Raw genomic sequence first — 72089 nt, 5'->3', positions numbered from 1 at the left:
ACACACTGAAACCGTGGCTTCACGTCCCTATGAAAGGTTTAGTATGTAAATGAATGGTTATTGCCACAATTTAGGCTGGCACGTAAATACTTAGAAAAGATCCTATGCTCAGGATAGTTTGCAGTCTAGCCTGCTACGAGATTAACGTCTCTGAAATTACGTGGGCACGCCGACTGAAGACGTGCACGTAAAAGTTTCTTACACATAAAAGTTGGTCACTTAATTACACGTTACACTTTGCACAATAAAACGGAGAAAGTTACAAGACGAAAGTTAGTCAGTGTTTTCTCAACACTTTTTACTGAGGATCTACGACGATAACGATTAATTGGCTCATTAGCCGGAAACTGCGTACCACTACTACGCGGTCCTAAAGCTGGACATGGATTTACGTATGACAAGTAAAGCTCCCTGGTGGGAAGAATTAAAATTAATTAAGAGCCGCACGAAATATCGTGCGACTGGGTTGGGGTCGGCGCCGAGTTAATCAAAAGGTTTCCGAAAACTTACACTATTGCTGAAATGTTGAAGAGATGCTAAAGTTGAAGACCCGACGATCGCGGAGCGTCCGACCCCTTCGAGTCCCAGACGGTAACTGAGCGCGAGACCGCCTTGCGGCCTCGCGCCTAACCACGTGAAACGTGGGAAAACCGACCCGGCCAGTTTTGGACTTAAAGACAAGTTACAAAATATATGCTTATAAAACAATTAGACATAATTACCCATACATGAACCCTTCTTTTAAATTGTTATTAATTTGGTTGTTCTAAACTTGACAAATAATTATATATAATTAGTTAGGCGCATTGCCACACCCGGCCGGGCGCTGACGTCGTCGCGGCGTTCGTTGCGGTGCACTTTCTTACACGTTGTGAAGATCACGCTCGGGCGTGTTCGGCGCACTTAAGAGTAAGTGTTGTTGTGACATAACGGCCTGTGCGAACCAGAGGGAGCACCGGCGGTCGGCGTCAATACACTTCTTGGTCCCGGTACTGGCCGCGTCCGTTGTCGGACCGCTGTGACACGCGTATCTCTGAACGTAAACGACGCGCGCGACCAGGATAGGTTGCAAAGTAATATCGACAAGCTGAAACGGTGAGTACACGTCCCTATGAAGGATTTGGCGGATAGTCGCGGAACTTATGTTGCTACGACTTAGGCTGACACGGAAACACGAAGAGAAATCCCTATGTTCAGGATTGTTTGCAATATAGCCTGCGACGAAATATTAATGTCTCTAAAATTATGTAGATACGCCAGCTGGAGACGTACACGTCAAAGTCTCTTGAAATTGAAAGTTATTCAGTTAAATCACACGTTACAAATTACACATTTAAGATGGTGAAAATTAAAAGGCGAAAGTTAGTCAGTAGCATTCAACACTCGTTACAAAGAGCCTACGGTAATAACAATTAGCTGGCTGTGAAGCCGAAACTGCGTACCACTATACGCTGTCCTTAAACTGGACATGGAATTATGTAAAATATGAGAAAACTCCCTGCCTGGATAAAAATTAATAAGTTACGAGTCGCACGAAATATCGTGCGACTGGGGTGGGGTCGGCGCCGAGCTAGTTAAAGGATTTTAAAAGACTTACACTATTGCTGATATGGAGATGAAGCGCGAAAGTTGATGGCCCGACGTTCGCGGAGCACCCGACCCCTTCGAGCTCCCGACGGTAACTGAGTTAGAGACCGCCCTGCGGCCTCGCGCCTATCCACGTGGAACGCGGGAAAACCGACCCGGCCAGTTTTGGACTTAAAGACAAGTTACACAATATATGCTTATAAGACAATTAGACATAATTTCCCTTACATGAATCTTCTTTTAAATTGTTATTAATTTAGTTGTTTCAATTTGACAAAATAATTATACAATTAATTAGGCGCATTGCCACACCCGGCCGGGCGCTGACATCGCTTTGGTGTTCGTCGCGGCGCACTTTCACACACTCCGCGGTCATCACGCTCGGGCGTGTTCGTTGCACTTAGGAGCAAGTGTTATTGTGGCATAACGACCTTTGCGGACCAGAGGGAGCACCGGCAGTTGGTGTCAAATGCCCCCCCCCCCCCAACGAGGCCGTTATGCTCAACAACACTGCTCCCCACACGCATGGAAATGGTGCACCGGTTCGACACACTCAGGAGGTCAGGCAAGGTGGGAACCTGGGCGTGGCATACCTAGTGAATCTGTTTATAATTGAATAATGGTGGTTATGGCATGACCCATCTGGGTGGTGTGAATCGTGAGCCCTGGGGGCTTTTATTTGTATGTGATTGCGAGCCTATTAAAGGGTCGAAAAATGGGTGTGGGTTCTCCCTTGCCGGAGTTGGAGACAGCCCTGTCATTCCTCGGGACTCCGCTGCCATGATCTGACCCAGGAAGTAGTCCCCTAAGTGTGTTGGTACCTGTGGAACACGGTGTGATACTCTGATAGGAAGTAATATTGGTGTTGCCTGTTCCTGTCGCCCTCCCTGGTGTGCGCTAGTCACCCCCTGGACACTTGCATTTCCCTGATTCTGTATGTATCTGGTGACGTAATCCTGCAGATGGACCGGAGGGCGTCGTGCCCGCCTGGAAGGGACGGTGTTTTCACTAACATTAATATCTAAAATTGTCTGGTTATCCCCCTCACCACTGATCCTGTTGTTATCAGCTGTGCGCCCTTTCCCAGAGCTTGTCGAGCCTCCAACTGTCGGTTGTGGTTGTGAGCAGCACGTGCGGGTCATCAACCGCCGCCGCCTCTGCGGATACCACCTCTGCACTGTTTACCCCTCCCCCTCTGACGTAGACTCCTCAATTGACATGGTAAACGTGGACTCGCTCAAGCTGACGTCCAGCGGCCACCAGGGCTTGTCGACTTCGTCCTCCACATTGTTCGCGTCCCCATCGTCCGGTTGCTAGACAAGGTGAGTCGTCTCCTCCTCATCCAGAGAGGTCGGGGCTAGGTTGGTCATTGGCAAGATATTGTCTACCGCAAGAGGAAGGATGTTGGGTGGGGGGCAGTTGGGAACTGGAGAGTCCATGATGTTTGTGGACTCGGCTGGAGTCCCTGGTGCGGAACTCCCCGCATCTGACACTTGTGTAGGTGAAGTGGAGGTTGCGTGGCTGTCGTGGTGTCCGTGCGGGCTAGCCACGTCCGGTTCGGGCGAGCCCGGAGTCGGGCTCGGAGGTGTGTCTGGTGGCCTATCATTCGGGGGTCCCGCCCCTGTTGAGGCCGGGTCGTTTACTGCGAGACGCAAGTCGTCTCGGTGCACCTTGGCTGGTCGCCCGCTGGGGGTGCGCACGGTGTATGTAGATGGCCCGGTTCGCCACAGAATTTGGCGGGGTTCAGACCACTTGGGGGCCAGCCCCACGCAGAAGTTATTCTTTCCAGAAGACAAATGGTGTTGCCGCACATACACCCACTGACCGGGTTCAAGCTGTGCCGGAGGGCGGGTGGACTGCGGTGTCTTTTGAGCCAGGAACTGTGTCTGTTTTACGCGTGCCTGCTCCCTCATGGCTGCGATTTCCTCCCCCCATAGGTCCTCGGTAGCCGCCACGGCCACCCGACACTCTCCAGGGAGGGCCAGGTTCTGCCCCAGGAGTAGTTCGGCTGGAGAGTGGCCCGTGACCACATTGGTGCGTCGGCGCAGACAATACAATAATTTGGGCAGGTGTATGTCCCACTTTGAATGGTCCTCCCCGAGACGGAGGCGGAGCTGAACCTTTATCTCCTGGTTCCCCCGCTCCGTGGGATTCGCCTGAGGGTGGTATGTAGGAGTGGTATGGTGGAAAATTCCCCACCGGCGGCATCCGGCTCGCCAGCGCCTCCCGGTGAACTGGCATCCATTGTCTGTTAGCAGTACCTTCGGGAAGCCGAATCGTGGGTAAACCTCCGTTTATAGGAGGGACAAGATGGTGCCTGACCTGACGTTGGAGACTGGGAAGGCTTCGACCCAGCAGGTGAAAAGATCGGTAATGACAACTAAAAATCTTTTCCCACGTGACGTGCGGGGGTACGGTCCCATGATGTCTAAGGCTAGTGTGTGAAAGGGTTCATTTGGTCTGCGGGGCTGCTGCTGCTCTACCCCGTCGGCCCGCCGCGACTTGCACTGCTGACACAGCTGGCACCTCCGCACGTAGTCGCGGATGTCCCTGGCAACACTGGGCCAGTGGAATTCCCGACTTAGCGCTCCTCGCGTTTTCTCCACGCCCGGGTGGCCGGCCAGTTCGTGATCGTGGTAGAAGTTTAGGACAGCTGAACGGGCAGCCGTGGGTACGTACGTTCTCCAGGCTTCCATGTTCCCTGGTACCCGTGTCAGCAGCTTCCCGTCCACACATCTGTGGTACGGCTGCACCTGTTCCCCGCACCTGGCCACCCACCCTCTTACTGACTCGTCGTCGTGCTGCGCCTCCAGCACGACACGATGTAGGGCCGTGTGCATGTTCGGGAGGGACGTGTCTGGATCAGTGTTGGAAACGGTGGCGTACAGAACTGCGAGTTCGCCTGTCCCCGGAGTGTGCACGGGTTGCCCTACGGGTGGTAGCAGCTCCTCCCAGCTGCCCTCGTCGTGATACTCGGTGTTAGGATAGGGTGTCATGATAGTTCGTCAGCCAGTTGATTTTCGCGCCCTGGAACATGTTCGACGTGGAAGTCAAAGCTTTGGAGTGTCAGGGCCCATCGCGTGAATTTCGACTTCCGGCCCTGTACCGAGTCGAGCCACTTGAGACACTGGCTATCAGTACGCAGGGTAAATGGCCTACCCTCCAGGTGGTGTCTGTAGCGCCCTACCGCCCAAACGACCGCGAAGCACTCCTGCTCATTGACGTGGTATGCGGCGCGCCGCTGGGCTGAACTTGGTGCTCGCGTATTCCCCTACGCGCCGTTCCCCCTCCGGACCTACTTGGTACAGCACCGCCCCCATCCCCTCCTGACTGGCGTCCATCTGCAGGAACACGTGCTCCTCGGGGCGGAGGCAAGCGAGGGTGTGGCACTCCCGGAACAAGTGCTTCACGTCGGCCAGCGCGCGGTCCGCCTCGTCTGTCCACATGAACTTGTTCTTGGGGGAGAGAAGGGCTGTCATCGGCGCCGTGACAGTGGCGAAGTGGGGGATGAAGCCCCTCAGCCAATTGAGTTGGCCTATGAGTTGCTGTAATTGTTTGCGGGTACGTGGTGCAGTCTTAGATTCAATCAGGTTAAGTTGCGCTGGTAGGGGTCGGCATCTGTCCGCGTTCACAATGTGACCCAGGTACTCTAGTTCCGATGCGCCGACGTGACATTTGTGGGGCGCGCAGGTCAGCCCATGTCTGGCCAGCCGTTCGAGGACCATGGCAAGATGCTGCGCATGCTCCTCCCACGTCCGCGACCAGACAATCACGTCGTCCAGGTAGGCCGCGGCAAACTTGCCCACGAACCCATCCAGGACGCAGACCATCATGATCTGGAAGGTCGCGGGGGCGTCCATCAGCCCGAACAGCATGGCGCAGAACTGAAACCTGCGGCCATCGGGAGCGGTGAAGGCTGTCTTGGGTCTGTCCTCCGGGCATACTGGGACTTGCCAATATCCTGACTTAAGGTCTAATGATGTGAAGACGCGGGCGCCCCCCAGTCCTGCCAGAGCATCCGTTATATTAATGAGAAGTGGGGGTGCTGGTATGGTGACGGAATTGATGGGTTTGAAGTTGACGCAAAACCTGAGCGAGCCATCTATTTTCTTCGCCATCACCACTAACAGTTGTAGGGCGACTCGCTCGGCTCAATTACCCCATCACGTAACATTTCTGCTATTTGTACCTGTATGGCCTCACGTTTTTTGGGTCCGAAACTAAAAGGTTTTACGAATTAAGGTTCATGAGGATGGGTAGAATTGTGTGCTGCATCACCGTGGTGCTGCATCACCGTGGTGCGGCGTAACATGTCCGCGGCCGCGAACACCTGGGGGTGCTGTGCTAGAACCTCGTTGAACCGGTCCACGTGTTCTGCAGGTATCTCATTGCGCAATTCCCCTACGGTGATGGCTGGCGCAGTCACGAGTGACCTGTCCCCGCCGATGCTGTACACCGTCCTGCGACTCGCACGTCCCACGTGTACCTTACCGTCTCTTACGTAGATGGACGCGTCCTCCTGAACGAGCCACGGGAGCCCCAGGATGAGGTCGTCCCTCAACTCCCGCAGCACCAGGGCGGTGGTCTGACTGATCATATCTCCTATGGTGATCGTTACCTGGGCGCGCCCAGACATGAGCGCGCGGGTCCCACGAGTGGCCAGGAGGACGTCTTCCTCCCCCGGCTCCAGCTCCGCCTTAGGTACCATGTGGGCGGCGATGTAGGAGTGGCTCGCCGCGGTGTCCACCAGGGCGTGGACGGGCTGCCCGTTGACCAGGACCGGCACACGGATAAGGCCCCCTGCATTGTCACCTGCTCGTCCCAGCCGGTTTGGTGTTGCCGTCACCGATTGCGCCGACGTGTCAGCGTGGTGCGGCGGCGACTTGGGGTGGGACGGCGACACGTGGTGCGTGGCACGACCACCTGATGTGACAGGTGGCGATGGTGCATGGTCGCACCCCGCAGGTGGTGCTGGAGTTGCCGAGTGCGCTGACGAGTCAGCGTGGCGCGGCGGCGACCCGGGGCGGGGCGGCGACACGTGGTGCGTGGCACGACCGCCTGATGTGACAGGTGGCGATGGTGTGTGGTCGCGCCCCGCAGGTGGTGCCGGAGTCGCCGAGTGTGCTGACGAGTCAGCGTGGCGCGGCGGCGACCCGGGCGGGGTGGCGACATGTGGTGCGTGGCACTACCGCCTGACGTGACAGGTGGCGATGGTGCGTGGTCGCGCCCCGCAGGTGGTGCCGGAGTCGCCGAGTGCACTGACGAGTCAGCGTGGCGTGGCGGCGACCCGGGGCGGGGCGGTGACACGTGGTGCGTGGCACCACCGCCTGACGTGACAGGTGGTGATGGTGCGTGGTCGCGCCCTGCAGGTTGTGCCGGAGTCGCCGAGTGTGCTGACGAGTCAGCGTGGCGCGGCGGCGACCCGGGGCGAAGCGGCAACACGTGGTGCGTGGCACGACCGCCTGACGTGACAGGTGGCGGTGGTGCTCAGTGTCCTACGTGCCGGTTCTGTGGAATCACACGTTCAGGCAGGCGTGCTGTTGCTGTCATGGGAGTGCGTCCCCGCACCTCGCCCGCCAGTGTAGCACTCCGAAGTGCCGGAACTCTATAAGGCACCACCACCCGCCTGTCTTCTGGTGCTATGTGCTGTTGTCGCGCCGTCTACTGTTGCCGAGCTCTTGTGGTGAGCGGCTGCGGTAGCGGCTGCACGTCCCGCTCAATTTCTTTGGCCAGTTGCACGAAGTCCTCCAGGTCACGTCCGGTGGTGCCCCTCAGATGTGGGCGCAGCTCCCATCTCATCAATTCGACCACCAGTCCAAGAGCCTCGATTAGGTTTCCAGTGGTAAGATGGCGATGAAGTCGAACTTTGGCTCGTATGAATGACTCGACGTCCTCGTCGTCACCTTGCGGGGTACACCAGAGGGAGCGCTGGCACTGCGCCCGTGCCCGCGCGTCGTCGAACCGGCTCTCCAGCCGAGAGGTGAAGTCGTCCAATGCCATTTTGCCTTCCCCGACCATGTCCCACCAGTCACGGGTGGCTCCTCTGAGCTGGTCACTCACTCGCTCCGTCCACTCGTTGAGTGGAACGCCGTGACGGGCCAAATGGTCGCGGCAGTGACAGCCGAATGTTCGTGGGTCCTCGTGTTCCTGTCCGGCGAACTCGGGGAGCCTAATTCCAGCATCTGCGCGGGCTGGGCCGGCCATGACCGCTACGTGCGTCTGCGCGGTCTGTTTACTCTCACACGCCTGGCACCTAAAGAGTCCGTTATGAAAAACCAGGAATTCTAACGCGACGGTACACGTTCGGTGGCGTAGTGTGCCACACTGATAGCAGGTGGCTAACTCGGCAGGCTGTCCAGACGACGGATCAGGACGTCGATGACAGGGCGCGAGCAGGTAGGGAGGACCGCCTTCCCTCACCCCCGAGTCAATGTCCCATGCTCGCACGCCCCCTGTCTCGCGAAAGGCCGGTGATTCGTGCGCGGCTGTGCGCGGCTGTGTACGGCTGTCACTCTGCGTCTCCTGTGACGTCACTCTGCGCCAAGCAGCTGTCCCACGGTTGCGGCGCTCCATCCCCGCGGTGCCGAATCGTAACCGATCGCGGTGAGATGCCGTGTAACCGATCCCGGCCTTATCTCGCGGTGTCGGCGTTATCACGTCGCGGCGAAACCGATCATCTTGCCTCTCGTCACTATCTCGCCGCGCCGTCTCACGTCGCTATCTCGCGGCGCCGTATCCCGTGACCTGGCGCGCCGGCTTCCGCTGCTGCCTTGGCGTGAGACTGTCGCGTTGGAGTTATGAAAATAAAATTAAAATTTTTAAAATACAAATGTTCCTTATTGAATATTCCCGAAATGTTATAAAAGTCACAGAACTAAATGTCACTTGCCGGCCTTAGAATTCACACGTGCTAAATTTATTTTGAAGTACTTTGAAGTTTGAAAAACGTTCAAAAGTTCGTTTTTCGAAAGCCACACTAGTTGCGTGCCAAATGACGCCACTCCTGCTGCCTGTTTAAGTTTTTAATTAAATATTAGAGTTGGAAAAGATCTCAGGGGTTTTAATGGGGGTTCGGCCTCGTGGCTGCAGGCAGGAGCGCATCGTGGTTCGGAACCTACCTGGGCTGTTCAGGCCACCCAGGACACCTTGTAAATGATTGGTAAACGAGTTACAGGACACTGCACTTTATTCAGTATTGATACACTTCTTGGTCCCGGTACTGGCCGCGTCCGTTGTCGGACCGCTGTGACACGCGTATCTCTGAACGTAAACGACGCGCGCGACCAGGATAGGTTGCAAAGTAATATCGACAAGCTGAAACGGTGAGTACATGTCCCTATGAAGGATTTGGCGGATAGTCGCGGAACTTATGTTGCTACGACTTAGGCTGACACGGAAACACGAAGAGAAATCCCTATGTTCAGGATTGTTTGCAATCTAGCCTGCGACGAAATATTAATGTCTCTAAAATTATGTAGATACGCCAGCTGGAGACGTACACGTCAAAGTCTCTTGAAATTGAAAGTTATTCAGTTAAATCACACGTTACAAATTACACATTTAAGATGGTGAAAATTAAAAGGCGAAAGTTAGTCAGTAGAATTCAACACTCGTTACAAAGAGCCTACGGTAATAACAATTAGCTGGCTGTGAAGCCGAAACTGCGTACCACTATACGCTGTCCTTAAACTGGACATGGAATTATGTAAAATATGAGAAAACTCCCCGTCGGGACTGGGGTGGGGTCGGCGCCGAGCTAGTTAAAGGATTTTAAAAGACTTACACTATTGCTGATATGGAGATGAAGCGCGGAAGTTGATGGCCCGACGTTCGCGGAGCACCCGACCCCTTCGAGCTCCCGACGGTAACTGAGTTCGAGACCGCCCTGCGGCCTCGCGCCTAACCACGTGGAACGCGGGAAAACCGACCCGGCCAGTTTTGGACTTAAAGACAAGTTACACAATATATGCTTATAAGACAATTAGACATAATTTCCCTTACATGAATCTTCTTTTAAATTGTTATTAATTTGTTTCAATTTGACAAAATAATTATACAATTAATTAGGCGCATTGCCACACCCGGCCGGGCGCTGACGTCGCTTTGGTGTTCGTCGCGGCACACTTTCACACACTCCGCGGTCATCACGCTCGGGCGTGTTCGATGCACTTAGGAGCAAGTGTTGTTGTGGCATAACGACCTTTGCGGACCAGAGGGAGCACCGGCGGTTGGCGTCAACAATTACATGGTAAATTAGTGTTATAAAACAACGCGCTATCATATAATAAAGCAAGCGCTGCTACCTGCAGAGTGCCGGCCTTAGACTTCTGGTGGGCGACATCCCGTCGCACACTGGCATTCTGCAGGCAGGTGCTAGGATTATCCATACAACCTTCTGTCAGGCTTTGTGACGCGTGGTTATAGTAAGCGGTTAATAAGCTCAAATAACGTGATTTTAGTTTGGAAAATATGTGGGCTGCAAAAAGAAGTGTTCTTTCGTAAAAGCACCCGACAGTATTGAGGAATTAGTCGCGTGGGCTATTGAGGTTGAACATATTTGGGGAGCGAGAGGCAATTTTGGAGAAAGAGGTAATAAATCATATAAAGGAGAGCACAGGATAGAAAAATTTTCATTTAAAGAAAAACGGGGGAGGAAAAAAAGGTGTATGTTGTTTTAAGTGCGGTCACATTAAAGTTATCTGCCTCAACAAAAATAACGAGTGTTTGAGATGTTTGCGGAAAGTGAGGGTATGTGAAAGGATAAAGTACAAAAGGTTTCGGATGAGTTATAGGTAGGTTACCGTAGAATTTGAGAACTTAGCTTTAGTTAAAGGTTACAGATGCGAGATGTTAGCTTAGGTAATGGATGAATGAGAATTTTTTTAAAGTTTAATTAGGTTAGTTTGCCTTTAGTCATTATTTAAGTTGTGTTCTAGAAACCAGTTAGTATAATTCTGAAGGATTTCTGATTATGCCGAATTAATTTTCTTTTAGTGATTTTTTTTTTAATTTTGTGTGTGTGGATTTTTCGAGCAGTATAGATTTCCGTCTGGTTTTATGTTAATGTGCTATCTCGTTTTCTTTTTCTATTTGTGCTTTGTCATTTTAGAACTCTTTTCCCGATGCGATAGTTTTTCACTCTCGCAAGTCTTCGCTAAATGTTAACTGTTTACCTGTAGTTTTTGTTACTAGATACGAAAAACCTATGACTGCTAGAAGTTTCCCATATTTTTTGAGCGGGGTGATTGTGACCTAATGTTCACTAGTTCACTGTTTGATACCTTTTTTTAATGCCTTTTGGTCTTTTTTTGTATTAAGTTTTTTCCTGTGTTTAGCGTGATGTTATACCTGTATTCGTATTTTAGTATGTAGTTCTTTAATTAATTTTTTTTTCATTTTACGTAGTTGCATTTTGCCTTGGTGATTTTTTGTTTAAGTTGGTACTACTAGCAAATATATTGTGCATCAAACTACTACTACTACTCGTCATTTTTAGCCCACTGTGTTCGCCTGTGTTGTTATATTATTTTTTCCATCACTAAGTTCCTTCAACGGAATTTTTGTGCTGTGTGATTTTATACGTTTAACATTTTTTGTCCGTGCTGTAGTCATTGTGTTGTCCATAATACTTAACTGATTTAACTGTGTTGTTATATTATTTTTTCCATCACTAAGTTCCTTCAACGGAATTATTATGCTGTGTGATATTTAAACGTTTATCATTTTTTGTCCGTGCTGTCGTCATTGTGTTGTCCATAATACTTAACTGATTTCATCATTGGTTCCGTTTGTCCGAAATCAGCTGATTCAGTCTTGTTTTCTATGAAATTTTTATCTTCATATTTTTATTTATTTATTTGATTTTCGGAATTTTTCCATGACAAACAGTACAAAACTGCAATGACGTAGCCGTTACCTGACACCTGGCAGCTGCCGACGCCTTTCTCGATAATTCTGGCGTCGGGTCGGCGCGGGATAACGTGACTGGCCACAGCCGCGCTCGTGACTTCTAGAAGTGGCGCCTGGGCCTATATAAGCCAGGACGCCAGCCTCCGAGGGAGTTTACCCGCGGCGACAGTGCCGCGGGTGCGACGAGAGTCCCGAGCGAAGTTCCGAACGGAGCGTCGAGTGGACTCTCGGCGAAGGAAAGTGCGACGGCGGCGGTGGAGTGCGGTGACGGAGTCCCGCGACGGAGATCCACGAGGGGTGCTGCGGCGAGAATTGCACCAGAGGTGTGGCCCAGCGAGGTGTGTGGTGTGTAAAAACCGAGTGACTGGGGAATAAATTTTTTTTAAAGTGTAATTGATTATTAGGCATTTCTAGAAGATTATTTGTTAGTGTTGTAAATATTGTCAAACAATAAAACTATGTAGTAAAATCTTTAATTGGGCTATCAATTTACGAACCCAGTAGTTTTCCCACGACGAATATTATTTTATTTTAATAATCCGTAACAATATATATATGTGTAGGGGAACTCGGGCAAATAGGAGCAGTCGGGTAATATGAGCGACTTTAACCTCTTTGGCCACGACATCGCAAGAGATGTTTTTTTACTATCAATAACTGATGGTAACACTGCTTTGTAGTATGCTTTAGCTTTGTAAGTAACATACAAGGCTCCAGCTATTCTTCAAATGAGTTTTATTGTCATTCAAAGGTATGTATGTTTTGTTACTTGATTATTTTGGGCTTATGTAGTTAAATGAAGTGTAAAGTAATGTTAAAAATATTTCTTACTCTTAAACACAACAAAATTCTAGGGTAGGTCCATGAAACCATGTCATTTGCTCTCTCTTTTCATGTATGTGATTTGTAGTTTATTTTTTCGGTTGTCTGCTGAGGTCTAATAAAAGAATAAGCAGTCAAAGGTGTAATATGAGGAGGCCTAATCAGAGTAATGTGGTCAGCTGTTTTTCACTATGGGTAATATGGCCAAGCTAATGAAATCATGGTAAATACTAAATACCAAAGTATTGATGTGTCAATCATAACTTTCTAACAGCAAAACTATCCTTTAATACTTTATGTTGTAATTTCAAGTCATAAAAAGAAAAAAATGAGGAATTATAAAATACGTTAAAATATTGTCTTGCACTGTGACAAAGATTAGTTAACATTGAAATGTAGAGATAGCGCAGCGATGGTCAATTATGAGTAGAGAGACAATAAAGAAACCGTTAGTCAGCTTCGTCCATTCGATGCCATGTCGGGGCCAGTGTAGGAAAATTTTGAGAAGAAATTTTTTTTTCTTGAAAAATTGTGTTTTTTCAGGGAAGACACCTATGCAGATGAACTTAAAAACTAAAACTTATGTTTTACTACATTGCTGCATTGTATAAAATGTCCCTTAAATATGAATGTACACCTGGAATCGTTTAGAACACGACACCACCGAAGTGTTACTGCAAATTCACATAGTAGCCTATAAATCACAACATTGTTGAAAATAAATGTGCCTTAAATTAATTAATCCTAATTTCTTTTTACTATCAAATTGCTTATGACCTCAAAAGAAATAGTGGTGCCCGCCAGAAGTGGTCGGTAGAATCTATGGAAAAAGCCATTAATGCTGTTAGAACCGGAAATATATCTGAGAATCGTGCTGCTACTGTTTACGATGTTCCACGCCAAACATTACGAAGGTATTTGAATTCCGTTACTGATGAAAATTGGGGACTTCAACCAAGAACACTGGGTCGCAAGCCTGAATTAGGGGAGCGAGTTGAAGAAGTCCTTACTGAGCATGTAAAATACCTGTCTGAACATGGGTTTTCCCTTAACCGAATGCAGTTGAGGCCTTACTTAAGGCGCTCGAGTTTAAAGTCGGAGATCGCAGAAGGGAGTACCAACTAAATGCAGTGAGAAGTACGGTCCCTAGGCAAAAAAGAATGACCTGGATAATAATTAAAAACATCACTGCCTGTTTACTATTTAATATTTCCGCTTGGCATCGGCTTGGTACATTGAAATACAGAACCATTTACACAAATCTGCGCAAGATCTAGATCTCGCATTAAAGAAAAGGACATCTAAAGTAATCACATATTATAAACACTATATGACGGGTAATTATACAAATATTTAGAAAGCATTAGTTTTTCCCTAACAGGTCCGTTGATTACAATCCTGGATGACGTAATTGTCTATAACAGTTGTTTAGGCACAATTCCCAATGTTTTAGTCAAACCGGACTCTCGTTTCGACGTAATTATGCGAGTCTCACATCCCGCACCACAGCAATGTGTTAAGTCTGGCTTGCAGTTTACGTAAATTCTCACGTAGCGTAAAAAGGAGAAGTAGAGTTTATTGCGCCACATTACGATTCAAGAAACTAGCAAGATAATGAATTTGAGTTTACGATCAGTCAAGTCTCTCTGCTCATTGTTTTTCCTTGAAAAACCAACCCGGTGTCCGGCTGTTAATAGCGGTTGCGTCGAGGCTTACTTGTAGTTGCGCAGCATGGTGGACGATAACCCGGGCTGGGCACTCGTCGATGCGTAGGTGAATGGAACAGCCTTTCCATTTTAGCAGCGGCGCAACACGCCTGCACCCGCTAGCCGAAGTCGACTCCACCAGCCGCCAGCACCGTCTCCCCGCTCGCCAGCCGCAGCCCGTCGCAGGTTAACGCGTCACCATGACGTCATAAGGCTCAGCGCGCCGCGCGGTGTTGGCTCGCGGAAACACACACAAGCGCAGCGCCGCGAATGTCCGTAATGCTTTTGTTTTAATCGATCTTCAAGACGAAAATGAACCAAGTGCCAAACAATCTATCATAACATATTATATAATTAATTACCAAATTAAAAGGACGTTAAAACAAACAAATAATAAAAGTAAAGTTAATGGATGCGTGGCAAACGCCTCAATATCCCCCCCTTAAAAAAAACTAAATTTAACACCCAAAACAAAAAAAATTTAGGTAGCTTCAAGCCACTATAAGGCGAGAAAACGGGGAAGCACTCAAAACACGCCATTCAAGCAACAGACCTCAAAGAAAAGCAAGAAGAAAAAAGCACACAGTAAGAAAAAACACGCGAAGAAAAACACATGAGAGAGACAAAAAAAACAATAATTAAGACCAAACAATGCTTTGTGCCACTTTCCCGTTTACTCGTTAACAAACAAGCAACATAATTCCTTACTAGGGGGTAGTAACCGTAATCCACCTCTGAGACACGTAAGGCGCAAAAAGAAACCTACTCAGTAGCATAAGCCCTATACTTAAGTCGAGCAGCCACCCAAAAAAAACAAAAATTTAAAACCCCAAAAAAAACTAACCAATACGACGATAAAAAAAACTTAAACCTCAAGTCAAACCCGACAGTCACGAGCGAAATGCCCTAAACGCCCACACCGAAAACAGGTACCTCCCTTCTTAACTTTATTTGGCCCTCGCGAACTTTCACTACTTTTGCCCACCGCGCCTTGCATTAATTGCTTTTTGAACTGGAAACTGGCAAAACAAACGTTTTCCACCGCCACTACCCACTCTAATAAATCTGACAACTTATGTGGTTTGTTCACGTAACACGACTCATGACGCACCTGTGGACAAACATTTTCGAGAACAAGACTAACCCATTCCTCCTCAGTCTTACTCACTCCTAGTGCCTTCGCATAATCCAAAATCTCCTGCACAAAATGCAAGACGGTTTCATTTAGCTCCTGAAATCTATAAACTTTACTCATAATTAATTGCTCACGAACCCGCCGAGGACAAAGCTTATTCCACAACGCCTCCTTACAATCAACCCATGACATATGACTCTTATAACCCGCAATGACTATATCGTAAGCTAAGCCTGTGCAACGCGAAGCAACAGCCAAAATTAAATCACTCTCATTGGAAAAATAATTTGCGTTAGCTAGCTTGTCTACGGCCATGCAAAACTCTAATATATCCTCTACATTTGCTGACTGCAGTTTTGGAACATTTTCTAATGATCGCAAAGCAAACTTATTTTTTAGAAAATTTGTACTAAGCGAGCCAGACCCACTCGCTTCCGCCTGTTCCGTTTGCCACGAAACTCTTTCTCCTTTCAAATGTGCCACAAACTTCTGTCTTAAAACATCTATGCTTTCGCCCGCACTGTGCTCGACTGACGCAGCTCTTAAATTAGTCATTATCTCCTCTTTATGTAATTTATATATCCAAGCCAATGCCATACTGGTGATATAAAAAATCAATAAGTATCTTAAACACCGAAAACTACCGCGTCTGCGACTCTGACAAGCAGAGTTGCGCAGTTTTGAGGCCTTACTTAAGGCGCTCGAGTTTAAAGTCGGAGATCGCAGAAGGGAGTACCAACTAAATGCAGTGAGAAGTACGGTCCCTAGGCAAAAAAGAATGACCTGGATAATAATTAAAAACATCACTGCCTGTTTACTATTTAATATTTCCGCTTGGCATCGGCTTGGTACATTGAAATACAGAACCATTTACACAAATCTGCGCAAGATCTAGATCTCGCATTAAAGAAAAGGACATCTAAAGTAATCACATATTATAAACACTATATGACGGGTAATTATACAAATATTTAGAAAGCATTAGTTTTTCCCTAACAGGTCCGTTGATTACAATCCTGGATGACGTAATTGTCTATAACAGTTGTTTAGGCACAATTCCCAATGTTTTAGTCAAACCGGACTCTCGTTTCGACGTAATTATGCGAGTCTCACATCCCGCACCACAGCAATGTGTTAAGTCTGGCTTGCAGTTTACGTAAATTCTCATGTAGCGTAAAAAGGAGAAGTAGAGTTTATTGCGCCACATTACGATTCAAGAAACTAGCAAGATAATGAATTTGAGTTTATGATCAGTCAAGTCTCTCTGCTCATTGTTTTTCCTTGAAAAACCAACCCGGTGTCCGGCTGTTAATAGCGGTTGCGTCGAGGCTTACTTGTAGTTGCGCAGCATGGTGGACGATAACCCGGGCTGGGCACTCGTCGATGCGTAGGTGAATGGAACAGCCTTTCCATTTTAGCAGCGGCGCAACACGCCTGCACCCGCTAGCCGAAGTCGACTCCACCAGCCGCCAGCACCGTCTCCCCGCTCGCCAGCCGCAGCCCGTCGCAGGTTAACGCGTCACCATGACGTCATAAGGCTCAGCGCGCCGCGCGGTGTTGGCTCGCGGAAACACACACAAGCGCAGCGCCGCGAATGTCCGTAATGCTTTTGTTTTAATCGATCTTCAAGACGAAAATGAACCAAGTGCCAAACAATCTATCATAACATATTATATAATTAATTACCAAATTAAAAGGACGTTAAAACAAACAAATAATAAAAGTAAAGTTAATGGAGGCGTGGCAAACGCCTCACAGTTACGCGCACTAGCTTTTAATTTAGCAGAAAAATTTAAATTACAGCATAGGTTTAATAAGGCAGCAGGTATGGCAGGTTGGGACTGTCTGTGGCGCTTTCTCAAGAATCATCCAGATCTCTCAATACGGAAAGAAGAAAATCTTTCAATTAATCGTGCTTTATCCATGACAAAATCGGAAGTTGGAGTATTATTTGACCTTCTGGAGGAAAAGATGCAAGAGTTGAACTTGATACATAGAGCTGACAGAGTATTCAACATTGATGAAAGTGGGTTCCAACTTAACACTAGACCAACTACTGTTGTAGCACCCAAAGAATGTAGAGTCGTTCACGCGATTTCTCCAAAAGAGAAAGGTGAAACTACAACTTTGGTAGCCTGCTTCAATGCAGCAGGTAACTACCTTCCTCCCTGTATCATCATGAAAGAAAAGCGTACAGTGGTTGGTTTGAAGGAAAATTTGCCTCCTGGAAGCGAAGTTTTTCTAAATGAAAAGTCTGCATACATTAATCCACCAATTTTCTTTGTTGTAATTAAGATGTTCGTAGATTATTTCCGCATGAGCAAGGAGTCGCCAGCCATTTTGATTTTGGATGGGCATGATTCGCATTGTTCTAACCCTGAACTTTTTGACTTTGCTGTGGAAAATGGTCTTTGTATGCTTTGCTTGCCACCACACACCACTAATTGGCTTCAACCTGCAGATAAAGGACTCTTCTCGCCACTGAAACGAGCTTATTACGATGATTGCAGTCGTTTCCTTAGGCAGCATAGCAGAGCTTTCACCAAGGTTGAATTCGGAGACTTGGTAATGGAAGCTTGGGAGAGAGTTGCAACAGTCGGTCTGGTAGCCAATTTGTTTCGTGCAACAGGTATGTGGCCTGTGAGTCGAAATGTTATTCCTTATCATGCTTTCATTTCAGAAGTGATTCCAGGCACAGATCAAGAAACCAGAACATGTCAAACCCTACAACAAGACAAACCAACAGCGGGCAGTTCTGCAACATCACAACCACATACAAGTACAGCTTCCCAGCTTCTCTCTACCTCCAAGCAGATAACGCCAACAAAGTGTAACCAAGATGCCCAAGAACCTGAAACTCCTAGAAGAACTGTTAAAGCACTTTTACCTCTTCCAACTCTTACTCGAACAAGGTTCTTCTAGAGGTAGGAAACGGGGTAGAGCAAGAGAACTCACATCAGCTGATGCGATTTCCAAAGTTAAACTTGCGAAAATGAGGCCAGGGAAGTCTAAAACTTCTGTTTCTAATGAAAAAAGGAAATTGACTGATTCTGATTGCATGTGCCCTGTCTGTGGTGGTAATTTCACGGACGATCACCATGGTGAACAATGGGTCAGGTGTGAAAAATGTAGCCAGTGGCACCATGAAGATTGTGTAAGTTATTTCGACTCGGAATGTTTTTCTTGTGAGAACTGCAAATGAATCGTAAAGTCAGACAATACCTTCTATCCGAAATAGGTAAATGTGAAAAAGTGTTTACACCCTATAAAACATGTTTTTTGATTGTTCAGTTTTTATTATTCTGTTACAATATAATTAAAAAGAACAAGTTATATATTTTTAGTACTTGGTTATGATATTACTGAAAGTATTAAAATAATGCCGTGTGTCAAATAGGCCTCTTTCAAGTTAAATATGACTGCTCATATTTGCCTATCTACTTGCTCATATTACCCCTACAACTGGGTAATATGAGCAGGTTGTTTGTTATATTTGTAAAATTCATGTTGCTACTTCCACGTAGAATGTGTATGTCCAAAATACTTTTGGTGAAAGAAAGTTAACAATTTTAAGTAATATTTGGTGTATTAATTTTATTCTTTAACGACTTTAGAATAAAGTTTTTTTCGGAGTGTTCCTTAGTATGCTCATATTTGCCCGAGTCCCCCTATGTATGTATGTATGTATGTATGTATGTATGTATGTATGTATGTATGTATGTATGTATATATATATATATAATTTGATGTTGGTATATAAGGGAAAGGTGGCTAAGAGTACGCACTTTAAGGAAACACGAAAATATCTTGACATGTTTAATTCAAAACAGTAAACATAATAAGCATACAGTTACTATACTGGTTCAGTTTCACAAAAATATGTACAAATATGTTTCATAATTGCTTACAAAGACAGTACAAGTTGTTCAGTGTCAAAGTGCACTCTGCGTACTCTTGGACGACATGGAGGGCAAGAGTACGAACTTTGTCGGGCAAGAGTCCACGAAAATCATTATCAACAATGATCGCATACATATGGTCCACTGCCTTCGTAGTCGGAACATGTCTCATGCCACCATGCACAACAGCTATTACACTGTACCCAGTCGTCATCAAAATCACATCCACAGCCTGGGCATTCATATTTCCCCCCTTGATTATCTTCTAGCACATTATTCGATCTTAGTTTTGCTGCCACAACAATTCCCTTCCTCTTCTCATCCAGTTTTCTTTTTCTTGCATTTTTCATTCTTTCCTTTTCTTCACTCTCTCGCATTTTCAGTTCCATATTATTCTTCACTGGTGTTGACGTCAGTATTTCTGATTTTTGTGCTCGTCTATTTCGTTTACCTGCCGAATTGTCCTTTGGAGACGGTTGTATCTCGGATATTGGTGTGTGGGACAACTGAGATTGACTACCTGTCGAGGTACTTGGTTGGTCATGTAAGTTTATCATAGCCTCTTTGTTAGCTTCTGAAGGCTGGCATAATGGGATCTGAGAAGTGTCATCTACTTCTTCACAGCTAGCTGCATGAAAATCAGGCCTAATATCACAGTCATGTATCTCGCGGAAAGTAACCAGAGAGGGTGCGAAATCGTCAGCAGAAAATACATTTGCGTTGAAAGGGTATATACCAGTACATTCAAAGGATTTTATTGCTTTTTCTACAGTGGCCATTCTACCATAAGCACTTCGAAATAAACCTGCTACGTGTGACGTCGTCCGACCGAAGGCCACCCTAAAGCCCGACCTGCAACCGCCAGTATTCAACCCGCTAATAGAACGCGTCACTAGCCATGGCCCACCCGAGTCAGGCGAGCCACCAGCAACCAAGGTAGAACCCGGCCCCCTAATAAACAGACCGACATTACAGCCGACCACGTTGCAAAAAACGAACACAGAATATTAAACAATATTATGTATAAATTAAAAGTTGATTAACGAAAGTGCGACGTAGGAGTGCCCGGGCACTCACGTGTGTAAATACGTCGATACGTGTGTGAGTGTCCCCCTGGCGGCCTTCTGCCTAGATTAGATAATTAACCATGTGCCATAATTATTAACCCATTGTGTTCATTATTAACCCCCACCAGAGCAGTCCGGCAAGAGACGAACAGTCGCTGGTGTGACGAATAATTTAAAGGACATAATTCGTAAACATACTAACTCCAATTTGTAGAAGGGACGAGTGATATTAAATTAGCCTTAATAATTAATGTAGAAATTTAGCACCCTTAAAATCTCTTATTAACGTGTCACATTAGAAACTAACATAATGAGGTCAACCCTGGCACAAGGGCCACCGAGCCTCGGCCGGGCGCCATGACATCACGCCAGTACAGCGCGACTCGTTGACCGGGGTGGACGCACGTCCCACGGAGAGACATCATCCATTGTCTGCATTGAACTCACTTCTGGTAATTATAGTCACTTTCTCGAAACTTCTTTTTACTAATCTCTCCGTGCGTACCCGGTCCAATTTTCGGTCCAGGACTTAATCCGGCCGCATAAATTTTAAAACCCCCTGCCCCACACTTGGTCTGCGGGGTAGTTTCAGCATACGGCACGGGCCGCCTCCCGAACCACAGAATTTGAACTAAAACCAGTCGCTCCGGCACTGACACCACCCCGTAAGGGAACTTGGACGAATTTAGCTGCGGTCCGCGCTCTACTACAGTGAACGCGAACACCGCCTCGCGACATTGATATATGGGATTGGCCGCCTCCAATCGCCCTCACCCCTCTTTTGAGTAACCAGGCTCAGAACCGCCTAGTGCCACACTAATAGGTAATATTTAGTAACTTTGTGCGACGCCTTGAATCTGGAACGTTTTCTTGTTGTAAACTTGTGCGACGCGCCACCACGTAACATTCGGTAAACTTTTGCAATGCACCATCATGTAACATTTTTTGTAAACTTGTGCCACGTCTTATTACGTAACTTTTCAGACTAATTTTGTGTAATTGTGTAACTTCTGTATTGTGTGACGTCATCCTCTGTGCGACGTGGTGTGTAATCAACGGTATTACACCAAACCCACAGTCGCATGAATAAACGACGCACGTCATATGTTGCATTACTTCAGCGCCTAATTAATTAACCATATGACTCCCAACCACCGCCAAGTAGGGAATTCGTCATAACCCACGCAACACTGCCGACGGTCCTAGTGGGCCACGCAGGGCAACCGACCCCACGACCCACATATCGACTAGAAACAGAGCTTGTCTGGCGCCCACCCAGAAACACTACATCGACAACAGCCATTCCCGCTAGGAGCCGCACCGGGACTCGAGCCTGAGACCCCGGGGACGGCATTTGGCGCCCGCTGCATGGGGCGAAGATAGGAAAAATCAAGATTTTCTCCACACAAAATTACAAAGAACTCTCACGAAAACACGAAAAAATTGAGCCTTTATCAAGTCAGATTTTTTTTCCGGCCACACCAAGCCACAGCACGGACACGGGACGGCCATTTTGCACAGGTAAAGGTAATTAGGGCCAGACAGGCCGGCGCGACGAAGCAAGCGGACAAAGGGGCTTCAATACCCCCCACCCCGCTCGACACTCCAGCGCCACATGCGAAGCAGAAGGCTACGTCACAGCCCGACCCCCCCTCCACAGCGGCCATCATCGGCCTCCGCTTTGTGCGAGTGTCCGGGCGCCCCCGCCCATTGCCTCGCGCGCCCATCCGCACCCCCTCCCCCGCCGCGGACAGTTTTCGACCTCCGCTTTGTGCGGCTGTCCGGGTGCTCTCGGCCATCGCTGTGCACAACGATCTGCGCATCACCTGCGCCGCGGCCATTCTCGGCCTCCATTTTGTGCGGCTGTCCGGGCACCTGCCCAGCCGGCGAGCACGACCCCGTGTGCAGACCTGCCCCGTGCAGCAGAACCACGAGCGAGAAGCACGAACCAACACCGCTAAACACGCACCATAACTGGAGCAACATGCAAACCCGGAACTCCGACATTGTGTGCGCCCAGTGCTTATTGCCTAGGGGAACGGATCTACTGACGGGGTCGAGACCATGGTACATGACCTATTAATGCACCCCCACAGTAACGACCCACACAACCACTCTTGGGTACAGCCGTGGGACGGACAGTTCCCGGGAAAGAACCATGCACAACCCGCAAAGATGGAAACGGAAACTAGCACCACCGTGGTGAGCACTCGCCCGACCACCTGCACGACGTGCACGCACGCCACACAAGGGGAACGCCACGCGCAACAGCCAACACCACTTGCTGACCCGAACCTCATTACGTACAACCTCCCCCAGGGTTACCAGGGCAAGTTCACACTACCTGAATTTGGTGGCCTCACACATGAGGACCCGCGAAGTTTCGTGGAGAACTGTGAAGTGCGATTAACCCGGGCAGGTATACCCGTAGACGAGTGGTCGGGACAGGCCAGCGGACAGCTGCGAGGCACAGCCCACGAATCGTGGGACATACGGGGACATTTCGGCATGCCGTAGGCAGAATTAGCCGGCGCACTAACTCGCCGCTTTGACACCGAACAGGCATTGGTCGACTGCACTTCGCAGTTCTATGGCGAGCGGCAGAAAGACGGCGAAACGGCCGAACAGTTCGTAGCACGAAAACTACGTCTCATCGCGCGCGTCAACCCGCACGCTCGACCCACGACATCGCTACCCACCGTGACGGCGTTACTCCACACCGGCCTCCAGCCATTCATGCGTTGTTGTCGCCCGGAGTTGGTAGAAGAATACGTGCAACAGGCAGCGGCCATCGAGTAGAACCTGCGCAATCTCTGGCAACGGGGCACACCGGGCACGAGTCGGGGATGCCTCAGTCAGACATCACAACAGGGGGGAGCTGATACCCAGCCACCGACCCGACGACGAGATATCGAGAACACACCCCAAACCAACGCAACACCCACCAGGTCAGCATCACAGGACGTCCCGGGGCTACCACTGTGCCAGCGAGGTTGCCCCAATGGTACACGCCACTTGCACATAGACTGCCCATTACCACCTCCTCGCGCGAGTAAACCGCCAAGAAACGCCAGCCCCGGGGCGGACCATTAGAACCACCGCTCCTGGTTACCACGGGAGGGGAAAGACCCCCCCAACTGTATCAGCTGACTCGCCCCCGGGACAGCCTCCTGCGCATCCCCGTGAAGGTCGACAGGCGAGCCGCGGCTGCTCTAGTCGACACGGGGGCGAGTCACGTATTCGTAGCCCCCCACCTGGTACCGCCCAGGAAACTTCAACCCCAACAAACAGAATTACAACTAGCTGCAAATACCCGGCCAGGCCGGACTGTAGGGCGAGCGACACTACAGGTCAGCGTAAGGGGCTATATCACCACCGTGACCGCCCTCGTAGTCAAGGACCTCCGCGAAGAGATAGTCCTGGGGCAGCCCTGGCTGGCGGAGCAGGATGCCGTAATCGAGACCAAGGCCACCCGGGTACACATCGGCATGCAAGAGCGGTTAGTAGTCTATGCAGTCGGGTCACTACCCGCAAGGGCTAAGGAAGCCGTAACACTCCACCAGATACGTCACGACGTCCCACTCGAGTACCGCGCCGCAGTAGACCAAGTACTAGCAGAGCGACAAGAGATATTCACGGTGTCTGACCCACTCAGACGAAATACGGTCACCGAGTACCACATACCGATCACCCACAACAACCCGGTGTACGAGCCCCCCAGAGGATACGGTTTCCGGGAGCAACGCGCCATCAGGGAACAGGTCGCAGAGATGCTCAGGGACGGTGTTATTGAACCGTCGAACAGTCGCTACAACGCCTGCATTGTACTCGTGCCGAAGAAGGACGGGTCACTGCGGTTCTGCGTGGACTTCCGGCCACTGAACACAATCACGGTTAGCGCCCCGCCACCCCAGATCAGCGTAGAGAACGCAGTAGCAGAACTAGGGCGAGCAACGGTGTTCAGTACCCTCGACCTTAAATCAGGGTACGGGCAGGTTCCCATACGGACCGAGGACCGCGAGAAGACCGCGTTCACCATCCCTGACGGCCGCAAATTCCAATTTCGAGCGATGCCATTCGGACTGAAGTGCGCCCCCGCGATGTTCCAGGGGATGATGACGCGCGTACTAGAGGGCTATGTCGATCGCTTCGCACTGGCTTACCTCGACGACGTAATCGTATTCTCGGAGACCTGGGAGGAACACATCCGGCACCTTACGTTAGTTCTAGAACGCCTCGCTACCCACTACTTGACCGTCGCGCACCACAAGTGCCACATCGGGACACAGGAGGTCGAGTTCCTGGGACATGTCGTGAGCAACGCGTGTAACCGGCCACAAGCGGGCCACCTCAAAAAGATCGCCGAAGCCGAGGTACCATGAACGCGGAAACAGCTCCAACGCTTCAGCGGCCTGATCAACTGGCTCCAGTGCTACGTCCCTAACTTCTCGAGGACAATAGCCCCCCTGATGGACCTCCTGTCACCCCAGTCACGGTACAGATGGAACGACCACGCCCAGCACGCATTCGAAGAGGTTAAACTCGCCTTCACACAGTGCCACACGCTCACACGGGTAAACCCGGAACGTCGCCTCTACCTACAGACGGACGCAAGTACCCTCGGAGTGGGCGCGGTACTATACCACGTAGGCCCAGACGGCGAGCGTGAGGTCACAGACTACGCTAGCGCAAAGCTCGGCTCGGCGGAGCGCCGATATCATAGTAACGAGCAGGAATGCCTAGCCGTAGTCTGGGCCATGAAGAAGTACCGGACACACCTCGAGGGAAAAAACTTCACACTTAGGACTGATAACCGATGCCTGACGTGGCTGCACAGAATGCAGGGCAGGAAGGGCAAGCTGATTCGGTGGGCCTTGTTTCTCCAATCATTTGATTTTGAGGTAGAGCATATCCCCGGCACCGAAAATCAGCTGCCCAACCTGTTATCACGAGAACCCGACCAGAACAACGAACTGCAGGACGACGATGACTGGGACGCCATGTTACCACCAGTCACGCCGAACCTACTTGAACACGGCGACACGACGTGTAGCCATCTCACGGCCGAAACCAATGACGAGGAGGGACCGCCCAACACTGCTGCCGACTTGTATCGACGCATATGCCAAGCCCAGGAGACGTCACCCGATGCCGACCGCCGGTGTCGACAGATCTTCGCGGCCGAGCACGGTACCTGGCGCGTGCAGGACAGCATAGTAAGACACGGACATCAGGCAACCACGGCGACTGGCGGACCTACGTCCCTACGGAGGCGCGAGAGGCCACGATACGATTCCATCACGACCACGACTTCGCCGGGCACCCCGGGTCGGACAGAACCCGCCGCTAAGTGAGCCGACACTACCACTGGCCAGGCCTGACCCACGATGTCAGTGAATATGTACGCGAGTGCGAGGTCTGTCAGAGACGAAAGGCACGTCGACGGGACGGGGAGGAGCAACAATGGCCTAGGTAGCCCACCACCGCCTTCCAGACCATCGCGCTGGACGTTATGGGCCCCTACCCCCGCTCGCCCCGTCGGGAAATGCTTTCTTCTTGTCATGACTGACTTGTTCATGCGGTGGACCGAAGCGTACCCGTGCAGCAACATCAGGGCCACCACTCTGCTCCACATCCTGACCAATGACTTTCTGTCACGTTGGGGCTACCCCTAGTCCATCTTAACAGACAACGCCAGTCAGTTCCTGGGCCGTAAGTGGAAGACCTGGTGCACTGACCACGAGGTCGAACACCACACGACGCCGGCCTACCACCCGAGGGCAAACCACACCGAACGACGGAACCAGGAACTGAAGGCGCAACTGCGCATACGACTGGGGGCGGACCACACCCAGTGGGGCATCCACGTACCAGACACCCTGTTCTGCGTCCGGAGACGCACCAATGCTGCCACAGGCCGCACACCGGTAGAGATGGTGCAGAGGCACAACCTGCCACTGCCGGGGGAATGGACCACACACGGACCACCCCACCCGGCCGAAGACGCAGCCGACCACGATCAGCGACACACCGTCGAACACGGCGAGGCTCGGCAACGTCAGAGATGATACGCCCAGGAGATAACACCCACGACTGAGCACCCCCCGCCCACGGAGCGGGTAGGCGACCAGGTGTTTATCCGCGTGCACCCCCTCTCCAACGCGCCCCGCAACTACTGCTCTGGACTCGCCCCAAGGTGGAGCGGTCCCTTACCCGAACGCCGATGGCTCGGGAGGACCACTTTCCTAGTACGAACCAGCGGAAGACGGGACAGAAAGGTACACCGCGACGATCTGCGGATGGCCCATCTACCCGGGGAGAACCCCCCTGACGAGGAAGCAGTACTCACACCTGACACCGAGGGAGCACCTGAGGAGGACACGCCCCCCGAGACCACCCCGGTACGAAAACAAACTGGTCAGAGCCGACCACATACGCTCGTGTACGAAGACACGACAGCCATACCGGCATCAGAGGTAGCCGATGAGCCCAGTGGGACACCTACCCTCGAGGACGAGCCCCAAGGACCCCTCATCGAGTGGCCCTCCGACGTTGACATGGACGAACCCACGACTACACCAGGACCGCCAGAGGACGGCGTCGGGGCACTTTCGATCACCGTGCTCTCTGACCCTCTCGGCACCCCGACAGAAGACTGCGATGCTGATACCATCCCCATGGTGACGGAACCAGACGACGAGGCCACCGACCTGGGGCCACCTGGCATTTCAGAGCGGGAGAGACGCCCGTACCAAACTACGCCGCGCCCGGCCCCGGACGATCTACGGCCAGATGCCACCTCGTCTCCCCACGGGCCCCTGGGCCCAGGAGACGCCCCAGGGAACCTTCCCCAGAGGACCCGCCTACCACCCAGTTACCTGGACGACTATGTACGGGAGAAGGCGCCACGAGCCCCCACCAACATACCACCACCCAGACATCCGACGCGGGACCATCCACCTCCAGAGCGCAGGCCCTACCAGCTGCCGGACCACCCCAGACATTCGACGCGGGATGACCCAGGTCCAGAGCGCAAGCCCTACTAGCTGCCGGACCACTCCGATGAACCAACAACCGGCTGTTCGACGTGGGACGACCTGGGCCCAGTAAGCAGGACCTACCAGCTGGGGCCACCGCAAGCACCACCTGGATGGAGCTGCTGCCGAAGCTAGGGGCGCCCCCACATGGCGGGGTCACTAGCGGCACAAGGTCGGGCTTCTCGAGGGGGGGGGGGGGGCGTTTGACATCGTCCGACCGAAGGCCACCCTAAAGCCCGACCTGCAACCGCCAGTATTCAACCCTGCTAACGGAACGTGCACCTAGCCATGGCCCACCCGAGTCAGGCGAGCCACCAGCAACCAAGGTATAACCCGGCACCCTAATAAACAGACCGACATTACAGCCGACCACGTTGCAAAAAACGAACACAGAATATTAAACAATATTATGTATAAATTAAAAGTTGATTAACGAAAGTGCGACATAGGAGTGCCCGGGCACTCACGTGTGTAAATACGTCGATACGTGTGTGAGTGTCCCCCTGGCGGCCTTCTGCCTAGATTAGTTAATTAACCATGTGACATAATTATTAACCCATTGTGTTCGTTATTAACCCCCACCAGAGCAGTCCGGCAAGAGACGAACAGTCGCTGGTGTGACGAATAATTTAAAGGACATAATTCGTAAACATACTAACTCCAATTTGTAGAAGGGACGAGTGGTGTTAAATTAGCCTTAATAATTAATGTAGTAATTTAGCACCCTTAAGATCTCTTATTACCGTGTCACATTAGAAACTAACGTAATGAGGTCAACCCTGGCGCGAGGGCCACCGAGCCTCGGCCGGGCGCCATGACATCACGCCAGTACAGCGCGACTCGTGGACCGGGGCGGACGCACGTCCCACGGAGAAACATCATCCATTGTCTACATTGAACTCACTTCTGGTAATTATAGTCACTTTCTCGAAACCTCTATTTACTAATCTCTCCGTGCGTACCCGGTCCAATTTTCGGTCCAGGACTTAATCCGGCCGCATAACTTTTAAAACCCCCTGCACCACACTTGGTCTGCGGGGTAGTTTCAGCATACGGCACGGGCCGCCTCCCGAACCACAGAACTTGAACTAAAACCAGTCGCTCTGGCGCTGACACCACCCTGTAAGGGAACTTGACTAATTAAGCTGCCGTCCGCGCTCCACTACAGTGGACGCGAACACCGCCTCGCGACATTGATATATGGGATTGGCCGCCTCCAATCGCCCTCACCCCTCTTTTGAGTAACCAGGCTCAGAACCGCCTAGTGCCACGCTAATACGTAATATTTAGTAACTTTGTGCGACGCCTTGAATCTGGAACGTTTTCTTGTTGTAAACTTGTGCGACGCGCCACCACGTAACATTCGGTAAACTTTTGCAACGCACCATCACGTAACATTTTTTGTAAACTTGTGCCACTTCTTATTACGTAACTTTTCAGACTAATTTTGTGTAATTGTGTAACTTCTGTATTGTGTGACGTCATCCTCTGTACGACGTGGTGTGTAGTCAACGGTATTACACCAAACCCACAGTCGCATGAATAAACGACGCACGTCATTTGTTGCATTACTTCAGCGCCTAATTAATTAACCATATGACTCCCAACCACCGCCAAGTAGGGAATTCGTCATAACCCACGCAACACCGCCGACGGTCCTAGTGGGCCACGCAGGGCAACCGACCCCACGACCCACCTATCGACTAGAAACAGAGCTTGTCTGGCGCCCACCCGGAAACACTACATCGACAACAGCCATTCCCGCTAGGAGCCGCACCGGGACTCTAGCCCGAGACCCCGGGCGACGGCACGTGTTTAAGCTGAACAGCAGATGCATGGTTCCTTGGTGTTGTTATCCATGCCTCCACATCTCTAGCATAAGCACATTTTAATGCCCCAAGGAATACTTTGTCCAATGGCTGAAGCATATGGCTGGAATGAGGAGGAAGAGTTAACAATGTAATGTTATGTTCCCTGCAAAACAGAATTGCATCCAGGCTACAGTGAGAGCGGTGATTGTCGAATATCAACAATGCTGGGTCGTCAGATGATGCTTTCATGTGTTTCTGATAGTGCTTTAGCCATTGTACAAACAGTTCTGAGTTCATAAATCCAGAATCCGATATTAGAGGAAGGGTTCCTTGAGGTGCGTCTTTGTATAGTGCATCGTGCATTCTTTTCCTTGGAAAAATTAATGCTGGAGGAACAGGAAAACCTGTATCACTAACACAACAGACAGCTGTAACATTGTCACCTCTTTCCCCAGAGGACACTTTGCATACAGCCCGTTTACCTGTTCTTGTGTAAACTTTGGGAGTGTTGTTTGGCACCGTAGAAATGCCCGTTTCTTCCATATTTGTTATGCAGTGGGGAGGAAAGTTGATGTTTTCATAACATATTGACGCTACTCCCGCTGCCTGTTTTCAGCTTTTATTTAATTATTAATGTGAAATATATCAGGGGTTTTACGGGGGTTCGGCCTCGTGGCTGCAGGCAGGAGCGTGTCTCGGAGTTTTAAAATTACGTTCAAAAATTACCTGGGCTGTTCAGGCCACCCAGGACGCCTTGTAAATAAATGGTAAACGATTTATAGGACACTGCACTTTATTCAGTATCAATACACTCATACGCCTCGAGACTGGCCGCGTCCGTTGTCGGACCGCTATGACACGCGTATCTCTAAACGTGACGGTTCGCGCGACCAAGATAGATTGCAAAGTTATATTGACAAGCTGAAACCGTGGCTTCACGTCCCTATGGAAGGTTTAGCATGTAAATGAATGGTTATTGCCACAACTTAGGCTGGCACGTAAATACCTAGAAAAGATCCTATGCTCAGGATAGTTTGCAGTCTAGCCTGCTACGAGATTAACGTCTCAAATTACGTGGGCACGCCGACTGAAGACGTACACGTAAAAGTTCCTTACACATAAAAGTTAGTCACTTAATTACACGTTACACTTTGCACAATAAAACGGAGAAAGTTACAAGACGAAAGTTAGTCAGTGTTATTCTCAACACTTATTACTGAGGATCTACGACGATAACGATTAATTGGCTCATTAGCCGGAAACTGCGTACCACTACTACGCGGTCCTTAAACTGGACATGGATTACGTATGAAAAGTAAAGCTCCCTGGTGGGAAGAATTTAAATTAATTAAGAGCCGCACGAAATATCGTGCGACTGGGTTGGGGTCGGCGCCGAGTTAATCAAAAGGTTTCCGAAAACTTACACTATTGCTGAAATGTTGAAGAGATGCTAAAGTTGAAGACCCGACGTTCGCGGAGCGTCCGACCCCTTCGAGCCCCGAACGGTAACTGGGCGCGAGACCGCCCTGCGGCCTCGCGCCTAACCACGTGAAACGCGGGAAAATTGACCCGGCCAGTTTTGGACTTAAAGACAAGTTACAAAATATATGCTTATAAAACAATTAGACATAATTTCCCTTACATGAATCCTCTTTTAAATTGTTATTAATTTAGTTTTTTAAACTTGACAAATAATTATATATAATTAGTTAGGCGCATTGCCACACCCGGCCGGGCGCTGACGTCGCTTAGGTGTTCGTCGCGGCGCACTTTCATACACTCACGCTCGGGCGTGTTCGAGGCACTTAGGGGCAAGTGTTGCTGTGGCATAACGATCTTTGCGGACCAGAGGGAGCACCGGCGGTCGGCGTCAATACCCTTAGGTTCTCAAAAAACCTGCCACACTGCACTTCATTAAACCCAATTACTCGACCAAGACTACACTGCTCAGGTGCTCTCAAGGAAAGATGACACCTTTTAACAAAGTCTACTACCCAGTCCTTGCCAGCCATTCGCTTATCTTTGTTAAAGGGATGTGCAATGTTATTTGCGTCAGCAAACTTATACACTAACACCATTAATTGTTTCCTAGTAATACCGTAAAATTTGCAGTCGAAGTCTTTGATGAGGTCTTCAATTTCCTGTTCTTGATAATCGGTGAACACTTTGTGGAAACGCCCCAAGGATGTAGGAATTTTCCCCTATAAAAATATAAGAACATTCGGTATTATTAGCCAAATGTATAGAAGAGCAGTGTAATATTAACTTAACATTTTATAGAATAATAATTACAGATCTCAGCCTCTTTCGCACAGTGGCTTCATTCTTGCCTAATCGAAGTCCAATCTGGCGTATGATTAATCCTTCCTCCCTCAGACTTAGGGCTATCTTCATGTCTTCAGCAGTGAAGAGCTTTCTGTTCGTGGTTCGTTTCCGTCTACCCATTTCTGCATACATAATATACATACCTTTAGTGTTTACATGTATAAAAAACGAACATAAACAGATAATTCATTTCTTTAATCCTCTTCCCTCTGTTTATATTTATATCCTATGATGAACACTGCTGGAATAATGGATCGGGTAAGAGTACGCAAACAGTGCGGGCAAGAGTACGCGCGAACTATTAGCCGATATCACCGTGAGTACTCTTGCCCGTCTTTGTAATGTTTCCTTCAAAATCCGACAGATGGCATCAGATGCTACTTTACGGGAAACATACTCGGGGGCTACTACAGGAAGACATTCATCAATTCTTACACTACTTGACAATGCACATCCACCTTACCAGCATTATTACATTCCTTATTTTATAAGATATAAATATTAAAGTAAACAAGCAGAAAATATGTTCTTACCTGTACACTCTACAAACCACGCACTACACTTTCCGTCCAACTACGACTGGAACAACAGTTAAGAACATGACGACAGTCGTCGTGCCCTCATAGACTTAGAGGCCGTTTCTGCCCACCGCCGGGTACCTGAGGGGGGCTATTCCCCCCTAACCCCTTTGTGCAGTGCAGTGAGTGCTCCGTGCTAGGGACGCACCCGCGTGCGCCCTAACTTCGCTTCTGGACCGCTCAAGGATGGACATCTTTGTATAATTATTTGTAAATAACTTAACTTGTAATTGTGTATTCAAATAGGGTAGTTATGTGTTTTGTTTTGAATCGTGTAGCTTTGTACAGGGGCCGCGCCTGGCCCGCAGTGGACACGCGACCCTCCGTGCCGCTTTCCCCCCTTCCCACCCTCCTCTTGCGCCGCGCTGCGGCCGCGCGGGGCGGGGAGTCGGCAGTCGCCGCTTGGCTGCCGTTGAGGAGGTTCTGTATCGCTGCGCTCCGCGAGTCCGTAGGCCCTCTGCCACGCGCGTTGCTAGCGTCGCTACCGTCGTTTCGGCTAGCTCCCACGTTCGACATCTTCAGTCGCGGAGTAGTGCACCTTCGTGGATGACCTGCAATTTGCGTTCGTTCACGGCTTGGCGGGGGACGTGTCCCGTAACATCGTTGTGGGTCAGGCGCGCTCAGGGAAAAGGACTAAATAAAACTACTTGTAGACTAACAGCGGACGTTTCCTGGTTCGATCTCCACTCCCATACTCCTGCCCTGTTCATCACCTCCCCCTCTCCCCAGCTCCCAGTCCTGGCCACAGTAGGCATGAACCCCCACCTCTCACTGAGTTAGTCGGCCGAACTAATTACAACCTAAATTCATAGTCGCACGTCGGGGATCGGGAAGGAGCCACGGCCTGGGGACGACATATGGCGCCCAACAAAAGTGGCCAAGGTGTAACTAAAATTTGCCAAATTCGTTGAGTAGCTCGGCGGAGGCTGGAGTAGTGAGTACGTACGGCAGGACTCGCGCCCGGCTTCGCTAGGGAAAGCGATAGGGGCGGCCTAACGGAAGGGGGCGGCAGAACCCGCACCCTTTGTTTGCGAGGTGAAAGTGCGGCATTCCAGTGACTTGGCCGCACGCTCTTCCCCCCCTTTTTTTTTCTTTCGAGTAGTGCTCTCCAAACAAGGGGCAGTTTTTTTTCACCCTCCCTCCCGACTTGTCCCGCCCGCCGCCGATGCTACGGCCCGCTGCCCGGGTCGGAACCACGAATCGCGTAATGCAAGACTGCGCGCACATAACAATTAACATGGAGGACTTATGCCGGCACTGCCGGAAACAGCGCACGACCATCTGCCCGGCCGAGGAATATTCTTACCTGTACTGCATGTGCCAGCAACGCATCAAAGCCGAACACCAGGCGGACAGTGTAGAGGACAGGGCTAGTGCGCGATGCGCAGCAGTACAGTGTCACGGGCGCCCCGACGAGACCGCACGCTGTCACCAATGCGGCGTCATGAAACATCGTGCATGCACTGACGCACGAGAGTTTTTGAACTTTCGTGACGGCCTGTTTATGTGCGGAGGGTGCGAGGAACGCACAAGCAAGGTGGGTCAAGGACAAGTGTTGCCAATCTCCCGCATCGCAAGAGGACCAATCACTCTTCCAGAGTTCGCTGGGCAGACACACGAGGACCCGTGTTTATTCACACGTGTGTGTCGGGACAAACTGACGCGCTACAGCATCGCGGCTGACGAGTGGACGGAGCGTGTCAGCGGCCAATTGCGAGGCGAAGCCCACGCCTGGTGGCAGCAGACGGGCGAATACGACATGGACTGAGCGACTTCACTCACCACCTCGAGTCGCGATTCAACGACTCTCTCGCGCGCGCGATGCCAGCGTGAACTGTTTTGTCGTGCTCAGACCCGCAGCGAGAGCGTGGAAGCCTTCGTGTACGAAAAGCTCTGCCTCCACAGACGCCTCGCGACGGGCAGCCGGTTTGGGGACATGCTGTCCAGCATTGTCGAGTTGCTAACACCGGAGTTACGCCCGTTTCTGCGGGGGGCAGCCGGGGGAAGCCTGGACAGTTTCCTCACACTAGCACGTGACATAGAAGAGGACCTCAAGGCCGCGCAGTACATGCGCGGCCCGGTACACTCCTGGCATGCAGCACCGCCCCTCGCACCCATACCACTAGAGGATGCACGTGCTGTCGTGCCTTACGTCCGCCCACCCCCGCAGCAGAGAGATGCTGCAGGACCATCACGAGGAGGGGGCTCATCACAGTCGGCCCCCTCAGACCCGTCGTGGCGCCAGACGAGTCGGGAGGAGAGCGATGTGCGGCCACCACGCTGCCGTTACTGCCCGACAGAGGAGCGACACTGGCACCGCTTGTGCCCCACAAAGGCCGCGCTGGAGGGAGCACATGAGGGAAGCGCGCCGTTGGCGGGAAACGTGGAGCTGGGGGCGGACAGACGGCTGGGTGCCGCGCCCCGGGGCGTCAACTACCAGCGGAACCAGCAACAGAATTAATCCACCGATTATGGCATCCGTCTGAGACCTGGACGCCGCCTGCGGCGCAGGACGGAGCGCCGTCGGACGATGGCGGGGATCGGGCGCGGCCTGAGCCAAACGCCCTTGTGCTAGGGTCGCCATCGGGACAGAGGAGTGCCACCCCGACTCCCGCGGCCTCATCACCAGCCGTCCAGGAGCCGGACGTGTCTCTTCGATGGCCTGCTGCCAGCGGAGGAGCTCACCGAGGGGACGATGCACTGGTGCCGGAGCTGCCAGCGGAGCCCCTCATGGACTCCCCATGTCCGGATGACATGGGACTCGCGAGCGAGGTGGGCCAGGTGCCGGTCCACTTGGGGCGAGTTGGACCCGAGGAACCAAAGCTGCTGCGGATACCAGTTTGTGCCGACGACTGGGAGATGCTGGCCCTGGTGGACACTGCAGGCAGTCGATCCATCGTCGCGGCTCACCTGGTCGCCGAGGAGGCGGTGGTACCGCGCCCGGAGCAGGTGCAGCTGGCCATCAGGGACACCAGCACGATGGCGAGGGGCACCACCCAGGTAACACTGAACATCGTTGGTCATGTCAGTCGCATCGAGGCCTGGGTGGTCCCCGACCTGCGCGAGGGGCTGATCTTGGGGGCACCATGGCTGCACGAGGTCGACGCCGCTGTGGAGGTGCGGGCCGGACGGATGCACTTCGGCACCCGCGGGTGCTGGTCGGTGTACGGCATCCACCAGAGCCCTCCTCCCCTTCCTCAGTCTGTCACCCGCCTGGAGGACCTCTGGCACAACGTCCCGGCAGAGTATGCTGATGCCATCAGTCGGGCCCTCGAGTCCCGACCTCAGGTATTTGCGGCGGCGGACCGGTTAAGGCGCACGACGATGACGGAGCACAGTATCCCTATGGTGCCGCACCGCTCGCCGTTTGAGAGGGTGCATGGGTTCGGACCCCGGGAGTGCGAGGCGATCCAGTCCCAGGTGGACGAGATGCTGTGCGACGGGGTCATCGAGCCCACCACCTCCCCATATAACTCGAGGGTGGTGCTGGCCACTAAGAAGGACGGGAGTTTACGCTTCTGCGTAAATTTTAAGGCCGTCAACAGACTGACGATCCCTGCTCCCCCCCCCCCCATGTATGAATGACATCGATTTACTCCGACACCGTTTGATCGATCACCATAAAAGTTGGCACATAGAAGTTTTTTTTTTCATGGAGAAGGTTTTTATGCTATCCATTTGTTTCTAATTCGCTGCTAAATGGCGTTGCAGCACATTGACTTCTAAACCATTCATCCGATTGCCTTGGGTAAACAGAAAATCATAGGTCATAGACATACAAACAATAATTGAGTGTCATTTCTCTATGTCCACTACACGGTCACATAGCACTATCATCCTGTGTTCAGCCTGGGCAATGCCTGTACTGCAGCTATGAATAACTATTATTCTTTCATTTGTAGGCAAATTGCATTTGTATCACACGCAACTAAATTATATTTGGACGTCTTATATGTCAATACACTGACGCCGACCGTCAATGCTCCTCTGTCGCATAGACCGCTATGCCTCATCAACGTCTCGCAAAAGCGTGTGCACCGAACGCGCCCGTGCACGCAGCAAAGGGTAGTGCGTGCGACGAGGCGAACGCCATGCAACGAGTGCTGCGCCGGTGGAAGGATCCGGCCGGGTGTGGCATATCCTTCCGCCACAGTACAACAAATTATTTTAATTGTATTTTTCCACAGGGTTTTATTAAACATTATTTTTCATTAATTAATAATTCAGTCCTGTCAAAATTATGTCTCACTGTGCGTTTTGTCCCGAACCTGGCCGGTTCAGTTTCCCGCGAAATTCACATGTTTCCGCGGGAGGGCTGGCGGGGGAGGGGGCTCGCGCGCGGTGACACCGGGAGTGTCCTTAGAGAGCTCAACCAGGCCGGCAGCCTGCGCGCAACGCGGAACCTTCAACCTTTGCTTTCACCGACATGTAGTTTTCAATAGTGTAATATCTTTTCAAACTTTTACGTACAGTTCCGCGGTCGGCCTAAATTTACCATGAGGTATTTAACTTAATTAAATCAGTGCTCCAAGATGAGTGTTTTACGTCATACGTAAGTACTGTGGGGAGTTTATGTGAATTTACGTCGGCGCTTCACGCCCAAACTTAGCCTACAGGCTACATAGTTTTGGCCCGCACGGGGCAGCCAGCAGGCGACGCGTGCCATCGAACATAATAACGATTCAGTCCCTGGGACACATCTAGACATCACATAGAGTCGCCGGAGACACGGGCCTACGTGCCGCTAGCCCAGTTTATTAAGTGTAATGTATTAATGAAATAGTTGCTCGTCCATGTGTTATCTGTCACGTTAGGGTTTATGTATCACCGTTGTACGGCATTGTGCCGCCAAACATAATAACGATTCAGTCCCTGGGACACCTCTAGACATCACGTAGAGTCGCCGGAGACACGGGCCTACGTGCCGCTAGCCCAGTTTATTAAGTGTTAGGTAATAGTGAAGTGTATTGTTCGTCAAGATATCGTGCACCATGTCAGAGTGTATTTTTGTAACTATCGCATCATGTGTACAAGTCCACCCCTCACGCGCATTAAAATCGTGAGCCGCCACTGAGGAAGTGAGCTGCGCGTGTGACTAGTCGTGTCGGGCAAACCGTTACGGCCAGAACGGGCAGCACCATGTATTGGGCTGTGCTGTATTAAATTCACCAACTAAACTTTGTGTTATTCTTCAGGCGTCCCGAGTGGCCATAACAGCTCGGGGGGCCCTACTGCGTTAACCCCTACCTCTAGCCACAAGGCCGAACCTTCCCTGAGATCACGAACTCGAGCAAAAATCACGTCTAAATAGTCAGAGGTAGCGGGGACGGCGTCAACACATTAAATATTATTGTGTCACACGCAACTTAATTTGTGTCAACTTCAGTCATCAATAGAAAATCTCGAAAATATAGTTTTCCCGAACATCACCAACATCTTTAGGAATCATGATTGGCTTTGCGAGCGTACTATCTTAGCTGTAAAGAATGATGTAAATTGGTATATTAAGATTCAATTGAAAATTATTCATGTTGCAGATACAGAGGTCAAATTCATTTACATGGTAGTTATAGAAGAGGATGAAGCTGATAATTATCCAGTAGAGTTTCTCTTTTCATTAGAGCCACCGCACAAACTGACGTTGAAAATTGGTTTAACAATACTGCTCCTTCGGAATCTAAACACGCAAATTTATGCAACGGAACCAGACCTTCTGTGAAAAACTGATGCCAAATGTGACTGAAGCAACAATAATTAACGGCAAATAAAAATGATAACATGTACTTATTCCGCGCATTCCAAATATTCCCACTGATTTGCCCTTTACGATCAACGTCTGCAATTTCCTGTGCGTCTTGCGTTCGCGATGAGAATAAACAAAGCTCAAGGGCAGTCACTGTTCGTCGCTTGATTAAATTTAACAAATCCATGTTTTTCGCATGATCAACTATATGTTGCTTGCTCCAGAGTGCGAACTCCAAAAACTCTATAGGCTACATCTATACACCAAATCAGAAAACCAAAAATATTGTTTATCTACTTGCATTATGCTAGATGTTAAAATTAGTTAAAATTATTTTTAATTAGTTCAATTACATAACAAATGGAAAAGTATAACATTATTGTTCATTCAAGTGAAATAAATAAAAACTAATAGTTTTAATTAATTTAAGATTTTATCTTTATAATTCTTTTAAGGCATGTAGGCTACGCCTGGGATCTGTGAAACCTGTTTGCCTGTTTGCTTTATTATACATAGCAAATAATGTAGTAGGACAATATAGAAAAATCGAAAAAAAAAACGGGAGACACGTTATGCAGAGCATTCTAGCGGTAGTGCCTAAATCTACATCGTTAGCCCATTTACGATAAAGGTATTTTGGCAATTTTGAATGTACTTTTTTCCCAGTTTTATGCAATTGTAATTATTTTTTATGGATGGAAAAGTTCATTCAATGTTTGGTTGCAACAATTAATATGATGCTAACTGCTCGAAGTCGATTTCGAAGTTAAATTTCTTTAGGCGCGTTGGTGTCGAAGTCGTCTGCGCGTGCCAGCAATAACCTATTTTATATTCTCTTACATGAACACCGGGGGACATATCAAGAATATGTGTGTGCCGAATAACTCTTTGTGATAGAAAAAATAATCTTTAGCCTAATAAATTTTATAGACTTTAATGATCACACAAAGAAATAGTAGCAACTTTTAAAATACTTTATAATTTTGGGAATATACAATAATGAAAAATATTTTACTTTTCTCCTTGGATTGTCTTATTTAGCAATGTGGTACCTATTATGCGTGGCTGAAAACTGTAAGTGCGTGGGTTCAAAAACCTAGCCCGTTACATTAATAAAAAAATATATATCATGACTATTTTATTAAATTTTAACACTGTACCTAGTTAAAGGAAATGAAATTACTTGTTTGTTTATAATAACTTTAAATACATAGCTCAGTCCATTGGATTGGTTGACGTCGTCCGACCGAAGGCCACCCTAAAGCCCGACCTGCAACCGCCAGTATTCAACCCCGCTAACGGAACGCGCCCCTAGCCATGGCCCACCCGAGTCAGGCGAGCCACCAGCAACCAAGGTAGAACCCGGCCCCACCCAAATAAACAGACCGTCATTTCAACCAACCACGTTATAAAAACAAACACTGATTATTAAACAGTATTACGTATTAATTTAAAGTCGGTTGACGAAAGTGCGACGTAGGAGTGCCCGGGCACTCACGTTTGTGATACGTCGATATGTGTGTGAGTGTTCCCCTAGCGGCCTTCTGCCTGAATTAGTCAATTAGACCATATGACATAATTATTCATCCCTCGTGTTACGTTATTACCCCCACCAGAGCAATCCGGCAAGAGACGAACAGTCGCTGGTGTGACGTAAAATTTAAATGAAATAATTTCTAACATAATAACTTCAATTTGTAGAAGGGACGAATGACCTTGATTCAGCTTTAATAATTAACGTAAGAATTTAACGCCCTTAAATTCTATTATTAACATATCATATCATATCAGAAACTAACGTAATGAGGTCAACCCTGGCGCGAGGGCCACCGAGCCTCGGCCGGGCGCCATGACATGACGCGAGTACAGCGCGACTCGTGGACCGGGGCGGACGCACGTCCCACGGAGAGACATCATCCTTTGTCCACACCGAGTTCACTTCTGGTAAATATAGTCATTTCTTAAAACCTCTTTTTTAATAATCTCTCCGTGCGTACCCGGTCCAATTTTCGGTCCAGGACCTAATCCGGCCGCATAAATCTAAAATCCCCCTGCACCACACCTGGTCCGCGGGGTAGGTTCAGCATCCGGCACGGGCCGTCTCCCGAGGAACAGAACTTTACTTAAAATCAGTCGCTCCGGCACTGACACCACCCCGTAAGGGAACTTTGAGCGAATTTAGCCGCGGTCCGCGCTCCACGACCGTGGACGCGAGCACTGCCTCGATACGTAGATTTACGGGATTGGCCGCCTCCAATCACCCTCACCCCTCGTTGAGTAACCAGGCTCAGAAACGCCTAGTGCCACGCTAATACGGAATATTTAGTGACTTTGTAACGCACCCTCGTGCAACATTTCTTTTGTAAGCTTGTGCAACACAACTCCACGTAACATTCATAAACTTGTGCAACGCACCCCCGTGTAACATTTCTTTTGTAAACTTGTGCCACGTTTTTATTGAGTAACTTTCAAACTCATTGTTGTGTAATTGTGTAGTTTTTTGTATTTTGTGACGTCACCTGTTGTACGACGTGGCGTGTAACCAACGGCGTTACACCCAGGCCACAGTCGCCGGAATAAATGACGCACGTCATTTATTGCCTCATTTCAGCGTATGATTATTTCACCCTACGATTCCCAACCACCGCCGAGTAGGGAATTCCTTAAACCCACGCAACATCGCCGACGGTTCTAGTGGGCCACGCAGGGCAATCGACCCCACTACCCACCTACCGACTAGCACCAGAGCTAGTCTGGCGCTCATCCGGACACATTCCACTCCCGCTAGGAACCGCACCGGGACTCGAGCCCGAGACCCCGGACGACGGCATGGTTATTTTACACTAGGTATGCATATAATATTCACTGTGTACACATTATTCCTAAATCCAACTTCTTTTACCAATTACTACCCCTCCTTTACCAAAACAGCTGAATTTTGGTACTGCTTGATGACATGATATACAACTGACATTTAAAATAAAAGAGGAATATTACTGTGTACGTCTAAGTGTGGAAAGTGTGTGTAATCTTTATGGAAACAAATTTAAATTAAATTACTCAGTATGAGTAAAGTAATTACATACTTGCAACATTTAATGATTTAAAATAGTTATTTATATATAATAGCATTTTTATTTTTGTAAATATGTATTAAATACTAATTTTCTAGAATAGTTGCCCCTTAAAAAAAATACAATTCTGAAAATTGTGTTTTTGAATTCCTCTCATTCTATTTGATGACTGCTAAACAGCATTACGATGTTTAAAGCATTATAACCATAGTTCACTGTTTTGAACAGTTTATGCGATTAGGTTAACTTAATTTAAAATGCTGTGACGCGCCACTCCCGCTGCCTGATTAAAATTAGAATAAATATTGAATTGAAATATCTCAGGGCCGGGAAGGAGGGGGGGGGGTCTACCTCGTGGCTAAAGGCAGGAGTGCGTCGTTAGTTTAAACTACCTGGGGGTTTATTCTAAGTTTCCAGCGTTTTCTATCGAAACATTTCGATATCGATTCCGACATATAGCTCTTTAGCCGATCGGCAACACACGGTTCCGAACGATCGTAATCGAAAGGTACTGAAATTGCTATTCTAAGCGCGGTATCGTTACGAGGCCTAACTATCTCGGCAAAGTTCGGGTTACGATTTCCCCCTCTACAATTTTTCTGGCAGCGAAGTTGAGATTTGAAAACTGCAACATAACAACAAAAAAACACTTCATATTTCTAAGAAATTTATAAATAAAAACACAGAGTTTATAAGAAAATATACTTTCCAGATGTTTCAATGCTGATAAAAGTATTTATAAAAATCTTAAGTAATTTTAAAAGTGCTCGAGCAAGCGAAAAATGTTTATTTCTTAAATTATTTTTACGGGATATTTGAAGTGAAATGTTTAGAGTTGTTTGCACGTGGTCGGTCATTGTATTATTGAAATAATGGCTGCTCGGCGATCTCGTGTGAGTGAGAGGCAAATTAAAATGTTGATTTATTTTATGGAGGAGCACCCCGAATTCTTGCGGAGAAAATTTTCATCGAATTCCACGACTGCAACAAAATACACAAGCTGAGTTATTATTGAAACTTTTGATATCTGAAACAGGCGAATAATTTATGAATATGAATTTTGAAAGTTGGGTTATTTTTCTATTTACTTGCATAAAAAAAATCATCGTTATAATATTGTTATTATAGAAAGAACGTCTTTACATTCCCACTTAGTTATTATGTAGCCTATCTGAATCACTACTTACATTATATAATTTTTCAATTTCTTTGATTTGATAGAAGTCGCTTCCATATGAAGAAATACTTTCGTGTTTTTGGGGCGTTATTCAAGTAGTTGGCCTAACAGTCACGAGATGGCAGGGATTGTGGAAGTGCGAGGCAGTAGCACGCAGCGGCCGGTAGGACTACTACAACACTTTATCGGAATTAAGTTTCGCGTCCACTACCGTTTCCTGAGTGGTAAAAGTAAATACTGAAGATATTTGTTCATGTATTATGGATCAATATTTAATACATAATAAATGTACAAATATCTTCAGTAATTACTGTTACCACTCGGGAAACGGCAATGGACGCGAAACTTAATTCCGATTAAGTGTTGTAGTAGTCCTACTCGCCGCAGTGCGCGCTACTGCCTCGCACTCCCGAAAGCCCTGCTGCCCTCTCGTGACTGTTAGGTCAACTACATGAATAACGCCCCAAAATTATACATATTCAATGCTACTGGGAAAACATTTCATTTTACAAAATATTAAACACAATTGACACCTACGTAAAATATCATAAAAATAGATCATGCCCAAATTGTACTATTATCGACAATGTTTAACTATTTGTGTACATATAAATCGTGCATCCACCATGATTTCAACTGGCTGCTAATTCCCGATCGGCAAAGGTTTTTCGACAGCAATTGTATACTCGAAACATGCCGATCGTTGGCTTCCGAGAATCGAAAGGTTCCGAGTTGATGAAAGTAACTTAGAATACCATATTGTAGAAAGCTTCCGATATGGCCTAGCTAAGGTTTGGATGTGCCTACACACAAAACCAATGACTAAATAGGTGAATAATTTATGTGTGTTGTAGAGAAGTATATTGTGTACTCAAAAATTGTTATAAGATGTTGTTTTGCAATGTGTATATTTTTTAATAATTTTATTTTGTGCGAATCTGTATCGTGGACATAATATGGCCTACTGCTCCTTATATGGCATATTAGACACACGATCGTGATTTAAGCAGATAAAAATATTATTAAAGTTTTACTTAGCTGTAAAAAATATTATTCACTTAAATAAATATATAATGGATTGAAACATTTTAATTTTATATATTGGAATATTGCTTCTAGTGATGTTAAATGTTATTTCTATAATTTTTACTTAAATTTAATAAGAATTTCAACAATAATAACAGATAAAATTCATTATTTTTGTAGCCTACACAAATTTTCTTGCTTCAAAATATATAGAAATATACCTATTTCTTTACTTAAAATTTAAAAAAAAAAATTCTAAATTGCATGATTCAAGAATAATATACCAGAATAGGTAATGACATTAGTGATTGTCACAACTTGTTTAACACAAATTGTCAAAAACTGCTATAAAATCAAATTAACTGGCAAACCGATTCATTTAAAATATAAGTGTTCATGTCATTATTATGGATGTTTAAAATTAAGTCTAATTTTATTTTTCACATCACGGACAAATAAACTCATCAGTGTCATCAGCCGTAAGTCCTACACATTCTTCATGGAGATATTTCTCACAAAGCTTACATTTTCGCATGTCAATAATTCTCTCTTCTTTGCACAAAGCACAGTACCATGACTCTTGTATTTGGTCGGCGACAGATGTTGAAGCTTTGGGCAATCTGTCTGTGCGTCTTCCAGCATCAAGCTTTCGCCCACCTGGCCTTGAGACATTTGCCTTCGTGAGAAAAGTTTTCCTTTTTGCACCAGGAGCTTCCTTTGACTGCTCTGTACTTGGTCTTGAAAATAGAGATTTTTTTAAGTGAATGGCTTTGCAGTTTAGAGATAATTTCCTCTTTGCTGCTCTTGAAATTTCTTTTTGAGGTGTTGGCAAGAAAGTTTTGAATGAATCACTTGTGCTGTTAACAGAGCTGCCTTCGGTGTTATGTCTCCTCAGTACTTCCTGGACCAATTTCTCTTCTTCATCACATGGTTAAATAGGCACTCCTGAACACTCAGGTCGCTGGTTGAAGTTTTCTCGCTGTAACTCTACATGTGCTGGCCCACTATTAAGAAGGCTAGTTTTTTCGGTGACAGAGCTGGGTGCATATGCTTCATCAGGCAGAATGTCAGGATTAAATGGGTAAATCCCTGTAGCTCTGAAGCCTAACTTAATGTTGGATGGATTCATGCATTTGTCCCACACTCCAGTGAACAATGATCCAAAGCGATGTTTTGTAATATTCCTGTCACCATGATTACTCCAGTATAACAACACAGCTTCATCCCAATAGTGCTCAAAAGCTCTGAACACCGACTTATCCAGAGGCTGGAGTTCATGTGTCGTATTTGCTGGAAGGCAGAAAAGAGTTATTTGGTACTGATCAGCCACATCAACAATTTCATAATCCAGATGGCTTTTAGCACCATCGAATATAATGATGCATGGCCCTGGTGTTAATCTACTGAAATGATGTATCCAGCTTACAAATGCCTTCGTTGTCATACTACCTCGTGGTGTCATCTGGCAGAAAGAGCTGGGAGGTAAATTATCTACATATTCTGGCTTCATACGGACACCTTTGAACAGTATCATGGGGGACACAGCAGAGCCCAATGCGTTGCCACAAGCAACAATGGAAACACTTTCTCCATACTCTTTAGCAACAATGTGTACCCGTTTACTTCCTGTTTTGGCATACATGGAAGGTTGTTTGTGCAGACTTAACCTACACCCCTTTTCGTCGACGTTATATATACTCTCAAGTTTCCCCATTAGATTTTTAGAGATTAATAGTTCTTTCACTTTCTTGTAATAGTCTGACACAATAAACTTGTTGACCTTTTGTACTCTTGCTGGGTTGAGGTTTTGAGCCGTACGTTCAGCAATATTTTTATTTCTTTCCAGAAACCCCTTGAGCCATTTCCGTCCAGCAAGACCTATTTGAATAGAAAACATATTCTTGATATTGTTGGTTATACAGTATCAGTAAACACAAAGTCTATAGCTGTTGCTGTTAAAGGATATCCAGTGTTTACCAATTTTATTATATGTTCACACAAATACTGCTCTTGTTAATGGATAAGAATTCTTCTTCTACCAAGTTTTGATTTAAATGTTTTACCTTCATCGATATATCGGCGTAAAGTCCGACGTGGAACAGCAAATCTTTCTGATGCGACATATGTTGATAGTGTGTTTGACTTGACCGCTTCAACAGCATGTTGCAAGTATTTCTCTGTCCACTGAGCACATTTAAGACGAGGACCCATCGCCTAAAACATAGAAAAATGCATACAAATAAATATATTGTAAAAAATCGAAACACAAATTTTATGTTCCTAATATGGCCTACACAGGCCATATTAGGACACTTTACATTTAATTAAATAATCACATTGAAGTTATGTTTTTTGTAAAATGAAAGCATATTTCATTATACCATCTTAAAGAGTATAAAATTCTTAACATTTTTAAGTAAAGTTAAATATTGTATGACTTACGTGTAAGAAACAATTTATTCTTTCATTACATTAGTAAATAAGATGGCTTCGTCAACCAACTTCTAAAAACACAATAAGAACGTCCTGTAGCGAGTCATTGTGCCCGTGGCGCTTTCTCTTGCCGTTAGTTGGAAGCATTCTATACTATCTGCTGTACAGTGGTGCTACCTGCTGGATTTTTCTGAACTAAGTATTTTTTCTGTAAATAGGCCATATTAGGGAAACAGGCTATATTCGGTGCACTTACCTTATATTTTTGTAGATTACGAAAACTTGGAAAACTTGTTTCGATTATAAATAAACTGTTTTCATACAAATATATGCAATGTGTATTCATTACTCTACAACAAAAAGATTTCAAACGACGAGAAAAATAATCTGTGCTTATATCGGCCAATGTAATACAAGGGAATTAGAATTCGCAGGCGTTATTCAGTTGAGCCGCTAGGATCGCTACAGTCGGATGCCGTCAATGTTTAAAGGCCTGAGTTGCCTATATTGTACTATTACAATATTTGCACATAGTTTGTAAGTTGTACTAATCTTTCTTCTCCTCTAATTTAAGATGCTGCCTGGAAGCAGAGTGAGGGGTCAGTGCATCCACTCACCACCAGGGGCTCTCGCGCTGTGATTACAAAACCCAAAACTGGACAAAATATAAAGCGGACCACGAGTCCAAGATCCCAACCCCCGCATGGTAGACTATTTTCTACTCTGTCCAACTCACCATTCTCTGTCTCCTGTACGTTCCTACACTCAATGCATGCAAATTTGCACTCCGCATAACAGTGTCCAGTTTTCAGTGTGTCTGCAGGCTTTACCTGTGTCCTATTTATCTAGTAGTTATAGTCTAGAATTAAGTGAGGGGAGTTAGTCATGGTACAGTGGCGGATCCAGGATTTTGGTTTGGGAGGGGCTTGACCCAGCTGAGGCTAGGCTTAATCAAGGCAAAAACTAAAACAATAGTGGACCCAGATGCTTTTGGAGGGGGCTTGAGCCCCTTAGCCCCCCCTCTGGATCCGCTACTGTCATGGTATCAATCGCTGCCATGGCTAGCCAATCCCCTTTTAGCACACGATGCAGGAGACACTTCACTGAATGGTTAATCCCAGCATGACTAGGTGTATAGGCTTCGACCTGAGACACTCCTAGGTCCCCTTCTCTAACCCTGACCCACCCAAAACTACTTATGAAGTCTTAGTTAGGTTAGGAAAAAAAAAATTGTTATCACCTCGGGAGAGAGTTCGTTCTCGTTTTGACTTAAAGTATTCACATGGAAAACATTGCACACAACTACTCCCTTAATTCTTACAATTGTTTAGCCTATAATTAGTTTTTTTTTTTTTTTAAATTCTATGGTCACAGCTTTCGCTAACGATCACTATTTATCGAAGTTCGGGATACTGATCATCTTTAAAATATGTAAACACCCTGACGAGTTAATAACTGAATCCTCATACAAGTTGACTTGATACTATAATCTACTCTAAAAACAACTAAACAAAAATGGATAAAAATAATAATCTTTAACTTTTTTTAACCGTAGTTGGCCAAACTGTACAGCAGAAAGATTTACTAGTTTACAAACAAACCTAAAATGTCAATAATAATTTCGATGTGATTCGTGACAGCGAGCACAGATGTTTTCTCGTCATGAGTGAAATTGAAAAATATGACGTAAATCCAGAACAATTCAAACATTTCCGCACAGTTCGCGATAGTTCGACTTGTAAACTCGGGGTGGACATTTTACGATGCGATATAAAGAATGGCAACGATGCCAAACTGTGGGTAGAAGAATACTCCAAAATAACTCAGACAGAATGGATAGTTGAAAAAAGTGTAATAAAGCCACAGAGGTAAACCATCATAGTTATGACTTAGTGTCATGTGTCAAAAATATCACACATTTCGTTTAAAATTCCATTAGAAATCCGTATTTGTTTCTAGGATTACGTACTTGAAAATTATATGAAGGGCCAATTTTATTTGGTTGAAATGTGATTGTAGTGAATGGGTTTCTTGCAATTTTATTTGCATGTTATTTAAGTTATTTTAAATTAAACATTTCATTATTAATTTGCCTGGCAGAGGTTATCAGTTTTCCGAAGTTATATCAAGTAACGAAAGCATCTCTTTGAATGCTATCCACACGATAATGTTAACTTTGTTAATCTTTGCTTCTTTGTGGCAGGTCAGATTTTTGCAAGTGGTGGTGCTGCCAGCATGCTTCCAAGAAAAAGAAGCTGTTCGGCAACTCTCGGTGCAAGAATACCAACTGCAAGGCCCGCATCAACATCATCATCAAGAAGATGACGACCACCGTGGTGCTGCGCGACTTCTTCCTGCAGGGCCCCGAGCCACTGCGCGGGGTGGTGAAGCTCCACGCCGCGCACAACCACCCTGTCGTCACCAGCGGCGAGAGTGAGCGTGAGGGCGTGCGTGTGATGCGTGCGTCGCGCCATGTGCGCCTCATGTTCGAGGACTACTTCAGCCGGGGGCTGGCTCCATCCTCCGCCAAGCGTCTGCACGAATCCAAGCTGTCGATGGAGGAGAATGCGAGCGACCTGTTGGCAGACCTGTCGGTCAACCCACTCGACCGCACCGTGCAGTACTGGTACACATCTTGGCGCAAGCTCGACTATAAGAAGCAGGTGGACTCGTCCAGCGAGATGGCCTCGTCGGCCCGTCCGGCACTGCTCTGGGAAGCTGTTGAAGGCGCCGACTTGGATGAGTCGCAGACAGACCTCGAGCAGTGGCCACTGGAAGATGACGATAATGACAAGGAAGGTTCCAACGATGGTAGGATTTCATGTAGCACGTGCTTGAGCCAAAATTTTTTTGTTTATCGGTTTGTTTCCATGGTGTTCATGAGTCTTGGTAAATGTTGCGATAAAAAACCATTGAATGTTTTTTTTTCCAGTGAGCATGACTCCGGAGGAATCATGGTCATCAAAAACCATTGCTGAGTTAGAGTCAGAAGGTACGTACTACAGAAGAATGGGATAATAGGAGAAAAAGTTCCAAAACTGTAAAAAACTATCTTTGCAGATTTTTTCTTTGTGAAAAATTTATGAAATTGTACAAACTAGACAGGAAAGTTTCTTAAGAATCATAATAAACCCCTTCAGGTGACTGCCTGGCTGGAGTTAGCGAGAATATGAGGTTTATCAAAAAAAGTGCCAGATTACTAATACAATTTTAATTCGAGGACAGGGATGTTCCAAATGTAATGACAGCATATTATTTTGTTATCTTGCATGTGGGGATTAAACTGCATTTGATGTGCAAGCTAACATTGATCATATATCAGCTCTTGATGATACAGTTTAAAGTCCAGAGAGTACGCGACCACAAACGATCATGTTCGTGGCAAGATAAGGATCAGCGGTTCAATCCCGACTCCTAGCATAAACATATTGATTTTCGAACCCAGACTTTGTCACATTGAATGTGCGTAACTGGGCAACATCACACATGTGGTTACTTTGAAGTAAATTTAGAAAAATAAAATATATATGTATTCAAGAGCTTAACAGAATAATCAGAAAGAAAATTACAACCCAATATACAGCCATAGTAAAATAAAATCATACAGCTGTATGATATATACAGTTCAGTCAGCAAGCTGTTTTGTTACTTAGTTAACCTTTCAGTAGGTGTTCTAAATGCTCTCAACCATCATCTATGTACAGAAAACAGCAGTAAACTGTTAGTTATAAATCTATTGTTTTGCCATTTTTTTACAGTTTGTCACATTGTTCCTGAAAATGCTGAATACCGAAAAAACTACTTTTACACCACTTGGCGAAATATTGATAAACTGATAGAAGGAAAATGGGTTTTTAAGGTAGATTTAGAAGAAAGACTATCTCTTATAGTCGTTATCATGGTACGACTTCCAGAATATTTTTTTACAAAGTGTTTTGTTTAATGTTTTATTGATTCAAAACTACAGTCATCTTAAATCTAAAAAGATCATGTTTTATGGACACAATCTAATTGTCATGATTTTACACGAATCCCTTCCAAAACTGATACAAATCGCAAAACTTATGAAAATCTCAGCAGATTTTGCTAATGGAAGAAATCAGACCAACAGCTAAAGTGGTATAAATGAGGAAGGTTTTTTTGAAAGAAAACAAAACCCAGAAATTTTGCTCTAATTCCCTTAATATTATTACAATTGTATCCATTTGAAGTTATTATATCTCGTAAGAGTAATAGCAATCTATACTAATATTATAAAGCTGAAGAGTTTGTTTGTTTGTTTGTTTGAACGCGCTAATCTCAGGAACCACTGGTCCGATTTGAAAAATTCTTTCAGTGTTGGATAGTACATCTTCGAGGAAGGCTATAGGCTATATTATATTATCAATAACTTTAGGGATCCTTACTAAAAAAAAGTCCAATTTAGAATCAAATGCATTGGAGGGGGTTAGATACAACATGCAGTACACGTACGAAGTGTGTGTTGACAATGCCGCAGGCGCATAGAAGTTTATTTCCTATTGCCTATTAACATTGTTGCCACGCACTAGATGCCTTATCATTCTTAATTTTCCCATAAAAGTAAAAAACACCCGTGTGATATTAACAACGAAGCAATCAGTACCCTCATAAGAGTTCAATTAGTATTTAAATACTTTTTATCATTTTAAATCGCAAACCTTAACTATTGTTTTCTTTCCTCTCTCTGTGTTTAATTTGTTTTTTTATTGCCCTTTTTTTTCAAGTATATATATTTTACAGACTTGAAACTTCACAGTAATGTTCCTTATGTTACGCAGGATGACATTTTCCGAAAATTAGATCCCATGGGTGGTTAAAACCAGGCAACAGTGGGTACTTTGTCTGCATGAGAACAGGATTTTGCATTGTTCATGCCTTCTGCGTCTCCATGGCAACAGGCATTGCGCGGCAGTGGCATACCCGCAAGGAGGGGCATGTATAATGAGCGGCGCAAGAGTGATCTTGTAGACTGCCGTAGCGAAGTACGGGTACATCAGTTGTACGTTGCGTACACGAGTCGGGAATCCATCAGTGCGATTCATTTTCTCTCCGGTACATTATACAGCATTGTAATAAATTTTTCACTGAATTTTTTTTTATTTACCATTACTGTAAATGGGAGATGTGGCTTAATTTTTTTTCCATTAGTATAGCCGTGCGAAGCCGGGTCGGGCAGCTAGTAATCAATATTTGATATTACCAACAATAAATGCATGTTGATGGGATTAGAGATAGGGGGAGTGCAAGACAAAAAAAATCATGAGCCCCTTATTATGCATATTAGCAAATACTAAAAATTTTGTCTGAAACTATTTTTGATAAGACGAAGCATTGCTGCAAGTGGTGGAAAAAATAAGGGTTGAAAGAAAGGAAAGAAAAAATTGTAACTTCCTTTTTTTAGGTACACTATCAAATCCATCACAATTTATTATAAACCTTCTAAATTTATCCAGAACTTATTCGGAACAATTTTGAAAATTAATCATTTCTGCAGCAGGGGTTGTAAGTAAAAAAATAATAATAATAATTTCTGCCCTTTTAGGTACACTATCAAATCCATTATAATTCATTGTAAAAATTCTAAACATCCTAAACTTTTGTATGTAACAATTTTTGATACAACAATTATTACTGCAAGGGTTTGAAAAAAAAAAAAAAAGTGGAAATCCCAAAAAATTTTAATTTCTTTACCATGTACACTAAATTATAACTTTTGTCTGAAACAATTTTAACACAAGCAACCATGCTGCAAGGGGTGAAAATAACAGGGGTTAAGGGGGAAAAAAATTGAACTCCGTTAGTACATAAACTATCTAATCCATTAAAATTTCATTAAATTATTCTAAATATAAAAACCTTTTGGCTAAAACAATTTTTATAAGACATTACTGCAGGGGGTTGAACAAAAAAAGCAGCCGAGATAAAAAAAAATAAAAAAAGTTAATAAGGTATCTTCTTTTCTATGTAGATAAACTATCAAATCCTTTAAAACTTATTGTAAACCTAAATATTATCTTAAACCTTGATCCAAAAGAAATTTTTATATAACAGTTTATTACTGCATGCTGCAAGGGGTGAAATATACCTAGTGTTTGAAATAAAAATAAAATCATAATTTGTTGTAGAAATGTATGTTATTTGTTTTGAATTATTGCAAACTTTTTTATTACATTACTCTCTAAAAAATTTGAAAAATATTTTTGATACGACTGATTATTACTGCCATGGGTGGAAATATAGGGGTTGAAGGACAAAATGTTCTGAACTCCTGTTAATAAAGTATTTTGTCTGAAAGCTCTTTTGATAACTGCAAGTCTTATCATAAGGAGCGAATAAATTTATTTAGTTTACTCTTAGCCGACGGGAAAGAATTGATATGTTATCTTCATCAGAGTTGTCACTAGCAACACAGTACAGAAATGACCTGTCTCCACCATCCCAAGTTAAAACGTGGCCATGTCAATCTTATATGAAAGTCCTAAAAACTATACAAAAATACATCAAATAGAAAACATTAGAAACAGTTTGCTGAATGGAATTTGAGAAAATGTTTTATCAATCATTTAGAACATATAGGATATTTTGTACTTTAAGCTTTCAAAATGTTCCAAAATTGTCCATTAATTTCCAAAGGACATAGTAATTTCAAAATTTACCTTTGCCTGCAGACTGTACCTAAAAATGTTTTTTAAAATTATTGTGTGTTTTAAACATGTTCTTGGGTTAGAACTTCAGAGTATCATTTTAATATATATTTTTGAATATTTACCATTAAAGAAAAAAACACCACTGATGTAGGAGTTTTCTTGGGGGTTTAACTTTTTCTCACACATTTTGAATCCTACCACTGCTCCACATTAGGGTTTCATTTAATGACTCAGGCACCTGTGGGTTCCACATCAAGCCCATTTGAAGGATGCACTCCCCATTCAATTTGTGTTTACTTTAGAGATAGAAAGAATGGCAGTGGGGAGGAATGACTTACGAGCACAGAGACTCAACAATATGGTATGTGTTTCAGAGGACGAAGTTTTGAACAGCACGGCACCCATGGAAGAGCTGCATTCCGCAGATAATGATGCAGTTACAGACGAGACGCACGAGAAGAAATCTTCGCTTTCGTCACAATTGTTCATAGAACTAACCAAGCCCTTGAATCACTCCACGCCAGCGACAAAAGCAAAACCACATGCCCTGCCTGTGGACCACTCTTCGATCATGGGCATGAACGGCAACAGTTCTGTCATGGTTTCCTGTGCAACGAGCTCATCTTCCACAGATAAACTTGCGCAAACATGCAGTACGATGACACAATGCTCCACGTCGACAGTCCTAGCACATTCTGTGGCGAATCCCACTCCAGCAACCTTGCCAAGTGTTCCTAACTACCACCTGATCTTGGGTCCCAGTTCTCTTACAGACAAACCATCTCCAGTGTTCAACACGTTTCCCCAAACAGACAAAAACGTACAAATGCCAGAATCGCCCCTGTATCATTTAATCATCAACTCGCAATGTTCAATAAATGACAAATCTTTGCAAGTTTCCAAGCCTCTCGATTCCCGGCCAAACATGGCAGGAAATAACATTACAACACTGCCAAAAGCTATGACTTCACATTCTTCAGCTTCAAACTTAGAAATAAAATGTTTACCTCCGCTTATATTACATACAGAAAAATCTGCAACGAGGCAAAATACTATAGGCCAGTCTTTGCCTGAAACCTCAGGCATGGATAAACTTATGCTGATATCAGATGGTAAAACTATGCCACCTAACTCGCCCATGCTGGGTCTGTTGCCCATGCCGTCGACAACCTCTGCATCCAAGACACCAGGCCTTCAGAATCTACTTCTCGTCCAGTTTCCACCCTCACTGCTACCACCCCCTCAGGCATCTGTGCAGAAGGGCCAACCCCCTCAGCCCCAGCTACTGCTGCTGCAGTCGCCGGTCCCTCCCTCACCGCTCGGCCCAGCTCATGCCCCCAGGGCTACTGCCCCACCTCAGCCTCGGCTGATACTCGTCCAGATGCCGCAGGGTCCGGTGCAGTCCCCGCCCAGTGCCGTCAAGCCTGTTCCTGTGGCCCCTGTGCCCCCACTCATCTCCATCAACCGAGTTGGTCAGGTGCCCTCGTCCCAGGCTTCATCCCTTCCCCTCATGACCTCCAGCGCAGCCCCATTGATGTGCTCCTCCCTCTTCCAGCCACCCTCGTCTCAGGTGTCCCCTCTGCCCCTCGTAACCTCCAGCACAGCTCCGCTGATGAGCTCTTCCCTCTTCCAGCCGCCCTCGTCCCTTCCCCTCGTAACCTCCAGTGCAGCCCCGCTGATGAGCACTCCTCTCTTCCAGGTGTCCTCAGGCGAGCAGCAACAACCTACCGCAGAGAGAACGGTGCTGCTTCCCGACTCCAACATGCAGACCCTCGACATGTTGAATTTCTTCACGGGACAACCGGGAGTTGGTACCAACACTTCCCTTTCAGGGTTGCAGTCATTTGGCTCCAGCATCGTTAATGTTAATTCATCGAAGGTAGATCTCGTGACTAAACAAGCTGCACGTGCCACACAGCCAGATGCCGAAGTGGTCGGGATAGCGTCGGAGCTTGTTAGGATACAAAAACTGTGCAAAAACCCTGCCACCTTGGAGAAAACTGTGCCGAAAATTGTACAGTGCCTTAAAAAGATTCGTACACCAAAACAGGCTGCAAATGCTCTTTTTCGCATAGACGCTGCGCTGTCCGTCGCGATGACAAGCTGCCGCAAGTCTGTCATCACTCGTGCGGTTCGACGTAGCTGTCGGATGACATGGCGCAAAAATCTTTCGACAGATCGCAAACACAAGGACAGGCGAAAGAAGAAAGAGAGTTCTTAAAATTTGATGAATTATCTTGTGGTTTCTGCTTTGTTTGTTTACTTGTTTGCATAGTAGCTAACCAAGTTGTCGATAGACTAACATAATTTAGCTAATTGTATGTTATGATATTGGCATTTGGGCCAGTTGAACTTGACAGTTGTGCTGGATTGAAGGAAGTTAAAAGTTGAATTTGGTCCGCACCACATCTTGGTGGTTCAGACACTGGCATGTGTTTGCTCAACTGATCAGTTGTGCTTGGAGAAATGTTTTAGGGGTAGTTAGTTGTTTAATGTGAGAAATGCAGGGTGTTTACCGAAACGTGAAAGTCATTAAGTCCCAAATGAATTTGTGAATCGTGAACTGTAGAACAGGTTATAAAATCTAAACTAAATTTTTTACTTCTGCTAAATTTGCATGTCAGAAAACGTGCTAATTTGTACAATGTAGTAGACATCCTTCAGTGGGAGATGACAGTGTCTATTGCACTTAAAGAGGTCAGTTAATCCTTCACCTTGCTAGTTAGAGACTGCAGGACATTGGGTGATGCAATTGTAGCAGCCCCTGTCCAGAGAGTGGATCGTCAGAGCATGGGTGTGACCGACTGTTGAGCTGGCCAGACCCACACATTGAGCTGTATGCTGTACCACTGATGTGGGTTTGTTTGGCTTCACGGAGATGGAAGCATGGAGACAGTACAGATTTCATTTAACTGTAAATGTTGGAGTGCTAGTCTGTACAATCCATATCAAGTCACACAATATTCCTCAAATTAGAAATAAGTTTCAAATGAATTTTAGCACGAAAACAGAATCTTTTAAAAACACCAATACTGCTTATATTTCTTTCATAAGTGATCAGATAGAAGGTGGGTGTGCAGGGTGTTAGGATAACCTGTAACATTTAATGCATGACAGGCTGCTTCAATGGGCGATAGTGCACACATGTTTTACGTATATAGACAAAATATTACATTTTAATTTCAATGTTAAATATAATTGGGATGTTTAAGACAGTATTATTTTCTTTAGACTTTTTGCTGCAAAGTTCAGAAATTTTTGCAACTATAATACTGGTTTCTCATCACTAAATTCAATAGATAAGTATCTAGAGGTAGTTCTAATTCTTTTTTATTTTTGCTAGTCAGATAACAGAGGTCATGCAACAAGATTATTTATGCTGCCTAGTTAGTTTAGGGGTTGCATTCTTTCAGCCCATTACACTGGTATCAAGTCTGTTGAACTTCTAAAACAACTTAAACATTTAGGAAATCAAATTTTGTTAGCTATTTTCTAATAATACACCAGTTACACCTCTTGCAGCATGCATAGCTACACCGAGTAAAAATATAATAACTTGGCACATTACATTTTATTTGGTTGAAAGTAACATCATCAGTGATACTGTGTTTGCCTGTTTTGTGTGTATAGTTTAATGAAACTCATTAAAATTAACATAGTAACATTTTACCATTTATATACACTTTTCATCAGTTCAAAACCACAACATAAACATGCGTCAAAGATAACCCTGTATTGTAATTTCCCATAGGTATATATACAGCAACTACTACAGCTGTTAAATCAGTTATATGTCATGATTATTATTGAAATTGTGATGGAATATTTATAATAAAAATCATTAAGAATAAGTTGCAAGACACAAAAGTATCAATTACATCTCTTTCCTCCAAGTCGATTACAAATAACAATCACAGTCTCTCAAATGTAACAAATTACGAGTAAAAAGTACCATTCAGTAATCGTTATTGGTAATGTGATTACTTGCAATGTGATACATGCCATCATTGCAGACCGTATATACAATAAATTAAAATTTAACCCAAAGTAAATATTATGACATTTTTAATAAACTTAAAACGTATCCAGCAAGATGCTCATAAGTTAGGTGTGGTGAATGAAGTCATGAAAGTAACAGAAACAAGTCGCTGAAACTGTAGACTAATGTACACCAATACCGCACTTAGCACGACTAATACGTTCCTAAAAATGTTCGTGTTATTCAAATTGCATATTCTGAAGCATTAGTCTCCATAAATAGCAAGGCTAATTTACTTGATGTGCTCCAAAATTTGTAAGGAAATATTCTTTACATAATATAAATGCGTAGACTAAAGGCTCGTACACACTGCGCTGACGTGTTTACACGTGTCATCACATCACGTCAGATTGCGACATAACACGACATAACACGGCAAAGTGTGCACATTGTTCTGATACTGTCAGATGACGTGTTGATACGGAACAGGGTGCACGGTTTTGTGAAAGGTATTTGAAATGGCTGAAATCACTGTACTTATGGATGAACTTGATGAAGAAGAAGAAGATTGTGCAGTAGCAGTATGCATCATGTTAAATAAAAAAAAAGGAACGAGAGTGGGTGCATCCTATAAACGCAGACAGGCCAATTGTTGGCGAATTTCATCATTTGATGCCTCAACTACTGGACGATGAGGAGAGGTTCTTAATGTACTACCGCATGACGAAAAATAAGTTTTATAAGCTACTAAATTGTTGAAAACGTACAACAACTCGTACGTACGCACAAGTTCTATCAGTTGCTCCTCCATACTCGTGTCTGACGCATAACACGTCTGACGAAAATCTGGGAGCCTAGATATTGTTGTGACGCGTGTAATGTCGTGTTATGACGCGCTCCGCGTCAGCTTACGCAATAACACATCATAACACGTCACATCACAACAATGTGCGCACTCCCATATAAAAGTCATGACGACTTTTTTCTGCAACACGTGTTAACATGTGTTTACACGTGTTAATGCGTGTTAACACGAAACGTCAGCGCAGTGTGTACGAGCCTTAACACTCAATGATAAATATGTCACACCATTTATCTTTATAAGCCTACCATCTGATACTTTGTATGACAAACACGAAACCGCGTAATGGGAGGTGGGTGGTTATGTACTTATCGTCAATTGACTGGTTGGCTTGCCCACCCGGGTGTGACCAACTCACATCGCGTATCTTTCCACGAACTTTCCAAACCATCCTTTACTAGCAGTCAGGGTTGGAAAAAAACCAGGTTTTTCTATTGTGTTAATTATTTTGGCTCTCACCACACTCAAACTATGCATATGTGTGTGCGTGTGTGTTTTATTAAATCCATTTATCCACTGATGATTCTAATACCTACCAAAGAGTTTGCACAAATATATTGTAAAAATACTAAAAGAAAAGAAAAACTGTGACAGTACTACAGTGTGTGCAACAGAATAAACTCGCCAAACCTAAATGTCATTAATAAATGCTTAAAGAAAACACACACTCTCTTTTCCCTTTGGTCTTGTGGTTTATCAGTTTAAAAAAATTAAGCTTGTTCTTTCCTGTTTGTATTGCAGGTCATATCACATCACTGTAGATTGTTTTTGTTGAATGCTTTAAACAGAAATACAAATTTGGATGCTTTCTCTAGAGGTGATTTTTCAGTCTGATAACTTGACCCTCAAGTTCGTTGCCATGTTTGTACATTTGGCCCTCACACCCTTTCTTGACTCCTTAACTTCTTCAAATAAAAGCCATACAATATCCCGCTTTCTGCCACTCATGTTGAACCAGTGAAGTTATAGCATCAAAGAATTGAAGTCCAGCAACTCTGCACTTCTGAATGGCTGATTTAAACTACAATGGTTTAAATCATGGTTTAAACAAAGTGGTTTATGTAAAATAAAAATAAAACTTTTTAAATAATTTTTTTAAAGAATGTCTTAACTTTTTTTTTATGAAAGGTCTAATTTCTCTATAATAACAACAAATGTTTGTGGTGGAGAAGTCAGAGGAATGACATTGAGAAATTTAATGATTTAGTTTTTTCTTTCTGTTAAACAGTTACTTACAGCACAAGCTTCTTCAGCGAGTGCAGAGAGAGTATTATCATCATTTGGATTTGTGCATTCTAAAGTACGTAGTAAGTTAGGCATAGAAAAAGCACCCAAACTTGTATTTCTGTTTAAAGCATTTAACAAATACAACCAACAGTGATGTGATGTGACCTGTAATACACCTGCAATACAAAAAGGATAGAACTAGCTTCATTTTTTTAACTAGTTAATCTTGATGTTTTTATTTTACTAAATGATAATCCACAAGACTGAAGAGTAAAGAGAGAGAGTGTGTGTGTGTGTTTTTTTTTTAAGCATTTATGACATTTAGGTTAGGTGAGTTTATTATGTTGTACACACTGTAGTACTGTCACAATGTTAGTTATCTTTTGGTACTTTAGTAACATATTTGTGCAAACTCTTTGGTATTGGAATCAGTGGACAAAAAACTTAACAATGGGGCAGTTGTTGGATGTTCTTAAAAATAAATTTAAATATACATACCGTATTGTAGCTGATATCAGGAATTGTGTCAAAAATTATTAATTGATCTGAATTCATATATACACACACATAGTTTGAACGTGGTGAGAACAAAATAAAAAATAACCTGGTTTAAACCTAAAAAAACTTGGTTTTTTTTAGCAAAAAACTATTTTTTTTTTCAACCCTGTCTGAATATGGTATTTCCTCACAGGAGGAAGATTCTACATACGTAGAACAAGTGTTCCCCATAGAATAAGGGATATGAAGTACAGTCAGGGATTTCCTACGGAATAAGAATGAACTATTTAATGTTTTTAATTTTTAAAAAGTAGGTACATATTTAGCAGGGTATGATCTATAACTTATTCAGATAATTTTAACTATAAGATTTTGGATTAATAGCTACGTATAAAATTTTTTATTCCTATAAATCACAAGAACAATTAATGATCAAACATTTTGTTGTTATTAGAGAGGAATTAGACCTTTCATTAAAAAAAATTAAGAAATTATTTAAAAAAAAATATTTTAAAAAAACTTACAGCCCACCCTGTTAGCAGTGAAACCAAAATTACTACCCGGATATTTACATTTTAATTTTTCAAAAATTAAAGTGCTTATTCGTGTATCACCACTTGGTTCTCAGCAATCCTGTCAGGCCATTATTATTTTTTTTTTTTCATTACACCCTTCATTCAACAACCTTTTCCATGTGAATCATCTGTTCATTTCTGTTTTAGTATCTAATGTCAAATATATTCCCACTAGTACAACCAACAGCATCAGATTTATATCGTTTGATAGAGTCCTTATTTCGTACGATTGTGCGCACAGTTCACTTGCTTAAAACTAAAGTGCGACCAAAATAAGTGTGGCCTTCATGATATTCTGCACACTGTAATACTACTAGTTTTGTCTCAACGTGATGCATTACATTTTCACTTGGAAGCCATTCTTCCAATATTATTCCAACTGCAGGTGCTTGCGTAAATACAGTTATCGACAGATGAATGGGCAGTTGTTGCTCTGTATTTGTGCGTGCGAGTTCCCTGCCACTGCCTAGACTGAAGTTAATCACGGCCCGGTCTGTGGCCGGCGACAATGGAACGGCCCAGTGGCATACGCGCAGACGTAAAAATATTGTGTCCTTTACACTCAATAGCAGAAACTGAACTTAACATAGCTGATGTTTGTACAACAGCTGATAGTGTAGTCAGACCTGTACGCACATCTCTTCCCCCTCTAGTACAGCTAACTGTATGCCCTGGTACATCTGCTGTTTACCCAGTTGAAGCAGACTTCATGGCGATTTCATGCTAACTGAAATTTACAAACATACTGGGGCAGTAAAATTAACATCGCACTAAATGAATTAGGCAATTTGAAGATGTGCTCAGTGAAGGATTGGTGTAAATTTATAGTTTCTCCCCCACAACACTACCAATATACAGTGGTGGCAAAAAGAATGTTCATGATTTAACATTTAAATAAAGAGATAATTACTTTTTTTTTAAATTTTTTTTAATACAGTAATAAAATATTAATCCTTCGTTCTTTGATTTGATTCGATGGGTAATACGACTGATTGAACCGGTCTTGTTTAAGCATTCAAATTACCATAAAAAATGGAAGAAATAGAATGAAAATTGATGAAACATATTTTTTGCTAGCTAACAATTAATTTTACGGTTGTGTTGTCTCTGTTCTTAATTTATATTCTCCAGTTTGATAAAAAATTAAATTAAAAAATCAACCTAAAACTGTAGTCACAGTGGTTTTGAACGACTCCAGTAACACAACTGGTTTTGTCATCCGCCTAGAAGGCAGGGTTGCACAATGATCTTCTCTCCCCTCAGTAGTAAAGTTAACCTAGTTAGTATCAATAGCTAATTCTCACTTATCCCTCCAACCTTACATGTAAGGCTGCACTCAAAATACATTGCCGCACACACAACTGGGTCCTAACTCCATTCACGCTTAATTTTTGTCCCCGAGGCGGTTTTTATTTCTAAGACATCTACTGAAACGAATTTTTACTTCCTTAAAATATTCTTTAACTTTGAATGTATGAAGCCATGGGAAATACTCTTTGTGTACACATTGCTAAACCTTATGCCTTACTCAGTGATGAAAATGAGATCTTTAGGCAATAACGAGACATAAAATATTCCAGTAGTTGCAAAAATTTGTTTGGAAGACATGTCACTTAGAGAATTACTTTATGTTCAACTAGTAAAACTACATTGAAAATGGTTTTCGTGCTGGCTGCTTGCTAAAAGCTAGGTGTCATTCCTTGTTCATGCTTTTTCTTAATGTCTTATTTGCCTTAAATGGTATTGCTTTACTTGAAAGACTTCAGCCTATTTAAAAATTTATATTTTAACTAGCTACCCGGCTTCGCACGGCTATACTAATGGAAAAAAATTAAGCCACATCTCCCATTTACAGTAATGGTAAATTAAAAAAAATTCAGTGAAAATTTATTACAATGCTGTATAATGTACCGGAGAGAAAATGAATAGCACCGATGGTTTCCCGACTCGTGCACACAACGTACAACTAATGTACCCGTACTTCGCTACGGCAGTCTACAGGCAGATCACTCTTGCGCCGCTCATTATACATGCCCTTCCTTGTGGGTACGCCACTGCCGCGCGATGCCCGTTGTCATGGAGACGCAGAAGGCATGAACAATGCAAAATCCTGTTCTCATGCAGACAAAGTACCCACTGTTGCCTGGTTTTAACCACCCATGGGATCTAATTTTCGGAAAATGTCATCCTGCGTAACATAAGGAACATTACTGTGAAGTTTCAAGTCTGTAAAATATATATACTTGAAAAAAAAGGGCAATAAAAAAACAAATTAAACACAGAGAGAGGAAAGAAAACAATAGTTAAGGTTTGCGATTTAAAGAGATAAAAAGTATTTAAATACTAATTGAACTCTTATGAGGGTACTGATTGCTTCGTTGTTAATATCACACGGGTGTTTTTTACTTTTATGGGAAAATTAAGAATGATAAGGCATCTTAGTGCGTGGCAACAATGTTAATAGGCAATAGGAAATAAACTTCTATGCGCCTGCGGCATTGTTAACACACACTTCGTACGTGTACTGCATGTTGTATCTAACCCCCTCCAATGCATTTGATTCTAAATTGGACTTTTTTTTAGTAAGGATCCCTAAAGTTATTGATAATATAATATAGCCTATAGCCTTCCTCGAAGATGTACTATCCAACACTGAAAGAATTTTTCAAATCGGACCAGTGGTTCCTGAGATTAGCGCGTTCAAACATACAAACAAACTCTTCAGCTTTATAATATTAGTATAGATACAAATTTGATTAGAGTTCCATTACAAGCCTCTTAAATTGGATTATGTGCTCACTTTTTGTTAAAACTTAATTTTCACTCTGTACTTATTCATAGTTTTTTGCAACAACAATATGGTAAATATGCTCTTGTGATATATTTTTGTTGGGAAGACATTTCATTAGCATAACTAATAATAGTTTAACAATAAATTCATTAATTTTTTGCATTGATCTACTGAAAATGGACTTCACACTGGCCGCTCACTATAGGTTCGGCACAACTCTGCGTTTATGCTTCCTTTGGGGATGACACATTTATTTAACTAAATTAACTTTTCCATAAGAAACCACTAAACAATCATGCTAAATATTGGTGTGATAAAATGTGGTGTTACTGTGTGAGATTTAAAACGTTACTAGGTTTCTGTATTGCTCGTACATTAAATTTGCAGAATATTTATTAGTTTATCTTTGGTATGCCTGTGAAAATTATATTGCAGTTTGAAAACCTGACGAAATTGCCAATCGGGCATGGCCAAGGTCCGAACGTGTTGGATGAAAGAGCTTCAATTGTAGAACAAACATAGTAAAAGTGTATTTGAGCCAATCTGAAAAATTCAATTCTTGCTAAAGGTTTTTCTTCAGTCAAGAAGACATAAAATATGTAAATAACTATCGTATTATTTTTCTCCAGTTGAACAAATACAAGGTAGTATAAATATGTGCAGTTGTCAACAGGAATGAAAGAAGTCTATTCTACAATGATCAAGATAAACTACGATGCCCTAGAGATCCCTCTTTTGTCTCCTCCCCTTCCTATGAAATGTTTGAGTAGTCATGTGCATGAAAACACACTGAACATGGTTCTGAAATACGTAGGTGCATTTAGAATATATTTGCATGAAAGTGACTTCCTGGTTAATTACCGGAAGGAACGGGAGGTACTGGCGACCTTCATACTGTCTGTCGTGTGCTTGAGTGGCAGGAAATGTTTACGCTTGCGAACAGGGGACAGAGTTAGGCTTGCTGTGAATAAATTAATTAACCTGTTTCTCCCCCCACCCCCTCTTGTATTGTCAACGTTGAGGTGATTACAGACGAGGGTTGAAGCAATGAAGGGCATTGACACGGGGAACTGGGAGTACCCTCAAGAGGACTACCCACTTATGTTTCCCACTTACGAACTATCTGGGCTTAAACCCACCGGGAATCAAAACAAGATGAAGACTTGCGTGGCTGATGCACCTGTGCGAGCGAGAAGTGGGGGAAGGGGATGGCAGATGCTTGTAGGAGGAACAGTAGTTTGTTGGTAGTAGAGCAGGGAAGACAGGGGTGTGAAGGGTTCTTGTGAAAGACAAAACTCTCTGAAATTTTGAATCATTGGTTTTGAAATCCACTGCAGACGTGTCAGAAGCTGGTAAAATGGGTAAGACAGGGAAAACAGGTCAATGACTTTCTGATGTAAGTAGTTGGCTGGATTGTTACAGATGTCGCACAAAACATCAGTGTGCAACCAATGAGTGAAGTCCTTTTAAGGATAGAACCTCATTAACAATACCTTTTTTAATGTTACTATGGTTACTCATTACTGAGATATAATTTTAACTGCAACAATCCTGAGAAAATATTATGGTCTCATTGCTAAACGCATCACTTGTAAACAGGAAAAACAGACTTGATGGACACATACAGCTATAGAAAAATTTGTTTAGATAAGTTTGACTTGCTCAATAATAGTATCTACATTATAACATGACAACCTTTCGAATAGAGTATTTCTTTAATATAAAATTCAATTTTTTGAGCAATCTTAATGCCAATTTTTTACTTTTAGGTTCCAAATGGTTTAAAATTTTCAGTGTGTTGTTAATTTAACCTTACCCTTGCCAAACAACATGTCTTATTTATTCAATTACAAAATATTCTGAATTTTGGGTATGTTTGATTTCATTACTTCCAAAAAAATATAATAACTAATTTAAGGCAATACAGTTTACTCTTTAAATTAGTAATATTTATCTCAAGGGGAAAATCAAACCTACCCCAAAGGTTCTTTAACCCGTGTGACTGCCAGACAAGGATGTCATAAATGGCAGTTATCATGTCAGGCGTTGAATCGAAGCAACACAGTCATCTGCCAATCAATTGATCACACAGTTGCATATGGATCGTTTCTAATCTAACATTAAAATAATTAATAAAAATTCACAGACTCAAACATTGTAAAAAAATTAAGTACAAACTGACTTAAAAAGACAGTATTTCAGCTATTATAGAAAAGCTACAAAAATAAGGTCTGTCTCAATAGGAACATACTGCTACTTTGTCCATCTTTGTCGCAGCTGAGAATTGCGAGCGATTATTTGAACAGAACACCCTGCACATGTCTGGCATATTGTAAGTGCACGAAGAAGTGCTGTGACCATGATGATAAGAGTTATGAGTTTGTAGTGTATAAGTAGGCATGGGACTGAAGCTAGATATTTCTATTCAGCCTGTTATGTTCGCGGTGGGTAATAAATGTAGGAGAACTGTCTCTAAGTTTTCGGGACAAGTAGTGCGTTAGTTTTTAGTTATTAAAATACCAGGTGATATCTCAACAAAATAAATGTGCCATGTCTGTTTTATTTTGCTACAATTATTTTTGCATGCTACACTATAACTATGTAAATTGTTATAGTGATTTTTCTGAAAAATTTCTTAAACCTACATGTGTCTTGTAAGAAAGTAATTTTATTTTTCACAAGTGATTCTAATCTGGTATGCCTTAGCAATCATTAATTAACATAAATAAACAATAAAAGTGATAAAGCAAGACTGCAAAAAAGTTGGCCAACATTTGTGTTGATTTTGTGTTTCATCTATAAACAAGAACTTTAAATTCTGTATTTTATTTTTGTGTTGCATGTCTTGCATCCGCCCACTTGGTCCAGTGTCTGGCTGGTGAGCCAAGAGGCTTGGGTTTGATTCCCGGCCAGGGAGAGGATTTTTCATTCTCCCTTGGTTCAGGACTGGGTGTTTCAGATGTCCCTTTTACCTCTATCCCATGGAAGGTATGACAAACTACTGCAGAATCATGCTGCCTCTACAAGCATACGGATGTCACGGCTGTTACCACCGTAGCATTGTCTGTCTCACGACACTCAGTAATGGGTAAAACAATTCATCACGTGTTCTCCATATCAGATGCAGAGTTTTAGTGTTTGTTAATAAATTGAAATAATAAATGCTTTGCCAGAAATTTTACAAGTGCTGTGTTAAGGCTACATTTTACGTGGTAGTTTTCTGGTTATTTATTACGCTGATGAGAAGAAAATGTGTTGCCCTAAATAACTACATGGAAATTGTAACTATGAGAAAAATGAATTGGGAAGTTCAATAGTGCCCAATCAAAACTGTTTGAAGATTTAATCACCATAAAAACACATAAGCAAGAAGCATGGTAAGCAAGTCTTGTGGAAAAAGACTCATGAGGCAATCTTGGAGTTCTGTATTTAATCACTATGGCTGAACCATTGTAAACAAATACACATTTTTGTTTTAAAACTTAAAATTTCACCAAGAATGTAAGCATTACAACAGCTTAACCATTTGGGTCATGCTTAACTGACCCATGTGAGCTTTACTGTTTCTCGAGTGCAAGGTCCATAGAGATCAGAACACAAGAAACCTGGAGAATACTGCGGAAAAGATCAGATCATCCCAGGATCTGCCTAGTGCGATGTGAAGAAGTCGTGAAAAGCAGAAACCAGGACGGCCCGATGGGTATTTGCATGTGGGCCTTCTGCAATGTGTCAACTACTTTGTTGTCTCGCGAAGTCACTTCCAACTTCTTGTGTGTCAAATTCATGTAGTTATTGGCTAAATTATTTTCACATTTCACGTGATGCTAGTGTGAAAATGTAACAGACTTAAATTTTAACACCTAAAAACTGCTTCAAATCTAATGCTCAAAAAGAAATGTTTGACATCAATTGAGTAGACACTGCTATACTATTGTTTTTTTTAAATGCCATATTATTACATTTTAATAATATGACAATTTTCTAAAGTGTCAACATTTTTGGGATTTTTATTGCTCTCACTGAATTTACCAAATTTAGCTTTGTATACGAATGTCTGTACTCTCTTTTAATACTCAATTTATTTAACTTAAGCATATATTTATTAACACTTGCATTTTTCAATGTATTCTTCTAAACCTGCTAAAAGTGCACACATAAAGGTGAATCACAGTATTCTTAACATTTGTCCTGTAAAACATTGACAGAAAGGATTCTATTAGTGCCCACAAATTAGAACATTTTTACCTGTGTTGAAGTTCATTTTTACTTATGATAAAGTTACAGCTAGGAATTTTTTTAAAGGTATAATTCAGTGTTACATTCCCTCTTCTATACAATCAGTTCACAATCGTCCAATCAGCCACGGGTGTTGACACTAAGACTGAGCATTCTCTAATCTCAAGGAGTTCAGCAATGGCCCAGCTTATTTATTACAATTCCTCACATGTCATAGTGGGTGTGTGGATCACTGAATGTAGTGCAATTGATGTGACCAATTTGTTCAGTGTCATAAAATTAAAGAAAAAAAATTTATGTAACTCAATGTAACTTGCTAACAAATACAATTTTTTCTTGAGTCATTTGTTATAAATAAATAGCTTGTGATATTAAAATTTGTTCTTTCAATGCCATATGGTCAAGCCTTCCCTAAAATATTTAATAATAAATATATTAAACCTTTATATTTTTGAGGTTAAGTTTTCTATAAACAAACCAAAATTTTGTTATTTTAGGTTAGGTGGTTTAAAATTACCCCAAATGCACATTATTTAAGGTTACATAGTTATAATGATCCAAATTATAAATTATTTTAGTTTGTATGGTTATAAAACTTCCATTTGTTTAATGTGTTAAGAATTGGTGTAAATTATCTCTTAAAATTTTTTTTACAAAATTTATCCCTTTGTATATTGAAAGTGAAGTTGGTTATTTTACACACACACACACACACACACACACACACGCACGCACGCACGCACACACACACACACACATATATATATATATATATAACATATTTCAGAATGCCTTTCTTTTGGAAGCCTAAGGAAGGGAGAGTTCGGAAGAAACATTCACCTGAACGAATGTGTTCAGCAGTCCTGTGTGTGGTTCAGGAAAGCTCTGGTGTTCGATCAGCAGCAAAGAAATTCAATTTGGATCGTAAGACTTTAGATTGTTATGTAAACACGTACAATCTCAGTGAAAAAAGATACTGTTAGTATGAAACCTAAGTACAACACAGGTCAAGTGCTTTCCAATTAAATGGAAAACTTGCTACATGAATACTTAATATTGTCTGCCAAGTTACACTACGGACTAACACCCAAAACCGCTAGAGAGTTTGTTTTTGTATTTGGCCATGCCAATAAAGTAAAATGCCTGATAACTGGTACAAAACCAAAATGGCTACCTACGACTGGCTACGAGGATTCTTGCACAGACACAAGAACTTATTGCTTAGAAGACCTGAAGCAACAAGCCTGAGCCGTTCTGCGGCATTTAATAAAACTAATGTGACTGAATTTTTTAAAAATTTGCAAGAAGTATTACTTAAATATAAATTTGGCCCTCAATCAATCTTCAATGTTAATGAGATGGGAATTTGCACTATCCATAAACCTGGCAAAATTATTACAGAGAAAGGAGAAAAACAAGATTCCAAAGTAACGTCTGGTGAACGGGGAACACTTGTCACAGTATGTTTTGCAGTTTCAGCAATCGGAGCCACAATCCCACCGTTCTTTGTTTTTCCACGGATGCGAGTAACTGAGGCAATGACGCATGGTGCGTTTTCCTATTCAACTGCAGTTGGCCATCCTAGTGGGTGGATGACTGGTGAAAATTTTGAAAAATATCGGGACCACTTTATTAAATTCAGTAAATGTTCAATTGAGGACCCAGTTTTAGTAATACTGGACAATCACGATAGCTACATAACACCAACTGGCATCCAGAAATGTAAAGATCATGGTATAACGTTACTTACACTTCCGCCGCATACTAGTCATAAATTACAGCCACTCGACCGATCTGTTTTCGGTCCTTTTAAAAATTATTACAACCAGGCTGCAGACAACTTTATGGTAAACCACCCAGCACAACCAATGAAAATTCAAGACATTCCTGCTCTTATTGGACAGTCATTTCATAAAGCATTTAATCCTGAGAACATTATTAAAGGCTTTTTAAGTACTGGAATTTATCCATATAATGCCAATATATTTAAAGATTCAGACTTCCTAGGTGCCAATGTGACTGACAGGCCTCACCCTCACTTATCTGATGATGGCAATTCTGGTACTCACACTACAGATGTGTCAGGCCAGATTTCTTCCCCACAAGGCTCTCACACTGAAGTTATCAGTCCACAATATTTACGTCCATTTTCAAAGGCTGGTCCAAGAAAGACTGCAAGAGGTGGACGAAGGCCTAATTGCTCGAAAATTATAACTTTTACCCCGGTCAAAAGACAAATTGAAGAGACATTTGCAATGCGGCAAGAAAAAAAGAAGAAAACTGAACAGGCTCGAGAGAAGAAATTGCAAGAAAATTTATAAGGCTGGTACCAAATTCATTATTGACTGACAGTGAAGAAGAGGCATTTACGTCTGATAATAGTGATGATGAGCAAAAATGTCATGGATTTAAATGTGGTGATTGTGTGTTGGTTAGATTTAGTTCAAAAAGTATGATAACTCATTTGGCAGAGTAGTTTCAGAAGTGTGTAGCTCAATTAATGAGTTTGATATAAACTTTTTGCGGCGTAAGGAGTCGAGTCATTCTTTTGTATATCCACAATTAGAGGACAGATGTGTAGTACAAGAAGAAGACATTGTGGCAAAATTACCATTACCTATTTCAAGTGGTGGTACAGAACGTGTAGCATTAAATATCAAATTTGATTTTGATTTTTCATCCATTGTTAATTTAAGGTAGACCTTTTTATGTGTGGATATTTAAAATATATTTAATGCTACAAATAGTAAATTACCTACTTATTTTTGGTTTAATGTCGATTTTTCTTATACATTGTTCTACCTTGTATGTATATAATGTAAACTTAAATGCCTTGGAGATTTGTTGGATGAAAAATATTTCATGTAGCCTATAGTATTTTAGATATAATTTTATTATTAATACCAACTTGATATAAATATACAGAAGCATTTACCATAAACATACACTGCAGTCATTATTTCTGACATTAATCATAATTTTTTTTTCCCACCTGTGTCAGGCCTCCCTTACAGTGGGTCAAGCCTCCCTTATGGTGGGTCAAACCTCCTACACATAGGGAGACTTGACCCATGATGCACTAAGTAAAACAATATTAAAAATAAATAGTTTTTAAATTGTTTATGGAAATGAGAAGATATTATTTTGGTTTCATGTGAACTAAGTTACAGAACTGTTGTATTTAAATTTTTTTAGTTAACACTGAAAAAATATTAAAAAATATTTTCTAAAATTATAGTCAAGGCTCCCCAGGTTCCCTACAGGGCCTCAGGATCATGGAGCAAACCTAGAGCCGCTCTAATGCTGAGGCAGTGCTCATGAATTAATGAGTCACACCGGAGAGCGTGTGTCACCTCACTGCACTAGCACAACGCCTTAGCGCACACAACCACAGATGATGCTGCACACTATTGTAACCGGCGTTACGCAGGACTTGAAGTGGCCCGACACAAAATGAGATAGGGAAGAAGCAGTTTTGGAATACAAGGTCAGTGAAGCGGGAGTACCAGGACCAAACTTACCCACTTTCATGCCATGTTCCAAGATATATGATAAGTTCCACATTGCTAGAGCCAAGATTTTATGGTGTTATGAAAAAGGACTTTTCGTCATTAAGAATTATGGATTTCGTCTTTATCGTCATAAAAAATTAAAACACATGTAATAACATGTACACACCTAGCAGAGCTGCCTTGATCAAATGCTTCAATAATTCGTGGTTAGAGACTTAAAATATGCACATTAAACAATACTATGTTGAGAGTACATAAAAAATTAACAACTAAAATATTCAGTATTCTTATGCAGGTAAGTACTGTTCCTGAGTTCAGGAGAGAGTCTAAATTAATTAAAATAGAAACTACAGTTAAACTTTTGTTCTATAAATGCAATATAATTAAGCTAAGGAAAAAGCCACCATTGTCAGCAGTTCAGCATTCTCTGGTTTTAGAGATCTTCTTCTGTCACTTACAACTACAGAATACTTAGAAAAAGATCTCTCTGAGTCCACATTCGTTGCAGGTATACATATTAACTTTAAAGCAGCAGCTGCAAATTCAGGATAATCCGCTTTCATTTTGCATAGTATGTCCACCATGTCTATGTAGTTTACATGCGGTTTCTTCTGCTCTTGGGAAACCAGGTTTTGGAGTGTTATGTAGCCTGTCGCTACAGAGGTCTTCTGCACCTTGCAAAGGAAAGGTAGGTTCCCAATATGTTTCTGGAATTCTTTTTCCTCCACACGAATGTTTTCTACATTTTGAGGATTCATTAGAGCGCTGATTCCCAGAAATAGTTGACGAGATGGATCAGTGTTCACCAGATCAATCAGTTTTATAAGACTGAGTTTAGCTGTGTTCTTGAACTGCTCTTTAAGGGCTGCAGAGTTGACAGTTTTCATTTCAGCCAAAATGTCTTCAACATTTTCAGGAAATATTCCCTTAGCCAAGACATCAAGAGTAGTTTGAAGTTTACTCAATTTTGTGCACAACTGATGAGCAGTAGGATACTTTGTTCCTTCAAGAAAATTAATTAGCTCTACAAAGGTGTTACAGTTTTGAGCCACAAATGTAAGAGTGGCCTCAAGACATTGTAACTCTTCCTTCTGGAGTCCCTTGATATATTTAACACCAGAGTTATCTTCGCTAAGCTGCTCAAAGAATTCCACAATGTCGTGCAGATGGAGTGCGAGGTATGCTACAGATTCAAACCATGTGTTCCAACGTGTAACAACTGGCATGGGGAATAACTTGACCAGAGCCTTGTTTTCTCCATGTTTCTGGAGAAGAAATTGAAGGTATGCATGCCTCCTCTTTCTGGTGTTAAGAAAGGCCATCTTTACCTTACAAACGAAGAGGTTCAGTTCTTCCAAGTTGTTTTGCCAGATCTGCCCAACAATGTTTACTTTATGGGCCCAACATTGTATGTGGTACATGTGGTCACCAAATAGACCTTCAAGGGTGCCAGCAGATTTTGTCATGTACCTGGCACTATCTGTAACATACGCAATTATGTTTTCTTCCTTGACTTCATATTTGGAGCATACATCAATCACTGCCCGAGAACAACAAACAGCATTTGCTGCATCAAGGACACAAGAAGCCCCTAAGATAACATCTTGTTCAGCACCTGGTTTCAGAATTTTAAACAAGATGTTGAAAACACAATTATTACTCTTGTCAGTGGTTTCATCTGCGAGTATGACCACATCTTGCCCCAAGAGCTGCTGCTTGATTTCCACTTCTTTTTTCTCTCTAAGTAGGGGAATGTACTTTTTCCTCATCCAATCCGCTGTTGGAAGATCACCAGCACCCCTTACATTCTTCTGCATCCATGCAGTCAGCTTGCTGTTGTCAAGTTTCTCAAGAGGAATACCTGCAGCTACAAAGGCTTCAACAGTTTCGAGAACAAAATCTTCCTTTTGTTTTTTTGCGCATATTTGCGCCACTCCTGCTTCTGGGATAGAAAGCTGTCGTTTCAAAGTGCATGGGGATCGTTTACCTTTTACATGTTTGTCGCTAATTATGTGCTTGTTTACCGTGTCCTTACGTTCATGCTCCAAACGGCAATTACAATATTTACAGAAAAGTATTTTTCCGTCACTGACATATAATCCCTCATTCTTAAACTCGTCAGCACGTGATGCCGTAGTAGCTTTATTTTTCGGCATGATTAAGAAATTTAGCTTTCATTTATGCACGTCATTTGTAAACAAATCCCGGAGGTACCAAAAACTAGTATTTATTGAAGTTGTAGCGAAAAAATAAACCGCGGGAAGCCTACTTTTTACAGGCGAGAGAACCATATACTCAACCCGAAGTAAAAGGTTAGGTTATGTCAGGTCAGTGAAATAAATGTTTTTATTTATTTTCCGGGAGGGTTGGGTAGGTAAGCGTTATTTAAAATATTTAATGACCGTAAAATAA

At 44.2% G+C, this 72089-nt stretch overlaps 3 protein-coding genes across 3 annotated transcripts in view; 2 read left to right on the top strand and 1 right to left on the bottom strand.

Annotated features, from left to right (window-relative positions):
- The first annotated feature begins 26424 nt into the window (after positions 1-26424).
- Positions 26425-27171, top strand: LOC134530673 (uncharacterized). Its single transcript, XM_063365768.1, has one exon. It carries the CDS (start codon positions 26425-26427, stop codon positions 27169-27171), a length of 747 nt encoding a protein of 248 aa, XP_063221838.1.
- Positions 27172-46718: 19547 nt separating this feature from the next.
- LOC134538335 (uncharacterized) lies at positions 46719-66555 on the top strand. Its single transcript, XM_063379569.1, has 4 exons — positions 46719-47197; positions 47533-48140; positions 48262-48321; positions 52372-66555. Exons 1-4 carry the CDS (start codon positions 46992-46994, stop codon positions 54216-54218), a joined length of 2721 nt encoding a protein of 906 aa, XP_063235639.1. The 5' UTR covers positions 46719-46991; the 3' UTR covers positions 54219-66555.
- A 2484-nt stretch (positions 66556-69039) lies between these two features.
- LOC134538330 (uncharacterized) overlaps positions 69040-72089 on the bottom strand; it is an 11600-nt gene continuing 8550 nt past the window's right edge. Inside the window, exon 3 of the mRNA XM_063379554.1 lies at positions 69040-72089. This exon is cut by the window's right edge and continues 1835 nt beyond it. The gene's annotated coding sequence lies outside the window, so the exon portion shown is untranslated.

The sequence above is a fragment of the Bacillus rossius genome, chromosome 1 (genome assembly GCF_032445375.1).
Source record: "Bacillus rossius redtenbacheri isolate Brsri chromosome 1, Brsri_v3, whole genome shotgun sequence".
NCBI classification, from domain to species: domain Eukaryota; kingdom Metazoa; phylum Arthropoda; class Insecta; order Phasmatodea; family Bacillidae; genus Bacillus; species Bacillus rossius.
The sequence above is the reverse complement of the archived record's forward strand: the minus strand, read 5'-3'. Positions and strand labels throughout refer to the sequence as shown.

What these genes read in the sequence shown, in the direction of transcription:
- LOC134530673 (XM_063365768.1), top strand. Translation starts at nt 26,425, where the DNA reads ATGGCCCATCTACCCGGGGAGAACCCCCCTGACGAGGAAGCAGTACTC.
- LOC134538335 (XM_063379569.1), top strand. Translation starts at nt 46,992, where the DNA reads ATGAGTGAAATTGAAAAATATGACGTAAATCCAGAACAATTCAAACAT. An exon ending in CAAGGAAGGTTCCAACGATG is followed by an intron (nt 48,141 to 48,261) that starts GTAGGATTTCAT and finishes TTTTTTTTCCAG; the next exon opens with TGAGCATGACTCCGGAGGAA. An exon ending in TGCTGAGTTAGAGTCAGAAG is followed by an intron (nt 48,322 to 52,371) that starts GTACGTACTACA and finishes TATGTGTTTCAG; the next exon opens with AGGACGAAGTTTTGAACAGC.